The sequence below is a fragment of the Nannobrachium achirus genome, assembly GCF_963921795.1.
Source record: "Nannobrachium achirus genome assembly, chromosome: 4".
Taxonomy (NCBI): domain Eukaryota; kingdom Metazoa; phylum Chordata; class Actinopteri; order Myctophiformes; family Myctophidae; genus Nannobrachium; species Nannobrachium achirus.
The window spans coordinates 57,283,482-57,355,570 of record NC_137813.1 but is presented as its reverse complement, the minus strand read 5'-3'; the positions used below and the strand labels follow the sequence as shown (position 1 = coordinate 57,355,570).

Below are 72,089 nucleotides of genomic sequence, written 5' to 3'. Positions count from 1 at the left end.
GGAAACGCCACTTAACAGCCTCATTAGCATAATTTATGCGGACCACACCCACACGCATTTCCAAACCATGCCCCGCCCCCCCTCATTTGCATAAGTCGGCTTAATTTACATAATTAATGCGTGCGACGCCCACAAAACTCATTACGTTAGGCCCACTCATTAAGTCAGACTCCTCCCTCTTGTTGAAACCACGCCCACTCATTAAGTTAGACTCCTCCCACTCATTAAGTTTGACTCCACCCCTTGTATTTGCGTCCACGTCAGCGCGGTGAAGAGAACGCTTGTCATGCGGCCTCATTTACATAATTAATGCAGACCACGCCCCAACCTCATTTACATGATTAATGCAGACCACGCCCCCAATTTGAATAATTAGGCTAATTAGCCCCGCCCCCTGCATTCGCGTATAATTAGCAACAAGACGCGCGCGTCAAATGCATGTTGTGCAGGCTCATTTACGTAATTGATGCAGACCACGCCCCAACCTCATTTACATAATTAATGCAGACCGCGCCCCCAATTTGAATAATTAGGCGAATTAGCCCCACCCCCTGCATTCGCGTGTAATTAGCAATAAATGCATGTTGTGCAGGCTCATTTACATAATTGATGCAGACCACGCCCCCAACCTCATTTACATAATTAATGCAGACCGCGCCCCAAATTTGAATAATTAGGCTAATTAGCCCAGCCCCCTGCATTCGCGTGTAATTAGCAACAAGACGCGCGCGTCGAATGCATGTTGTGCAGTCTCATTTACATAATTAATGCAGACCACGCCCCCAACCTCATTTGCATAATTACGGCAGACCACGCCCCCAACCTCATTTGCATAATTACTGCAGACCACGCCCCCAACACATTTGCATAATTAGGCTAATTAGCAACAAGACGCTTCACATCGAATGCATGTTGTGCAGTCTCATTTACATAATTAATGCAGACCACGCCCCCAACCTCATTTGCATAATTAATGCAGCCTCATTTACGTAATAATCATTTGCATAATTAATGTAGCCTCATTTACATAACAATATGTAAATGAGATTATTTATTCATTTATTGAAGGAAGGAAGGAAGGAAGGAAGGAAGAAAGAATTTATTTATTTATTTATTTATTTATTTATTTATTTATTTATTTATTTATTTCCTTATTTATTTATTTATTTATTGAAGGAAGGAAGGAAGGAAGGAAGGAAGGAAGGAAGAAAGATGTACGCTATTTATATATTTATTTATATATTTATTTATTTATTGAAGGAAGGAAGGAAGAAAGGAAGAAAGAATTTATTTATTTATTTATTTATTTATTTATTTATTTATTTATTTATTTATTTATTTATTGAAGGAAGGAAGGAAGGAAGGAAGGAAGGAAGCACGTTATTTATTTATTTATTTAGCCGATAGGCAGACGCCCGGGGGGGGGGGGGGAGACCCGATTCCGGATAAGCGGTTGAAGATGGATGGATGGATGGAGGGATGGATGGAAGGAAACATAGTCGGGGAGGGAAATAAATAAATAAATAAATAGTCAGTCTCGATAGGGGCCTTATATAATAATAATTAATGAAATAAATAAAGCTCCTTTTAGTTGACCTTGTACCAGTGAGCCCAGCCAATGCAGGGGGCTGTCTGCATGTATCTGTTCTTCATTAGTTTACATCGTTTTAACTTGCTATGCATGTTAGTTCTGTTCTGTAGGCAATGTCAAAGCAGGGGTGCCAAAACGGTTCAATTGTAACACAATTTAACATGATAATATCATATTGAAATATTTGACATATTGGCCAATATTGTGTTCAGTCAGCTGACATTCAATTACAGTGCATTTTAAGTCAGATTAGGGATGTATAACATGTTGCATTAATCAAACTTGCTATTTATTTAGGTAATCAATGTATTTTCCCATGGAATTCACTCAAACGCTTAAACTGGTACATCTTGTAATATTTAATATTTTCCTAAAGTATGATATAGTATCTTATCACACCCTTGGTATGAAAACAATGTAAAAGAGTTGCTTGAATGAAATATAATTGATTTAAACAAAAAAATATTTGTTTATTAAGGTTCTTTAGCTGTGTTACATTTGTAAATCATGCTGTTACAATTAATCCCGTGTGGGCTTCAAATGTAACATCGGAACAGCGTCCACTCTCGGTTTAATAACTCAAGACCTGTTTTATCAAATGAAAAACTTGAAGTGGTTTATGATAGCAGACATGTGTAAGTCCTTTGCCTGAAAATATTACATATGTAGGAGAAAGAATCTCTGAGTAATATATTGAAATGTGAAAAACGTTACAATCGTGCAGGCTCTCCCCATAGCATATTAATCTGTTGGAATAGAATAGCCTATACAGATTAATATGCTATGTTTAATATGCTATACTAATATGCTATGTTTTTTAATATGCTAAAGGGACAGAATCGTTTTTTGTTTTTTTTTCACTCTTTTTTTCCTCTATTTTTTACATTTATTTGCAGCTACATGTAATTCAAATGGTTTATTTACAAGTTCATTTCACCACACAAAAGACAAGCCGTTTCCTCCTTTTATCCTCCTAACTTCCAATCCGGGGTTGGTGCATTCAATCCGGGGTTGGTGATGATGATGATGATGATGATCATCTTCATCATCATCATCATCATCATCATCATCATCATCATCATCATCATCATCAACATGTGTCAGAGAAAGCAAAGATGGGCCGCCGGCCGCAGGCCGGCGGCCCATCTTTGCTTTCTCTGACACACAGACCCTTAATTGACACTAGCTGCCATGGCAGCTACGCTAGAAAACCCAAACCACGTAACCAATCAAGCCAGCCATGGCCCCCCAGCCCATGGGATACATTCTCCTGGCTCATAGGACGGCAGCCGGTTGGCTCTCCCCAATCACCTGACAAGGAAGTGTTCTCTCTCCTTCTCTGTTTACCTAGGAGCAGACCATAGGGAGCAGACGCATGAGTTGAGTGTTGCTTCAAACTATGTCAAGGGATGTATATAGATGTCACATTGGTTCTCAAACCTTTTCATGTGAAGGACCCCCAAAATGATATTTATTTGGCCACGGACCCCCATCTCAAAATATTTAGTTCCAGGGACCACCCAGAAGCAAAATGTGAGTTACAAACGTTCGCTTTGAAAATACATATATTCAAAGATTTGCACACATTTTCACGACTCTTTCAAAAATAGCAGATCTACAAGCTCGCAGCGCGGCACTCGGTGCCGCGCTGTGAGCTTGTATATCTGCTATTTTTCACTGGTTAAAGCATTCAATCATTTCTAGGCCTAAATGGGTTAATTAAACAGCGGTTAAAACCACCTTTCAGTGAACGAAATGTCTCTTTTGGGTCTGGACTCTGGAGCTAGAAGGTGATAACCACTGCCCTTCATGGCCATTCATCCTCCTGACGGCTTGACCAATCAGACCCCGAGACGATCTGACCGGCGCGGCGACGACCGGAGAACTCCTCCGGCCTTTTTCCCCACCTTTTTCCCACCTAATACTACTCAAAGGGACTGGCTGCCTGTTTCCGTGTATATATATATATATATATATATATAGTTGCTAACATTGAACAATGGGTGAGCAATATGGAAACAGAGAAACTTAACAGCAGGCTGGACGGTGAACTGAGTACAGAGACGCAGTCCTGTACCTCGACGTTTGCGGGTTCAATCCCCTGCTACTGCCAAAATGTCTGTCCCCAGTTTGACCTGTCGTTCCCCCTACCCCACCCCGCCCTTCTGGGAACGTGTGCACGTGTAAATACGACATCATGACCCAGAGAGGACGAAAACGCGCCCACTTGTTACATAGTGTGTAATATGGTGAGGGTTATTTTTTATTTTGTCAAACTCCTAAATCCCCGTGGCCAGAGTTTACAGGGGCGTTGGCTTCAGGCCATAATACAACAACAAAAACAATACGTTTCACATTTGAAATGCACAAAGTATAAAAAGGCCCAAAATAGATGATATATTTTGGACACCTCCTGTATTAGGGGAGAACATTTGATCGGCCAAAAATGTATTTAAATTGCATTTAGCCAACGTGATGTTTAATATTTTTCCAGGATCCAAAATATGTTTCAAATTTCAAGTATTGTAGATTTGGAATCATGTAAAATGTATGTTTTGGTTTAGTTGTTTGTAGAATGTGGACATCGGAGACAGGTGGACTACTGCAGAAGACTAGCAGCACATTATTGTCAACATGTCTCTTATCGGCAGTTTCTGGCTTTCTACAGCGAAGCCTGAGCACTACTACTATTCTATGGCATCACAGCACTGCAGACTGGTGAGCTTGGAGATCTGCTTATTTTTGGTGAAGAGGGGAAAATGAGCATACCAGGTGTGCTCTTTACAGGTCCACAAATGCAGCTCGGCAAAAGCGAACTGATCCCAGTGTATGACAATTTATCACCCTAAGGACCATTTCCATTTAGGCCTAGAATTATTGAATGCTTTAACCAGTGAAAAATAGCAGATATACAAGCTCACAGCGCGGCACCGAGTGCCGCGCTGCGAGCTTGTAGATCTGCTATTTTTGAAAAAGTCTTGAAAATGTGTGCAAATCTTTGAATATATGTATTTTTTCAAAGCGAACGGTTGTAACTCAAATTTTGCTTCTGGGGTGGTCCCTGGAACTAGATATTTTGAAATGGGGGTCCGTGGCCAAATAAATATCATTTTGTGGGTCCTTCACATGAAAAGGTTTGAGCACCACTGACATAGTAGTCTCTCAAGAACAGACTAACTGAGCTCCATTTAAGTCAAAAGGACCTTTTCTTTGACGATGGCTGGCCAGATTACTGACATAGTTTTTCCAAAAATCTTAGAAGGATTCAAAAGACACTTATAGAATCGGGTCAAAATTCAAATTTTCACGATTTTTCAAAAATAGCAGATCTACAAGCTCGCAGCGCGGCACTCGGTGCCGCGCTGTGAGCTTGTATATCTGCTATTTTTTTTATATTTAAAGCATAAAATATTGCGTCATAATGTGTTCAGGCCTAAATGGGTTAATCTCCCCGATACGATCATTGTGAGCGTCTCCTCTTTATCACTATAAACAATAAGGATGGTCGCCCCATCCCTGCTGCAGACAGTACAGTGTGCATAGTATCAGTGTCATTTCTCTGGAGAAACACTAACATTACTATTTATTATCATTATTACTATTATTGTTTGCAGTTGTCACAAAGTGCTGACAACTGCATGTCCGTGAACGCTAAAAGACGCCGGCCGAACTTCATTAACCACTTGAACTCAATTTACTTTTTTTTTGTGTTCACTACATTTGAACATTTATGGAAACGTTTTGGCTTTTTTTTAAAACATACATAGGGAGACTTTTCATCTACTGTTCAACATTGACACGCCCAATGTCCTGTGGTTAAGAGAGAAGTTCTATTCGGCCCGTCATGTATAAGCTAACAGAATTGATAATCAGATGAGAGCCTATATGAGGCACGTTGGTTCATAGTACCGCTATAAACCCACGTTCAAAAGTCTTCGTCTTCCCGGGCGACGATAGAATCAAAGGAAAAATAATCGCTGGAACTTGCGAGTCTTTGTCTCGTTCAATCAGCTTTCGGCGGCGGCTGATAGCGGGTGACCCCGACCCCTGTCATCGCGGAGCCTTTCCCTGCCATTTGGTCAAATGGACGATTGACCTATACCGTGGGTTACTCACTAGAAAACAGACCCTTTGAGAATCTGCCATTGCGAGGAGGACAGACCTCTTGTACAGGATCACAGTTGGCCAGCATAATACCAAGACTTTATTTAGAGCATGAGAATGGTTGGCCAACGTATTTGCATCAACAAAGCACTTTTGCCTAACCTCAGGGCTCGCTACATGAGGATTGGAAACGGAGAGAGAGAGATGAGATGTTTTGCTTACTATACTGCTGTTCTATATCGTCGCTGTCGGGCAGAAACCTCTTATCTCCATATTCTAGCTTTTTCTGTTTTTAATGCCCCAACTTCCTTGGGATCACACTAAAGCGTCACACAAAAGCATGAAAAAATGGCAGATCCACAAGCTCGAAACGTGGCGCGAAGCGACGCGCTTTGAGCTTGTCGATCTGCTATTTTCTTTTATTTGAATCCTGAAAAGTATAACATGTTTGGACATAATGGTTTTGGACAGGTTTCCACCCGACAGAAACGATGAGATTTTCAACTCGTGTGTTGGTTTATTTGGTACCGTACCTATACAGTTGATCATGCTTTAGTCATAATTGTTATTGCATTAAGATTCCTGAGGACTAAAAGTCTTGATTTGATCTCATAATTAACCACCAGATCTTGGAGTCCATTAATGTCGAGATGCCCAGTTTTATCATTTATCTACTGGCTGGTTTGCCTTCTCATGCTTTCTAATTGGTAGACGTAAAACGTGATGTTTTCTTTTTGCACTTCTGGTCAACTCACACTTGAAGAGTTTTCTTCCAAAATATTGTGTATCGACGTGTGGGCAAAGGAACTGAGACATTGAACCTCCCCTCTATTTGAAAGCTATGTTTCAAATGGAGATGATCCAGTCTGTAAATATGTAATATTTATTTTAATTTTTTCAACCAATGATTTAGGTCACCAATCATCATATTGTTTTATGTTTTGTCCTTAAATGTAAGCGTACAAATCTTTTTTTTTTTTTTTTTTTACATGGTGGACATCATAAACTCTTCGTTAAGTCTCGTTCTTCGTTAAGTCTCAAAATCTGTCGTGTAAAAAGGAAACAAGTCATTTTTGTACCGTCACTCGAGTATTTTGATTGCTTTTGAAAGAGTACAGCATGGCCCTAAGGTCTGGTGGTGCCCAGCGTGAGACTCCATTTGATCCATCTGTATTATAGCATCATATTATAGTCATTCTTGACTGGAGGAGGAGAGGGCCCTGTCCAGAGGCAATCTGCAGACCTCTCAGCTTCACACCATGATGGTTAACCTAGTGTGTCTGGATTGGCAGGGGAAATGTGAGCAGTGAGAGTGAAAGGCTAACACCCGATTTCATGCTCTTGTCGACACAACGGCGGCCAACAAAATAACGCTCCACGCCTAGAGTCGTGAGCTTCTAGATCAGGGTTCCCCAATAGGCGGCCCGCGGGCCATTTGCGGCCCGCGGGGAGGGGGGGGGGGGGGCTACTGTCTGGCCCCCACCAACCCCAGTAATAATGGTGGTATAAGAGCAGCAACAACACTAGTATATCGTCATTGTCGGGTGGAAAACCCGTATATCAAAATGTGTACGTTCTTTCGCAAAGTAAAGCTCTGATTCATCAAACAAAGCCGTCGCACAAAAGTAGTGAAAACAGCCGATCTACAAGCACACAACGCCTCGCGGTGCGAGGCGTTGTGTGCTTGTAGATCGGCTGTTTTCACTAGTTTAAGTCATTTTTGAAATGATCAATGCAAAACGGACGGTTTTGGACATACAAGATTTTCACCCGACAACGACGATATCTGAACTTTCACTGGAGTAGCGGGAACGCCACCGTCGCCCCCTGCAATGTTGTGGCCCTCGGCTTGGTACCCTAGACACGATTCGGCCCTTGGGGAAAACTAAACGGGGAACCCTGCTCTAGACTGTCTTGTTTTCCGACGTCCGATGCCACCATACGACAAAGTATAAATCGTGCTTATTGCTTTGACCTTACTACTCTAAAAGACTGTCGAGAAAAGCACTTAAGAGAAATTGTTGCTTTCTGGCACAAACATCTTTGATCCCTGCCATGCATGATCTTCTCGCTGCGTTCCAAGCTTGTCTAGATCTGCTACTTTTGCCGTTTTTGAATTTGAATCAGTTTTTTTTTTTTTACATACAGTATGAGGTTTCCACCCCGACGGAGAATAAATTATACATAACTGTAAAGCTTTACAAACCACTAACGGAAGTTATATCATCAGAGATGACGGCTTCCATTGGCAACTTTGCTAACACCACTCGGCTGGAACATAACGTTGTTGTCCGGTGAAAACCATTCGTTTTGCATTTTTCATTTTAAAAATGATTTAAGCTAGTGACAGCCAATCTACAAGCACACAACGCCTCGCATCCGCAAGGCGTTGTGTGCTTGTAGATTGGCTGTTTTCACTACTTTTGTGTGACGGCCTTATCTGATGAAGCATGGCTTTACTTCGTGAAAAAATGTTAAATTTGAAACTGGAGATACGAGGTTTCTGCCTGACAGTGACGATAACCCCATCCAGTCAGCCCGTCACTTTTCTTTGCAATCCTTATCATGATCATGTTGGCGTAGATATCAAATGCTACTGAATGATGGCAGCTGTACGTCACGTGTCCCATTGTGGTCTCAGACAGCTTTAGATCAACACATCATGGAAGTTAATGGTCTGCTACACACAGTATTGCTCTGGACAGGACGGACGCACACTGCAAGAGATGTCCATTTTTAAGAAGCTCATTTCTGTCTGAGAATGGTCATGGAAAACAATCCGTCAGTGGATTGAGTCCAATGGCGTGTGAAGGGCGACTTGAATTTGAGTTGCGACATCAGTTGCAATCTTTAGGGTTGCAACACTTCCGGTTCCTCAGTGATACCCGATAAATTCAAACATACATACAGTATTGCACACATTATTGTAGTGGTTCTCAAAGTGAGGTCCAGGGACCCTCAGGGTTACTTGTTCCATTTTTGGTGGTCCTTGAAATTAAAAGGTTTGAGAACCATCAGTATTATAATTACAGACGTGAAGTCCACATCACCACCTCAGTGTGATGAACTGGTTTGGAAAACTGGTTCCAAAATGTGATGGAACCGATTCCGGTTTCTCAATATTTGATCCAGTTCTTCCCGTTCCAGTTCCGGACCCTTTTCGGCAACGTAGGTCTTCTTTGACATCAGACGACATTAAGATATCAGTTTACGACTCAGTCCTACAAAAGATTGGCTGAAATAAGATGGACATCTCTTTGTTGGGTGGAGCCGTGGTATGGTGCGAGTGAAAAAAACAAACAAAACTGAGATGATGATGATGACATCATCACCAGTGGCCGTGGTTCTCAGACGGGCCCTTTGGGTCGGGCCGTCTGTGTCGTTTGCCCGTGTGATAACTGAAGAAGAATAAATAACTTTGTACATAGCACTAACCCTGTAAATAGGCAAATAATATGGAGACTCTATTTTACGTATGAGCTACAAAGTGAGGCGACCTAAACTCAAGGAACATATTTGATTTATGGAGTTTTCTTGACATTTTTGTTTCTTTTTTTTTCCTTTTTTTTGTCATTTTGATTTTCTTTTTATTGTAAATGACTCGAGAACAAATTGTACAGTTATGCTATAACGTTCCAAACGGAAGCCGAGGGAGAAAAGGTCTTATTGCCGCAGTCGTCGAGTTTAATAATGCCAGATGAAACATTTATGAACTTGTACAGTTTAAATTTCCTCTGTTGTTCTATCATTGTTTTGTTTTGTTGTTTTCTATCTAAAGTTTGGGGGTGCTTTATTATTATTGTTATTATTATTATTATTTTTGTTCTTTTTTTGTACAGAAGTGGTTGTTTACATACACAGCTCCTCATCTCCAGACTGTCAGAGCGGTCGGTGTTTCGCACGGGACGTGCTGATTGGAGCAGAGCGGAGGCCTGGCGGGGGGAGGGGAGGAGCTTCGGACGGTGTTGGGTGTTACTTTAAGGCAGTAGTTCTCAAACTCAGGCCGCGACCCCCTCCATAATAATCATATTTGAACTGGACCCCTCCCTCCCCTGATAGGTACTTGGAATTGTAGCAGTTGAGGCATTACATTTAGCTAGTTTGACCCATGGTCATGGATAAATATTGTGAACATACTGATATAGTCAAGTAAAAATAAAGCTGAGGTTGGAAAAAATTGTGTTATTTAGTTTTTCAACTGATTCTGACAGGAAATTAGGTCTACTAGCCAGGATAAAAAATCTACCATAATCTGCTCACTGCAAATACCCACAGTGGCCAAATCAAGTTGGGCTCCCATCGACTTTCTATACAGGAGGAAAATACCCAGAAAAAAAATCTGCTTTAAGTAGGATGTGAGGGGTCTAATTAGGGGTTTGTCATGATGCTGAATCCATTGCAAGCATTTGTTTTGCACAAAAAACATTCATTGGCCCCAGAAAACGCCCACAAAACTGATGAAAAGTGATGACTCATCACTTTTCATCACTAAACCACCATTTTCTGGGGCCATTTTTAGCCCAAGGAATGTGTTTTGTGCAAAACAATGCTTGCAATGGATTCAGCATCATGACAAACCCCTAGTTAGACCCCTCACATCCTACTTAAAGCAGATTTTTTTCTGGGTATTTTCCTCCTGTATAGAAAGTCGATGGGAGCCCAACTTGATTTGGCCACTGTGGGTATTTGCAGTGAGCAGATTATGGTAGATTTTTTATCCTGGCTAGTAGACATAATTTCCTGTCAGAATCAGTTGAGAAACTAAATAACACAATTTTTTCCAACCTGAGTGGATTTTTTTCCTAGAATTACTAGACTAATACTTTATGTTGGTTGGTTTACTGTTATTGAGTCAGAAAACAATGTTTCACATTAAGTTAAGGATCAGATTTTTTTTTTAATGTGTAACATTGTTTTCTCAGTCAACCGTAAACAAAACTAACATACAGTTCAAGTGTATACAAGGTATCTGCATATTTCTAGAGTGGCAATTTAAGGACTTTTAAGACCTTTTTTAGTGCCTCAAAAAATAAAACAAAGGATTGTGTCAAACGTTACTAACAACCTACCTATACCATATAAAAAAAAAACATTATATTGGTCAAATTGTCAAATGTTACATAATAGGCCTGGGGCCAATTCTGATATCTTCACAAATTGGTACCGCCCAAGGTGACCGTACATTTTTTACATTTTTGACTTCCTTCATGGCTACAAATGGCACCAGAAAATGATTGTTTCATCACTTTTTATCAGTTTCATCAGTTTTGTGGGCGTATTCTGGGGCCATTTGTAGCCCAAGGAATGTTTTTTGTGCAAAACAAATGCTTGCAATGGATTCAGCATCATGACAAACCCCTAGTTAGACCCCTCACATCCTACTTAAATACCCAGAAAAAAATGTTTTCTGTGTATTTTCCTCCTGTATAGAAAGTCGATGGGAGACCGACTCTAGCGGCTGATAACATCAATTAAGCTGGGTCTCAGAAAGGGTTATCATACCAAAATGTAAACTAGAGACATGTAGGAAGTCAAAAATGTAAAATATGTACCGTCACCTTGGGTGGTACCAATTTGTGAAGATATCAGAATTGGCCCCAGGCCTATAAGAAAGAGGCAACAATTCCAAAGAGCCAGTCAGGAAGGGCAGTCCCCAGTTCAACTATGATTATTTCAGGGGGTCCCCAGTTCAAATATGATTATTTCGGGGGGTCCCCCCAGTTAAAATATGAATATTTCAGGGGGTCCCCAGTTTGAATATGATTATTTCAGGGGGTCCCCATTTCAAATATGATTATTTCGGGGGGTCGCAACCTGAAGAGTTTGATAACCACTGCCTATGGTACATGGAATCACAGAGTGGATTTACACTCAACTCTGCCCTCTAGTGTCTGCTGTCTGTACTGGCCCAGGTCTCTGCTCCCTCAGTTTAACAGGACACACCTAAATAAACCTCTGACAACTTAATACCCTGACTCACTGTCTCCTCTTCTGTGTGTGTGTGTGTGTGTGTGTGTGTGTGTGTGTGTGTGTGTGTGTGTGTGTGTGTGTGTGTGTGTGTGTGTGTGTGTGTGTGTGTGTGTGTGTGTGTGTGTGTGTGTGTGTGTGTGTGTGTGTGTGTGTGTGTGTGTGCGTGCCTGCGTGCGTGTGTGTACGGGCATGCATGATAATGGCAATGCATTTTGTAATGGAAAGCAGAGATGATTTTGTGTACCAAAACTGACGAAAAATGTTCCTTTCACTTCAAGTCAAAACCTTTGGTCAAAAATATATATAGATGTGTGTGTGTGTGTGTGTGTGTGTGTGTGTGTGTGTGTGTGTGTGTGTGTGTGTGTGTGTGTGCGTGCATGCGTGCGTGCGTGCGTGTGATAATGGCATGTATTTTGTAATGCAAAGCAGTGATGATTTTGTCTACTAAAACTGACGAAGAATGTTCCTTTCACTGACGAAAAGGACATAAAAACTATGTCAAAACTTTTGGTCAAAACTAAGATATAATATTGGAATTTCGTCAACAAATAGAAACTAGACTAAAATGTTAGGGATGGACTAGTGGAGAAGAGATCCATCCAGTTGAACTCAAATACATTTTGAGCATGGTTGCATTCTGAAAGTAGCTGATCTAAGCTTGTAGATATGCTATTTTCAGAGCGCAACCAAGTTTAAAATCAGGCATTACAACACCATAGTCACCAGCAAAATATTGTTTTCAGACTAAACTAGAAGCAGTGCTCTTCCGAGCACAGGTCTCCACCAGGCCATGCGTCCTGGTGGTGCTACTGTATAATAGGCCAATGTAAAAAGGGTGGCATATGGTCTTCACCTTAGATCTTTCATGGCAATCGGACGCTGCATGCATGATTTGAAGCATTGTGTTCCAAAAATGTGTTTTGCTAAAGTCTACCTGCTGGTGGCGCTATTACAGGCCAATGTGAAAAAGGTAGCATTTGTTCCTTGACCCAGTGGGAATATGTGTGGCAAATTTCACGGTAATTGCAAGCTGCGTTGATGATTTGAGGCATTTTGTTCAAAAACTGAGCAATCCTGCAAACTTTGGAAGCTAATATTAGCCAATCAGGATGGAATATGAAATATCAGATGGATCGGAGTTGATCACATGACTATAGAGATACTGTGTACCGATTTGCGTGATTTTTGGATTAAATCTTAAGGAGTAATAATTATCCAAAAATGTGTTTTACATAAGTCGGCCCAAAGGTGGCGCTATAAAAGGCTGATGTGAAAAATGCAGGGCAAAGGTTTATCCTTAGCCTCTAAGGAGTGCGCTTACAAAGTTTGAAACTGATCGGTGGAGTTATAGATAAAACCACAAATCGGCCTGTTATAGTGCCACCATGAGGCTGATTTAAAAAGATTTAAGTGGCATTTCTTCCTCGGCCTAGTAGGAACGTGTGTGTGCGATTTCATGATAATTGCACTTTGCGTTTGTGATTTGAGGCATTTTGTTCAAAACGGCTCAATCCTATAAACTTTGGAAGCCAATCTTAGCCAATCAGGTTGGAATATGCAAAATCGGACAGATCCGTGTCGATCACATGACTGTCGAGATACTGCCTACCGATTTGTAGGATTTTTGGCCAAAATCTGTAAGAGTAGTGCACAGAAATGTGTTTTGCGAATATCGGCCACTAGGTGGCGCTAGAAAAGGCCCATTTGAAAAATTTAGGGCAGAGGTTCTAGATTGGCATCCAGGGAATGTGTGTGTTGACTTTGGCAGCGACCGTGCCAACGGCGACTGAGATTAGGTGCTCACAAACTGCGAGGATGCACGGACGGACGGACGCACGCACGCACGGACGGACGGACGGAGGGGAAAACATACTCTCCCCCATGCCTTCGGCTGGTGGAGACAACCAGTAAGACTCCCTAACTGGGAGATAAGAGACAGTCAGGTCGCATACACAAACTTTAGAAGGCAGTCGTAGCCAATCAGGAGGGAATATGGGAAATGGGACAGATCCATGTTGATGACATGATTTTGAGATACTGTGCACCGCTTTGTGTGATTTTAGGCCAAAAATGTGTTTCGCAAGGATTGGCCTCATGGTGGCGCTAGAAGAGGGCCATGTGAAAAATGAGTGGTGGAGGTTGTGGTTTGGCAGCCAAGGAGTGTGTGTGCAAAGTTTGGCATGGATAGGGGCAACGGTGCCGAAGATATGAGTAGGGCAAAAGTGTGACAGACTGACAGCCGGTGGAGCTTTTCATAGTAACTGACGGTTGCAATCAACCATAGATTTAGTCAACTTAAATCTTTTGATATTTAGTCCATAACCAACTAATACTAGATTAACAATAAAACATGTCAGATGGCTAAATGATGTGCATACAGGCATGCACAATAAATGTCAGTGCATTTTTGTAATGCAAAGCAATACCACTGGGTGCATCTTTGTGTATATGGGAGAGAGAGAGAGAGAGAGAGAGAGTGTGTGTGTGTGTGTGTGTGTGTGTGTGTGTGTGTGTGCGTGTGTGTGTGCGTGTGTGTGTGTGTGTGTGTGTGTGTGTGTGTGTGTGCGTGTGCGTGCGTGCGTGCGTGTGTGTGCACGTGTTATGGGTGATAGGACGTATCAAAATTCACGTGCATCGGTATGGGCTGTGAAGGCAGGTGCAAAGTGCCAAGCACTCAGACGCTACACACACTACACCGACCTCACACTGTGAAATGTAGAGCCAGGATTCACTCTGAGCCGCTTCTTCAGCCTTCTAGGGAGGCTTTATTCTTCACACAAAAAGAGATCACCTGTTATTAATGATAGCAAGTATATATCATCACTATCGGGCAGAAACCTCGTATCTCCAAGTTTCAAATGTGTACATCTTTTCGCACAGTAAAGCCCTGCTTCGTCACACACAAGGCCGTCGCACAAAAGTAGTGAAAATAGCCGATCTAAAAGCACACAACGCCTCGCACGTTGTGTGTTTGTAGATCTGCTATTTTCACTAGTTAATTCATTTTTAAAATGATAAATACAAAACAAACGGTCTTGGACATACAAGGTTTCCACTCGACAACGACGATATGCTTCATGGTTCATACGTGCCCAGTGGGTCGAAACATGTTGGCTTTTTAACCTTTTTGCAATTTAGTCAGGAACATTCACGTCAAGTCATTTAACCATTTATTGCAAAATGGAATACACAATAAGCAGATTTAACCATTTATTGCATAAATGGAATACAGTTAATCTTGGGAGATGCTCCCTGAAATGTTGTGCACTGAGCATGCTAAGCAAAATCAGGGAACGCAAGCAATACCCCCCCATAGGGATACAATAGCAGAATAATAGCAATACATTGACGTGTAACTTAGTCAAAATCACAGTATTTGAGCTTAACCTTGACATGTAACATAGTAAAAGAAATCACAATATTGAGCTTAACATGACATGAACTTAGTCAAAATCACAGTAGTTGAGCTTAACCACATTGACATGTAACTTAATCAGACAATCACAAGTATTTGAGCTTAGCCAGACTGATCGTGCAAAGGTGGAGGCTGGGGTGGAGGAGGCAGCAAGCAGCAACTGATTCCGAAGCCTCGGAAACCATTAAGCATTAGTAGAGAAAGCAAGCCCTATTTAAAGGAGCCTTCCCCACTGATTGAGCTTTGATTGGAGTATGGCAGTCATGTGACATAATGACCAGCAGATATGTTAATGAGTATGAGAACAGAGCTGACTGACATCTGACTACAGCTGAGCAGCGACTTGACTCCCATGTCCTGCATAAACTTACGCTGATGCTTCATTTAATGAAGTACCTTCATTTTACGCTCGGAACCTCTGCTCTTTTACTTTTTTGGTTTAGTACATTTTATAGATGATAAATACAAAACGAACGGTTTTGGACATACGAGGTTTTCACCCGACAACGACGGCATGCTATAAATATAAGGTGCTGGGAGTGAAAATTATAATGTAGGGGTGCCTCGGATTAAAAAATATTAATGGGGTGCCCTGAGACAAAAAAACAAAAAAAACGTTTGTGAACCCCTACTGTACAGTATGCAGTAGTTAAGAATAGTGTTAATTACCCTATTAGCAGTGTTGAGCCTTTTATATAGAGCGATATCAGGCCATTTTCAACTTGGCATCATTAGGGCTGTCACAATTATTACATAATCGTCTAATCGTGATTATTTGACATTATCGCAATTATTTTTGTCATAATCGTCATAATCGTGAATGTTGAAAAATGTCCGAAATAGCAGATCTACAAGCTCACAACGCGTCCCATCGCGACGTGTTGTGAGCTTGTAGATCGGCTATTTCCACTATCAAAGTTATTTTTTAAGTAGTAAGTTGTCAAATATGTCAGTAATTTCTTTGTATATTTAGGTTATGTGTCATAATCTACCGTGTACAACTTCAAAGCCTAAAAGCCAACAGAAATGTAATTATCAACGACAAAAACACAATTAAATCGTTAATCGGCAATTATTTGAGTGACAATTAATCGTCATGTAAAATGTCATATCGTGACAGCCCTAGGCATCATATCGTACATCGAGACTATGGTGTGCAGCTTGGATGTACAGATTATTGATTTTTTGGTGTTATTGAATAGGTTCTTGGTCTACTTACGTTTTTTAGATGACTATTTGATGTATTGATGTATTACCTTGAGCTGTCCTTGCTTATTCTAAGTCGCTCTGGATTAAGAGCGTCTGCTAAATAAATTGTAGCTTGTAGATCTGCTGTTTTTTTTTTATCCTGAAACGTAAATATTTTGGACTCATAAGGTGTCGACCCGACAGTGACGCAAAAGCCCGATTCGGACGGGATTAACATTACCTGAGGACCTGCAGGTAAAGTGTAAAGATCACTGAGATACTCTGTTTTTTTTTTAATCCTGCGCGAATCTGCCATAATAATCACAGGGTTTACTTTACCCCACGTCCTCAGGTAATTGTAAATCCCGCGGGAATGCAGTGTTGACAGTGTTCCGGTTGTAGGCAGTAAAGCGTTGGGGGGCCTGGCCCAGCTAGGGTAAAGTTGTAGGTTGTTGCTAGGGCATGGTGATAAAACAGATGTTTGCTATGGCGTTGCTAAAATACAGCAGGTGGTTGCTATGATATGTCAGGCTGGTGCCTGGTGCCGTGCCAGTGCTGAAATGTGAGTGCAGTTGAGTGCAGCACCTGAGACAGGGAGATAAAGAGAGGCCGCGTGCGTACGTGCAGGGGTGTCGCACCAAATTCTGTGCCCCGGGTACAAGGATTCACTGTGGGGCCCCTGTGCTTTAACTATTGAAAAATAGCAGATATACAAGCTCACAGCGCGGCACCGAGTGCCACGCTGCGAGCTTGTAGATCTGCTATTTTTGAAAAATCATGAAAATCTTTGAACATTTCAAATCCTTCTAAGGTTTCTTTGAAAAATCTATGTTTCGATGTCAGTGGAGCTCAAACCTTTTCATGTGAAGGACCCCCAAAATTATATGTATTTGGCCACGGACCCCCATCTCAAAATATTTAGTTCCAGGGACCCCCCAGAAGCAAAATTTGAGTTACAAATGTTCGCTTAAAAAATACATCCAAAGATTTGCACACATTTTCACGACTTTTCAAAAATAGCAGATCTACAAGCTCGCAGCGCGGCACTCGGTGCCGCGCTGTGAGCTTGTATATCTGCTATTTTTCAATAGCTAAAGTATAAAATAATTAAGGCCCCTCCACCACCTTGGGCCCTAGTAACTCAGTCCCACTTTCCTACCCCTTGTGACGCCCCTGCGTACGTGTGTGACTGACATGTGTATTCTCATGCATATTACACAATAAAAACAACATTTACTTGTAATCGTCAACAACAAACGGTTGATCTCCTCTTCTATTTGGATAAATACGGCCTTCCCAGAACGCTGCATGACGCTGGGTTAGCTATAGCTCTACATCCGGAGTCTTCAACAGGGGGTCCTCAGAGTTACTACAGGGGAGCCGTCAAATCTTTGTTCTTTTTTTACATTTGAGCCCTAGCCCTATTCTGAGTTGACGCTAAAAAATGCAGATCTACAAGCTCACAATACCTCGCGCTGCAAGGCGTTGTGAGCTTATAGTTGGGCTATTTTTGGCAAAGAGGTTTATAGTAGAGGGGGAAAAGAGCAGGCCAAGTACAAATTGATAGAAAAGAGAACGTGTAAACAAACACGACACTGACTGAAGATAGTTCTGTCAAACAAGACAATTGTATACAGTACTGTACAGGAGTGTTGCTCAAATGGAGGTATGTGTACCCCAAAAAAGACATGATATTATTCATAGTTAAAGAATAAAAAAACATTGAATTAGGAGGGGGAAAAAACATTTACTGTTATGTTTAATGATGACACATGGAGAAATTGGTGTGAGCCTTATAGTTGCTACCCCAAATTACATAGTACCAGGCACCTGGGATGTGCTTGAAAGTTTTATAGTTATTGACATGAAAACTGGACTGAAATGTTTTGGCCACAGTGTTGACAATAAATCTGCTCAGTGCTCAGGAGGCACCGTTTGAAACTCTTTCACTCCATTTCTTAGTTGTGATTTATATTCTTGAAATGGGGGGTTTATCATAGCATCATATAGGCCTAGCACTATTTATGGTTTTAATTGCAATTGTTGTTGTTGGGTAAAGGGGGTACTCAAGCCCCAAAAGATTGAGAAACACTGATGTACAGTATATAGGTCCCTGCTTCATCTCTGTCTCTCAGCTAATAGGGGCTGAAAAACGTTGCATGCAACGTTGATGCCGCCATACCGTAGGTCTGCATCACAGCACTTCACTCAACACCAACACACCTGCTGCTACACCTAACTAGGCTAACTATGTTAAGTACAGGGAGGCACATGCTGGAGGTAGAGTATTGGCGTGCATGAATTCTGATATGTTCCACCCCTCATACCGCCCCGCGGCGCGCGCGCGCACGCATGCCTGCGCGGGTAACGGTGGCCAAAAACATGTCCCCTCTGGACACCTGTGAAAGAGGTCAGCTCGGGGGCCAGATTTCCAGGCCTGTTTAGGAGAAAGGATATTTATATGGTCAGCGCTGGGGTCAAGGTTGTGGCTGAGGACTCTAGCGCTGCAGGAATGAATACATGCAGACGACGTTAAAAGCATATCATATGAATGACACCATTTTAAGCATTTCAAACTGGTGAGCCTGTTTTGGATTCATTATTATAGGCTAATATATTGCTTTTTTATATTAAAAAAAGTCAAAATAGTCAGATATTCTTTTTGGAAAATAGCAAGCTATCTGCAAGCTCATAACGTGAGCTTGTACTGTAGATGTGCTATTTTCGCTGTTTGTTGTATGACCAAGTATATACAGGGCTTAATGGTTATGTAATACGGTATGTGTGCAGGGGGAGGATATCTGTGTGTGTGAAGACATATTTCCAGTCCAGTCAGCTATCTTAACTGGTACGTAGGGGCGGCATAGCTCAGGGGTAGAGAAACCGTTATTAGAGCACGAAGGGTTCCCAGTTCGAATCCGGGCTCCCCCTGAGTTAATGTCGAAGGGTCCTTGGGCAAGACTCTGAACCCCTAATTGCTCCCGGTGAGCAGGTTGGTGCCTTGCATGGTTTCCTCCGCCACCGGTGTATGAATGTGTGCGTGAATGGGTGAATGTAATGCACAATCTCTGTAAAGCGCTTTGGATAAAAGCGCTATATAAATGCACCATTTACGTATACTGTAAATCATACATGGGCAACTGGCGGCCCGGGGGCCACATGCGGCCCCCACCTTCACTTAATGCGGCCCGCAGGTTAATACCAGAATACTGATATATTATTGATTTCAGCTGTTACAATACCAAACATGACCTGCTACTATCTTAGTAGCTTAATGACTGGTATAGTAGTATTCATTTTTTTTTGTATGTCCAATGTATTTGTATTTAAGTTCATAAAGTTAACATAAGTATATAACTAAATGTGTTGGAAATTAAATCAAAATGTTAGATTTCAGGATTCCAATTAAAAAATAACAAAAGAATATTCAGGATTCCAATTCAAAAGAAGCAAAAATAGCCGATCTACAAGCTCAAACGCATCACAGCGCGATGCGTTTTGAGCTTGTAGATCTGCTATTTTTTCTTCTAGCTGCCCTTCTTTTGTATGAGATACTAGAATGACAAAGTAGGACGTAGCAATATGCAATGTGGCCCTCTGGAGTGAAGGTGGAAATATAGTGGCCCTCGCCATCATCAAAGTTGCCCACCCCTGCTGTAAATGATGATGAGCTTTGGTAGAGAACATCCAGCTAATAGTTGTATAGCTATCTGGCCATGATAGAAGACAAAATGTCCACTATTGTTTGTCAGTTCTCCGGTACAGAGGCCTGAGGGAGTCAAAGAGGAACCACTCTGCATTCATATCTCAGTCACTGCAGGTGACTCATCACTTTTCACCGTTTTGTGGGGCTGAAATCTAGCCCAAGGAAATGTTTTTCATGCAAAACAAAATGCTTGTAATGGATTCAGAACCATGAAGGTCCCCTAGTTTGACCCCTCACATGCTACTTAAAGCAGATTTTGAAAATTTTGAAAGTCGATGGGACAGTGAATATACAAATGGCCATAACATTTTTTTTTGCAATGTTTCCGGCAGAACAGGCCTCTCATTCTGTGTACCCTATTGACCAAATTAATAGAAAAAACTCAAATTAAAAGTATGTCATGACATCACACGTCCTCTCAAATTTTTGGCCCGGTGGCTCCCCGGCTATGAGCACGACACAGTGGAGTAGAAAAACTAATGTCGGGTTGAATCCTATACCCTTCAGCAGACACGAGCAAGGCATGGAGGCCCAAACAGGCTGGATGGAGCTGATACAGTATATGTGACTGACTGGCTCTCCATGTCGATCCATCTTTAACAGACTGACTCTGCTGTGTGATGGAGAGAGTGATTAATTCAGGAATGGCAAGTGAGTTGACAGGTGAAGAAAGAGAGAATGGTTCACTCATGCAATCATTGTGTGTGCGTGTGTATATGTCTTATTGTGCTGATATGGGACAATTAAATTTAGTTTTGAGAAGCAATCAATTCAATGTTCAATTCAAATGAGCTTTGTTGGCATAAGAAAACATATGTTTATGGTGCCAAAGTGTCAATACATACACAGTTGGAGGGGGTACAGCATTGTGTAAACAGAGCTATATGTCACATTTGGTTGTTATACAGTATACATGTTATACAGGGCTTTTTGAAACGAATGGCAGCATTCTTTTCTCCAATGTTAAATAGTTACAAAAAGGTTTTAAAGGTATCAGCTCTGTTTATATAGGCAGTAGGTCTGATGTCACTCAATCAATGACACACATCTTACAAGTTCATACAGCTCTTGTATATATACTAGTAAGACGCCTCAGGGCGACAAGCGACCTCGCCCTAAAGGGTGAGGTCGCGCAGTGATGTGGACCTCAGGGCATTGGACATCTGGGATATGGGCATAAAAGGGATTTGTTCCCCTGGCATCACAGGGATCTCCATATCTCCATATATGGGCATAAAAGGGATTTATTCCACCTGGCATCATAGGGATCTTTCGAACAGGGCATCATTAATATTGATGTAATCAGGGAACTCCATATATGGGCATAAAAGGGATTCTGTTAAGGCCACTTTTAACCAAACAGATTCGTGGCCGAATCGGCGGCGGATAGCGGCGGAAAGCGTCTGTTGCCGAACAGGAGCTCATCGGTAGGTTTTCGGCAGCGGGTCGGGAACGCTATCGACGGAAAACTGGAAGACTGGACTTGCTCAGTTTTGTAGAGTCGCCCCTGGACGTCGGTGAATTGTAACGAGTTGTAATGGACCATTAGTTTGCTACTGCTGCAGCAGAACCAAGCCTAAATAAGCCAGAGACATTTTCCCGTTGCACATTTTAACTAAATAGCATATTCACAATCTCAACTCTCAATTTCCTTTACTAATCAACTCCAAGGCAACGCTAGTAATAGTGATGTGTGTTGTTTTGGTGTGAGGAGAAGTAAACACCGGACAGGAAGCATCTCCGCTTCTGCTCCCCGGTTGCCAGATTCTGTGAGTTAAACAAGCGACCAGGTCTATGAAAACAAGGCCTAAAGAAGCATCCAGTTTCACCTATTGAGCTCTATTACATTAGCTATTTTCTAAAAGAATGTTGAAAGCAAGGCCAAATAAGCAACTACAATTCAGAAACATGCCCAAACAAAAGTAACCCACCACAACTAGCAACATTATAGGAAAACAGGATCAAAGTCGCTTGTAACGAGCCGATATGGCAACACAGTGCGCATGCGCAAAACTGTACAGTAATTACAGTCGACATACAGTCGTCTGGAAAATTCAATGTGCTTCGTTTTTTGCAGTTCTTTGCAGTCTGTGAACAGTTTGAACAAGTCTCCTGTAGTATTTTCGGTGTGGAGGCACCTTTAGTGTGACGCCAGAGCGTGATGTCAGAGCAGCAAACCCATTCTCGTAGAGTGATTCCCCTGACATCACAGTGACATCAGAGCATGATGACATCATGATGATACATTTTTTCAAAAAAGATTTGTACACGTCTACACGCAGACAAGCTGTGTAAACTGCAACCTTCGGTTGCAACTATCCGATCTATTGTACAAGCTTGTAGATCTGCTATTTCTGGCTAATGTTTCCCCCAGAATATGGATGCTGGGGTTCAGGTGGTTAATATAATATGCAAAAACCTTATGACATGCTGCACAGTGGGATTTCATCTTTATGCTCCTTATCTTTTCATGCAAATCAGGGACTCCCGACACTGTGTACATTATTTGATTTTTTTTTGCAACCCATTTTTCTCACTACCTAACATGTAGTCCTGGTTTCCGCTCTCCCCCTGCTGCGCCAGGGGACATTGGGGAGCACCCGGCTGGCTAGGGGTAGTACTGCATGTTTTTGTGTGAGGGCCTATTCCCAAGGAGACACGGGGAGAACATGCAAACTCACCACAGAGAGGCCCCATCGCCAACCCCACCTAGGGTGTGGGCGCTGATGACGTGGGTGGAGGAACACGCCCCCAGCGCCCACAGCTTCCCCCGGCGGGAATCGAACCCAGGACCTTCCAACTGTGAGGCGAAGTGCTAACCACTGCACCACCGTGCCCCTATCTTATTTGAATTTCAGGTGCATTATGGTAACCCTATAGCTGTGGCTGTGGGTGTGGGTGGGTGTGGCTGTTGGTGTGAGTGTACACATGCCCATGTGGTGACTGGGTTCATGTGCCAGAGAGACACAGATATATTCTAAGTTTAAACCCATCCGTCCATGCCAGTGCTGACATGGCTGAGCCCGATGCCAATAGGCAGCCAACACACACACACACACACACACACACACACACACACACACACACAGTCTTATCTTATGTATGTTATATCACTTGTGGCTTCTTGTAGAATATCTATCCATGTCGTGCTGACATAGATGTCACACACATACTGTACACACATTTGCTGTCTCAACTAATGTGCATGCAGGCAGATCAAACACATGCACACTCTTGTTGTTTCTGTTCCCTGTCCTCTCTCTCTCTCTCTCTCTCTCTCTCTCTCACACCCCCCCCCACACACACACACACACACACACACACACACACACACACACACCCACACACACCCCCCCACACACACACACACACACACACACACACACACACACCCCCCCACACACACACACACACACACACACACACACACACACACACACACACACACACACCCTAACACATGTCGCTATCTGAGCAGCAGACACTAGCACTCCTCACAAACACACTCACAGACACATCCACGTGCACGCACACGCGCACACACACGAGCGAGCGCGCGCGCACACACACACACACACACACACACACACACACACACACACACACACACACACACACACACACACACACACACACACACACACCCTAGATAAACGAAATGTGTTAGGAAGACTCTTCCTCTCACAAAGCCGTCTCTCTCTCTCTCTCTCTCTCTCTCTCTCTCTCTCTCTCTCTCTCTCTCTCTCAGTTGTTGTCACCTCCATCCAGATAATAGAAGCAGTGTGACTGTGTGCAGCAGAGAGAGCATGCATCACATTCTGATCCCTGATATCACACACGCACAAGGACAGATGAATGATCAATTACACACACACACACACACACATGCACATGCACACGCACGCACACACACACACACACACACACACACACACACACACACACACACACACACACACACACACACACACACACACACACAGACGGACAAAAGCACAAGCACAGCTGCAGAACCATACACAAGGCAGAGCAGCCTACTGTCACATACTGTATACAGCCCAAATCCATTTGTTGCTAATCCGATTCGAATCACATTCCTTAGCCTTGTTCAGACTGCATTAAAACCAATCCGACTTCAATCCCGAATCCTGCAACATCACATATGGACTGGATTTGGGCCTTCCATTCAGAATACCATGTTCAGTCACTGAGTCACACACAGACATCAGAAGTCATCTGAGGATTCAAAGAGATCTGAATGTACTGTGACAGTATTCAGCTGTTGTGTATTGCATTGTGCCTACAGCTATGTTCTGTGTCCTGAGCGATCCAATGTAAATCAAAACTGAGTCTAAATTCTTTCCTTCCCCACATGTCACTCTTGACATTGACTCCTCCCAGAGCCCCCTCCTGCCTGTGCCATGGAGTGTTTAAATAGTGGCCCCATTGGAGTTGTTCGTCCCCGGTGATCGTATCCAGTCATCCGTGAGCAAGTTTCCCCCCACTACAAGTTCAACTCCCGTTGAAAAGGTACAGTAGCTTTGAGGCTGGCATGATTGTGCACTGGCACTGCATAGACATATTGGTGTGTCTGTCTGAATGTATTTCTGAGCAGAATGCTACAGAATCCTACCAGATAATATAAAATATACAACATTACATTTTAGTCATCAAACAAGTTACATAGTGAGGCTTTAATGAAATCTGCTCAGGGGCCACTGATTGCAATTTATGATTTGACACTTTACAATTTACAATTTAGGCATTTAGCAGAAGCTTGTAATCCAAAGCGACTTACAATAAGCAGGTAATACATCAATATAATAAGCAAGCTAATATGTCAGTACATTAACAACAATACAAACAAATGCATATGAATATCAATCTAGAAAAACAATAACATAGGTAGACGCACCTAATCAGTAAAAAACTTTTCAAAACTTTTCAGAATCTAGGGTCTAGAGTCTGTAGTTCTAAGTGCGACAGGGAGTTTATTCCACAGTTTGGGGGCCAGGATAAAATTGAATTGAATTGAATTGACACTGAAGCCAAAGAATTTTGACAACCAGCTGGTGTGCATGGTAAACCATATGGCCACCACAAAACGCAGCGATATAACATCCAGCATGATATCGAATGAAATCATGAAATTGCCTAGCCTACTTTATGCATAGAAAAGGCACACAGAAAGCCAGCCACACTGCAATTCATTCTAATTTGTTATGCACTGTGTTGATCTTTCTTTCTTTCTTTCTTTCTTTCTTTCTTTCTTTCTTTCCTTCCATCTTTCATTCCATCTTTCATTCCTCCCTTAATTCCTCCCTCCCTCCCTCCCCCCCCCCCCCGTGCTTCCCTCCTCGCAGCACCTGTCCAAATGGAGCAGACATTCGTTGCAGTTAAGCCCGATGGAGTCCTCAGGGGACTCTGCGGCGAGATCATCAGGCGCTTTGAGGCCAAGGGCTTCAAGTTGGTTGCTGCTAAATTCATCCAGGTAACTCTCATGTACATGTGTCTGATGTTTGTTGATAGTAGTTTTGTTAACATCTCTCCAAGCCAGCAAGGCTATGGATTCACAACATTCTCACACGATGAGAGGTATTTAAACCGATAGCACTCCCTAAACTCTATACGGGAATATCTGTCACTGTGCTGGATTAAAGACCACCTCGAGGCTGATCTAAGCACAATTGCGGCAAGACTTTTCTCACCGCACTTAAGGCAGCAACGCACTGGGACTAAACCGCATCTCATTTGAAGACCTTGGGCGTGCAGATGATTGCAAAAACATTTGCTAATGCAAAAGCAAATGGAAACTAGCAATGACACCCGCGGTCCATATTTTGCAGAGCTTTGTGCCACTCAAAAGGGGAGGCTCTCTCCATTCCGACATGTCGCCACTCCGAAATTGACTTCTTATTGTCGGAGTGGCGACACTCCCATGGGGGTTCGGTTTAGGGTTAGGGTTAGAGACAGGGTTAGTGTCGGAATGGAGACATGTCGGAAAGGAGACATGTCGGAGTGGAGAGATGCACTCACGTAAAAGATAGGGGCCACTATTGTGTAAAAAATGACTTTCATTATAACTATTAACTCGTCGATTAAAAGGGTTTTATTAACATGAGTGTGTGTGTGTGTGTGTGTGTGTGTGTGTGTGTGTGTGTGTGTGTGTGTGTGTGCGTGCGTGCGTGCGTGTGTGTGTGTGTGTGTGTTCAGGCATCTGAGGATCACATGAAGTTGCACTACGATGACCTCGCAGCCATGCCTTTCTTCGCTGGACTCTGCAAGTACATGTCTTCTGGACCCGTCTTGGCCATGGTAACTCCCACACACACGCACATGGAATCAGCCTCTTCATTGCTACAGTAACATACACACACACACACACAGACATCATGGTGATGACTCAGGAGGTCTAGAGTGGCCTCTTGGGCACCAGGAGCTTCCTGGCTTCTCCGGGCTTTAGTGTCAGATGTCCTTTAGTAAAGACACCGAAACCCCAACCGCTCCTGGTCGATGATATACTGACCATCTGATACTGACCACCACGACACTGAGCGTGATACTGACGCAGAAGGTGCATCATGAAGCAATAAGGCTTGGACTGCAGTTACAAATGTGACACATGTCAAGCAGCGTGCTGGAAACAAACTATACTTAGGCCTACTGTATCACTTCAACACATACCCTGATAACCCAACAACAACAACTAAATGGACACTATTATTATTAGTAGTATTACATAGTACACATACTGTCTCTCTGCCAAATGCTGCTATCACTTCTCTCTAAGCTATCATTTCTCTCTCTCTCTCTCTCTCTCTCTCTCTCTCTCTCTCTCTCTCTCTAGGTGTGGGAGGGACAGGGCATTGTTTCTATTGGCAGGTTGATGCTCGGTGAGACCGACCCCGCCAAGTCCCAGCCCGGTAGCATCCGTGGAGACCTCTGCATCACAATGGGCAGGTGAGAAGTGAACCTAGGAGATCCTAGACCTTAAGTTGGGTTTTCGACATTGCATCCCACAGTCTACCGACATTCTTTCTTTGTGTGTTGGTCGTCAGGTCTTTTTTCCCCCTATGCCTTGAATCTAATTGGTTTTGAACCACTTTTTAACAGTCTTAGTCTTTTTTTTACGTTGCTATTTTTTTACCCTTGTTTTTAAACTCTGTAGCACTTTGAGATTTGTAAAAATGTGCGTTACAAATAGAATGTATTATGATTAATTATTATATGGGAGTCAATGCCAGCAGGAGTGATATATTGGTCGATGAATCTAGACTGTTTATATTAAGTGGGTTTAATAATCCTTCTAATGACTGTCCTCGTCTCCTCTCAGGAACATCATCCACGGCAGTGACACAGTGGCGAACGCCAAGAAGGAGATCGGTCTGTGGTTCAAGCCCGAGGAGTTTGTCGCCTACGCCTCACCCGCTGCCGCCTTCATCTACGAGTAAATCCAAACCAGTCAACACCCGCCAAATTTTTTATACTCCGTCCTCATCTCTCATGTCTTCCGATCCTCTTCATGGTGTTCTCCTCTGTGCACTTTTCAATCCAAATCAGTTGTCAGTCTCAAAGCTGCATCACGTGTCAATAAAGTTCCTACAGTGAGAGAGTACCATGCTTGTCTGTGTGTCTTCCTGCTGAGGTTTGGGAAAGGTGGCATAACTGTTGTTTCATACTTTTGGGGGGGTTGCTGCCATTCAGAGTGACTTGAAAAGAGTGGAGTCCCTGATAGTGAGAATGTTACTCTTTCTTTCATCTGATGCTCTACAGAATACAGATTGATTTAACCCATTTAGGCCTAGAATTAGAAGGATTCAAAAGACACTTATAGAATCGGGTGAATTTCCAAAATGTTTCCAAATTTTCCAGGCCTATATAACAATCATTCAGCGCAATAACGAGTCTCTTAACTCCAATGGGCAATACCGAAAGACACACAGTGTAGCAAAAATAAAGCATAGAATGAATAGTATAATTCCATTCCAAATTCCGTGCCAAATTCTTTGCAACGCTACCTATCCTATAGGGCATAGTGGATAATAGTTCAACTGATATATTATAACTAGGAGTTCAATTGCTTGCGCTTTGTCACCGACGATTCATGTGTAGCTCTGAATAGTTAGGTTGCACTGCACAGGTTGGTGTCACGTGACAAAGGAACAGATCTACAACGTGTCATGATACAGCACTTTGTGAGCTAGTAGATCTGTTGTTTTTGTCACATAGATTAGGCTGCAATCATGCAGACCGTTCAGTGAAAAGCTACTTACAGTATGTTACATATTTTGTCGTGTAACATTAGGCTATATTATGTTTTAGATTTTGTTTATTTACAAAATCAACAGCTAAAAACAATGCATAGAGTAGACTAATATTTCTTCCAGGACCCTTGATTAATTCCAAACCTTTTCCAGGACTGGAAAAAAACAAAATCTAATTTCTAAATATTTCCAGGAATTTCATGACAGTGGGGACCCTGTAGAAGCTATAGCTACATGTTTCCAGGTCCTGGTTTCAAATCCCACTAAGGGTGGTCTCAGGACCAAATTAACTTGGCATACTAAACAGTATGTTCGGACAGGACTGAATGCATCTCACTGTATACTGTTTAGTAGCTCCTAAGGCAGCGTTTGGACATAGACTACAACGAATACAACACCACAATGTAGAAATACTAGTAAAATTTACTTGAGTAAAAGCACAATATTTTTGGCTTTAACAAGATATACTTTAAGTACCAAACGTAAAAGTAGGAAGAATGTCAGAGAATGTCCAATTTCACTAGTTTTCAAAATATTTCGACTCTACTCACATTCACAACACGTCGCATTGCGCATTGCTTAATGAGCAAATATAGATCTAGGACATAAATGCAAATATTCCATGAATAAATTATGTTGTCAATGCCGTTTATAATGGCTTGCATTGACTTTTTTCAGCCAGCAGGTGTCATGGCAATATAAGACGAAATTTATACTTTTGCCTTTTGTAGTAAATTGTATTTACTAATATCAATGTGTTTAAATGTAGTTACTTCAATGTTTAATAATAATAATAATCTATAAATTAGTCAAATCTTTGTGTGTCTGCATTTATGCCCGTAGCCAATCAGAGAGGGGCCGTTTATGCCCGTAGCCAATCAGAGAAGGGCAAAGGGTGGCACGGTACTAAGCAACCCCATCGCGCTTCAGTTATTCACTGCAATGAGAGGGGTGTGTCTGTCAACTCTGCACCATCACAAAGACTTTTCAGATGGGGATAGGTGGACTATTAATTTGGGGGTCCTTCACATGAAAACGTTTGAGAACCACTGGTTTAAACAACATTTTGGAAGCAAGCCCAAATAAGCAGCGACACTTTAGAAACAAGCCCCCCAAAAAATCTACCTGCTACTACCAATAAAGCGACTTTACAGAAAAAACAAGTTGTTCATAATAAGCATTCAAGTACTACTACCCCCTTGCCTGGCTATACTCCTCCCCCAAACAGCCATGCTCCTCCCCCAAACAGCCATGCCCCTCCCCCAAACAGCCATGCCCCTCCCCCAAACAGCCATGCTCCTCCCACTGGCTCCACACTGACCTCAACCAGCCACTCCCACTCAACCCTTCCACCTCTACCCGACTGTAAGGTGCATGTTGGGACACAGGACACTGGTGCTCCCAGTCACGTCCCAGTGAAATTGTCATCGTTAAAATGTCACGCTGACATCCACTACAGCTGACATACTGTACAGTATATGTCAGATGTAGCGTCAGGACAACACAGGCTACAGATCTTTTTATGGCTTGTCTATCTGTACGAGTCTATGAGTCTGTGAGTCTGTATATCTGTGAGTGTGCTAATCAAAGCACTGGACAGATCAGCGCCAGATTCCCATTAGGCAGAGGAAGAAAAGTCACTTTTACATTTTCGAATCAGCCTCACATCTGCCTTATAGCGCTACCCGGACTTATGTAAAACACATTCTTACTCCTTCAGATTTTATCCAAAATCACCCAAATCATTTCACAGTATCTCTTAGTGCATGTGATCACGACGGATTTGTCAAATATTTCATATTATATCCTGATTGGCTAACATTAGATTCCAAAGTTTGCAGGATTGGTCCGTTTTGAACAAAATGCCTCAAATCATGAACATAGCCTGCGATTTGCATGACATTTTGCACGTACATTCCCATTAGGTCATTGAACAAATGCCACGCTTTTCACATTGGCCTGTTTTAGAGCCACCAGCAGGTAAACTTTTGCTAAACACATTTTTAGAACAAAATGCCTCAAATTATGCATGCAGCGTCTGATTGCTGTGAAAGGCCCAAGAACACATGGCACCCTTTTCACATTGGCCTATCATAGAGCCACCAGGATGCCACAATAATCTACCTGACCTGGCAGAGACTTGTGCTTCGAAGAGCACTATCATCAGTGGCAGTGGGATCAGGCTGAAACCACTTGGCCAAACATGAAGTCACACGTAAACAACAAGGTAAAAGCCACATAAATAGAGTGGAGGGAACTAGGGCACGCAGATGGCAATTTATGACGGTCTTTATGACAAACATAAAAGGTTACAGCACCAAGCGATTCCGCTGTGATTTAGAGCAAAGCACATACCTACAGTATGTTCTGTAAGTGCAACAGAGCCATATTAATATTTTGGTGCATTTAATGCAGTGAGAACAATACAATGCCTCGAAGACACTTCAAAAATCACATCTGCGTATCTGTTTGAATTAGTTGTAATCTCAATATGGATGGTTATTTTCTATACTTCATATTCTGAACACACGCGCACACACACGTGCACGCACGCACGCACACACGCACACACACACACACACACACACACACACACACACAGTCCGTCACATGAGATGATTTGGCACCTTCATCCTGACAGCTGGTGTCACCTCCATCCAGATAATAGAAGCAGTGTGACTGTGTGCAGCAGAGAGAGCATGCATCACATTCTGATCCCTGATATATCACACACGCACACACATGCACGCACACACACACGCACACGCAGATGGACATGCATAAACACAGCTGCAGAAATGCATGCACGCGCGTGCGCGCGCACACACACTTAACACAAGTTAAGTTAAGTTAAGTAAGTAAGTAGCCCTGGGAACCATATAATGGTTCCTGTGCCAAGGGGGCCCAAAGGTCTTGGAGTCTATCTCCTAATTTGAGACACTAGAGTTGATAGTCGATAGTAAAGTTGATTTTCTCCTGATTTGTCTCTCTGAAAAAAAGGTATACAGCTCTGTCTCAAATGTATATATATATATATATATATATATATATATATATGTGGTAAAAAAGTATTGGAAGCAGCAGATGCCATAGCATCCCAAATCATTACTGAGTCCGGAAATTTCACACTGGATTTAAAGCAACTTTGACTTCAGAAGGTTGACATTTCTCAAATTGTTTTGAGTTGTCTTGTGTAGGCCTAATATTGTAATATTTGGAGGTTATGGACTTATGATTTTCATGAGCTGTATGCCATACAAATCTAAATTAAAACAAAAAAAGGTTGAATGAATATTTCACTGTACTGTATCTAGAATATTATGACATTTACAGAAATACTGAAAATAATGAACTAATACTAATGAAGAGAAACTTCTGCACTGCCAACACAGGCATGATGCTATTCACGATAACACACACCTTCTCGTGTAATATTGCTCAAATATATGATGCCCTGTACTCTGTATATAGTGTGGGGGGATGAAAGTAAACTTTTCCAAGAAAGCTGGTAGGTCTGGTCGGCCAGGAAGGAGGAGAACCACTTCAGTGGCGTCCCAGTGATGCCTACAGTAGGTCAGCAAGGGTGTCCAGAAGCAGCTGGTGGTTCACTGTGTCAAACACTGCTGAAAGGTCCAGAAAAATCATGACTGCAGAGTGGGAGGCAGTCTGGGCAGCACGGAGTGCTTCTGTGACTGCAAGGAGTGCCGTTTCTGTTGAGTGGGCCCCGTTTGAATCCTGACTGGATGGGATCCAGCAGGTTGTTCTATGCGAGATGGAGAGAAAGCAGGGTGGAAACAACACATTCAAGTGTTTTGGAAAGAAAGAAAAGGAGTGATACCGATCTGTAGTTCTTGACATCTGAGGAGAGTTGTGTTTCTTGAGGTAGCAGCATTACTCTGGCTGACTTGAAGGCAGAATGGACACAACTTGAAGTTACAGACGTGTTGGTGATGGAGGTAACGCCGGGGAGCATATCTGCAACGGTCTGGAAGATTGGGGACATGTGGAGGTCACTAGTTTTAGGACCTCATCTGGAGAGAGAGGAGGACAGGCATGATGTGTAGAGGTTAGCAGAATCAGACAAGTAGCTTCTGATGTCATCAACCTTCTTCTCGAAGTAGGTAGTAGAAGAAAAAGGTCAGCTCTGAGGAATCAAGGGGGAGAAAAAAAAGCTTCCTTGGGTTAGGGGCACAGGAATGAATCTCAGCGTGGCAGAAAGTGGATTTAGCAGGGGAGATAGGGGAGAGGGAGAAGGCAGAAAGGACTGAGTGAAAGTGGGAGAGGTCATCTGGTTGCACGGCCGCCTCGCGCCACTTCCTGTCAGCTGCCCGGAGAGGTGTTCTCTCTCAGAACACTCTGTTCTGAGAGGGTTTCAGTTGACCAACTGGAACATGGACATGGACATGGGCACGCAGGCCTGGAAGAGAGGACAGTGATGGTCAGACCCAAAACTAATAGGCGTTTCATGAATCAACACACACACACACACACACACACACACACACACACACACACACACACACACACACACACACACACACGCACATGCACACACACAGAGCAGACTTGACGAGTGCCAACTAAAACCCGCCCCCAACTCTTGACCTTCACTCCATAGAATTGTGCCTTTTATGAGTAGGCCTAAGTCATGCTATGTCTTGCGTGGCCGTCGTAAATCTATGCTGATCGTCTCTAAATTTGTTCTTCGCTCTTTGATATTGACTCCTCCCGGAGCCCCCCTCCCTTTGTCATGGAGTATTTAAATAGTGGCCCCTTGGAGTTGTTCGTCGCCGGTGATCGCATCCCCGCAGTGAGCAGTCATCTCCCCGCTGTCCTCACAAGTTCCTGTGAACTCCTGTTGAAAAGGTACAGTAGCTTTGAGGCTGGCATCAGTGTTGCCAGGTCTGCTTATGGCAAGCGACCTTGGGCTTGTTTTTCTGTAAAGTCGTAAATATTAGTAGTTGCGGGTTGTGCTTTTTCGGACTTGTAAAATGCAGTTGCTTATATATTTAAACCAGTGGTTCTCACAATTTAGAATTTAGAATATAGAACTCTTAATCCAGAGTGATTCAGTAAGCAAGAAAAACACAGGGTATCAAATTCATAGACAAAGTCATTTAGGATCATAGGTAAACCAATAACCTATCATCAGTCTAACAGAATATTATATCAAAACATGTATAATCTGTGCATTGAAACTATATGATGCCAGGCTTATACAGTAAATGACCTGGCATCTATCTACATAGCATGCTATCTAAATTAGCCTTTGCATGAGCCTGCAAGGTCATCGAAGCTAGGGCAAGTGCTACGGCAGGTGCTATGGGCTAAGGTGGAGTCTGACAGACTATGCCGGACGATTGGGAGTGAGTCAGCAGTTGCAACTGCCAAGTCTTTCAATGGGAAGCCTTTTCATGTCAAGGGATGCTACCCTCCATTCCTACATGTCGCCACTCTGACATTGACTTCTTATTGTCGGAGTGGCAACACTTCCATAGAGGTTAAGTTTAGGGTTAGGGTAAGAGATAGGGTTAGTGTCGGAAAGGAGACATGTCGGAAAGGAGACATGTCGGAAAGGAGACATGTCGGAATGGAGACATGTAACCCATGTCAAGGACCCTCAAATGTATTTGTCCACTGACCTCACTTTTTACTTTAGTTTTTATTTAGACAGGACAGTGCCGGTTCATGAACACAGAAAAATTGACATGTTGTACAAGAACATATACACAAGATCTCAGTGTAAACCAGCCGGAGTTAGCTAAGGCTAATTTCCATCTGTAGTCTATAAAACCAAAAACAAAACAAAAAAGGGGAAATAAAACAGGAAAACAAAAGACAAATAATTTGAGTCAAGGACCCCTGTATCAGATTTGAGTTGTTAAAATTATTTTTCTAAATATTCATAATTAGTGTGGGTGCTATAGGCCAGTAAAGTGAACCTGCCCTTTGTTAGCCTTTGCACAACAGAAAGGTTAAGCCTTTTGTACTTTACATGACATCACAATATATACATATAACAAAACAATAGGCCTATATAATGGCCGGACGGAATTTTCCAGAATTGCACCTCTCTATTTGTGACCTTTTTCATCACAACGCTTTGTGAGCTTATTAGACTATTTTCAAATATCCGGTGCATACGGTTTTCAAGTGTCCATGTGGTCTAGTGGCTTGGCAAATATGGCAACACTGGCTGGCACGACTGTGCACTGCATTATACACATTGGAGTATCATTGTGTGTGTGTGTGTGTGTGTGTGTGTGTGTGTGTGTGTGTGTGTGTGTGTGTGTGTGTGTGTGTGTGTGTGTGTGTGTGTGTGTGTGTGTGTGTGTGTGTGTGCGCGCGCGTGCGCGTGCGTGCGTGCATGCGTGAATGTTTATGAATAGACTTTGAATAGTTTACTTTGCTGATTATAATGAATAATTGTCCACAATAGACCTTTTAAAAACAGCTATTTTGTTCTTTTATAGCGGCTACACTCGTATGCTGATGACATAGTGTTTAGGCCAAGTCTACATAAACCACGTGCAAATCATAGGGTTATATTTCAATATTCATAAGCTACTTCATTAAATTGCATATCGTTGCCCTAGAATGGCTGATGTGGCAAGAGTGTCTGGCAGTTTGTGATTTAAAGTTTGTTGATTCGGTCACTCATTCATCATTCATTCATTCATTTGTTCATTTGTTCATTCAATCATCCGTTCATCCGTTCCCAGCACCTGCAGAAATGGAGCAGACATTCATTGCAGTTAAACCTGATGGTGTGTTGAGGGGCCTGTGTGGCGAGATCATCAAGCGCTTTGAACACAAAGGCTTCAAGTTGGTTGCTGCTAAATTCATCCAGGTAACGCCATGTAAATGTGTCTGATTGCTTTGTTAACCTTTCACTACTGTTAGTAGTGCAGTGTTTTAGTTGTCATCTGTTGCAGGGTTAGAGTTAACATCTGAATAGGGGTTTTGATGGATTGATTTAAAATACACAATATGTGTATGTGTGTGTGTGTGTGTGTGTGTGTGTGTGTGTGTGTGTGTGTGTGTGTGTGTGTGTGTATGTGTGTGTGTGTGTGTGTGTGTGTGTGTGTGTGTGTGTGTGTGTGTGTGTGTGTGTGTGTTTGTTCAGGCCTCTGAGGATCACATGAAGAAGCACTACCTTGACCTGGCAGCCATGCCTTTCTACGCTGGACTCTGCAAGTACATGTCTTCTGGACCTATCCTGGCCATGGTAACTCTCTCACGCACACACGCACACACGCACGCACGCACGCGCGCGCGCACACACAGACACACACACACACACACACACACACACACACACACACACACACACACACACACACACACACACACACACACACACACACACACACACACACAGGTCTGCATGCATCCACTCTGGTCACTTGAAAATCCACACTCCCATTTCACAACACAAGTTCTCTCTGGCCTTGTGCTTGGATTTTGTTTTTGTTCTGTAGACTATAATGCGGTGTAGCACTTTGGTCACCCTAGGACACAAATGTACCATCGCTCTCTCTCTCTCTCTCTCTCTCTCTCTCTCTCTCTCTCTCTCTCTCTCTCTCTCTCTAGGTGTGGGAGGGACAGAACATTGTTTCTATTGGCAGGTTGATGCTCGGTGAGACCGACCCAGCTAAGTCTCAGCCCGGCAGCATCCGTGGAGACCTCTGCGTCACTATGGCCAGGTGAGCACCCAGGAAGACCAACCATCATAGACTGTGCTAATAGTGCTATGCTAATCTGAACCCTCCCTTTCACATACAGTAGTTATCTGGGGTTGTAGCATTGTTTACGTAATGGGACTTAAAGGAGTAGTTCGCCCCCCAAATGACTTTTTTTCTATTGATTACTCATGCCATGGAGACTAGAGTTCAATAATATTTTTAGTTTTTTGTCACATTCACAAAAATTTGATTCGAGTAAATTTACCCCCATTGATTCCGGATGGGGACCCGTTTCGAAACGGGTCCCCATCCGGAACGAATGGGGGTAAATGTATTGTTATCACATTTTTTTGGGAATGCGACAAAAAGCTAAAAATATTATTGAACTCTCGTCTCCATGGCGTAACCAATCAATAGAAAAAAAAGTCATTTTGGGGGTGAACTACTCCTTTAAGATCTATCGGTAGATTAATTGGTTGGTAGGTCAAAATCGTTTATATAATTCAGTGGTTTTCATGTTTCTTCTAATAACTGATGTCCTCGTCTCCTCTCAGGAACATCATCCACGGCAGTGACACAGTGGAGAACGCCAAGAACGAGGTCGCTTTGTGGTTCAAGCCCGAGGAGTTCGTCACCTACAAGCTTGCCGCCCACGCCTTCATCTACGAGTAAATTAAAACCAACCAAATAGCCAACCACCAAACCGACCCGACCATGTTTTTATACGCCTCATCTCTCAAGTCGTTTGACCTTCTCATTGTGTCCTCGCCTGTGCACTGTTCAATCCAAACCGCAAACATGCATCACTTTGTCAATAAAGTTCCTTTACGGTGAGAGAGTACCGTGCTGGTCTCTGTGACTTCCTGCTGGGGTTTGGGAAAGGTGCAGTGGTGGAAAGTAACTAAGTAGATGTACCGGTACTCAAGTACTGTACTTAACCCTAGGATGCATGAGTGGGGTCAAAAATGACCCCAGGGGTTGTTATTCTTCAATATCTTTAAAATTAAAAGTTTAAATATTTTCATATTCCAGGTATTCCTCATAAAACATGTTTGAGAAAGCCTTTATGTTTAATACTTTTTATAGAAATACGGGTGTTTCTTTTCTTTCTGTACATGGTATAAGGTGCATTATTTCCAAGGCTCTTTACAATTCAAACATTCACGCACACATTCTTACAAGGATGGCAGAGGAAACCATGCAAGGCACCAACCTGCTCATCAGGATTTATGGCATTTTAATGGTTTATTTCAGATACGGTACATGTCAGTGAAAAAAAGACAGGAAAACAAAGCACATAAAGAGATGAGTAACATGCAAGACAAGACTAGATTCAAACTGCTCACCCTTGATATTATGATCAGATGCTTGCATGATGTTTCAGCTCAAGATTGTGAATCTACTACAGTACAAACAGCAACCAAAAGTGAGGATAATGATATTAGTTGATGTCCTCGTCAAAACAGAGTGCATCAAAGTACAGTACAAGCTATCATCAGAATGGACATTTGAATCGTTTAGCCTCTTATATTGTATCTGCAATGACATTCGGAAAGGAATTAGGAAAGTTGCTTAAACTGAAGACAATGATCAAGTTCCCTTCTCGAGAAATATTCAAGCAGCCAGCCAGTGCTCATCTAACAACCTGACGGTTTTCCTGTGATCCTAGAATGATCATGTCACAGAGAAGTGCTATAGGGAGGATAATGACCTCTTTGACTTATTATTTGTGTTCTTACTGTACTTTACTGCCATTGGAGGAAGGGACACCAAGGTCATTTTCCTATCATGCAATACCAATTGGCAGATTCATCGCACCATGGGTGCCAAACTGCAGTTTATTATCTTGGTAAAAACTTGTTCATAAACACTTTATGTTTTCAGTTGCAAGTTTAAAGTATTTTTTTTTTTAATCATCATGATATGCGTTTAGTAAATTATGGTCCCATTAATAAAGGATAAAGTAGGCTATATGTCTCTGGCTTTCCAATGAAGACCTGCCCTCCAGCCTATAGCATCTATCTGATTAATGACAGTTTTCATTTCTGGAGCGGATATAGAAAGATTAGCAATCGCTCTAAAATAGGCTTTCATTTACGGTCTGTGGAAACCAATGACGTCACATTATCCATTTTTTTTTTAACAGTCTATGGCAGGGTTCCCCAATAGGCGGCCCGCGGGCTATTTGCGGCCCGCGGGGGGCTACTGTCTGGCCCACACCAACCCCAGTAATAATGGTGGTATAAGAGCAGCAACAACACTAGTATATCGTCGTTGTCGGGTTGAAATCTTGTATCTCCAAATTTGTACGTTCTTTCGCAAATCATACAAGGCCGTCGCACAAAAGTAGTGAAAACAGCAGATCTACAAGCACACAACGCCTCGCAGGCGTTGTGTGCTTGTAGATCGGCTGTTTTCACTAGTTTAAATCATTTTTAAAATGATAAATACAAAACGAACGGTTTTGGACATACATGATTTTCACCCGACAATGACGAAAACTGTAGTAGTGGGAACGCCACCGTCGCCCCCTGCAATGTTGTGGCCCTCGGCTTGGTACCCTAGACATAATTCGGCCCTTGGGGAAAACTAATTGGGGAACCCTGGTCTATGGGCAAGAGGCCCCAACTCAACTCTTTAAATGTGTATAGCTTTCCAATCCCATTTTGTCACTGTATCACATATTGATGAGATCCTCTCGTTTCCTACAGAGGATCGCCCCAATGGTCAATTTCAACACACTGAAGACCATAGCTGGTGCAATAATCCAGCCCCTCTTTGACTACGGAGTCCACGTATTGTATCGTGACGCCCCACAAGCCCTAAAAACTAAACTCCAAACAGCCCAAAATAAACTAATTAGGGTCCTGCTTAACCAGACTCACCTCACCGCTACTCACCAGTTAAGAGTGGGGTGGCTCAGAGTAGATGACAGAGTACAGCAACTTGCAATGGGCCTGGTGTACAAGATACACTACACCACACTGGCGCCTATTCAATAGAGCCAAGGGGAGCAAAGGCTCCCCCTATTTGCCAGTAGGGGGAGCCCGGCTCCCCCTCTCTCCTTGTATTTATTTACGATCATATAATCACAAAATGTGATTAAGAAGAAGAACGTCAGAAATTCGCCTTGTTTGACCCTTTGAAGCACCCATAGCATGGCTAAGATGGCTTCTAAACCAATCACAGCGAATGGGGGGCGGGAGGTATAGGTCTACTGTGTTATATGCCAAGCCTGTGCCTTTAACCCTTAAGTGCTGTTCGGGTCATTTTGACCCGTTTTACATTTTCATTTGTAAAAAAAAGGTAGAAGTTCAAATTTTTTCCACCTGAAACTCACTGGCCTTAAAGATTCTTCTGAGATGAACATTTAAAAAAAATATTTTTGCACTACAACCATGCTACACCCCCCTCATATCTTTTTGAACCTTAAGGCGAGACACTACAGGTGAATAGGGTAAAAAAATTAACTAATAGCTACCACAATGAAACTTTTCCTGTTGATTACTTACATCAAAACTAAGATTTTTTGAATTACAAGTTTTCTGAAATCAAATGTTTAGATATGCAAATGAGGCATTATATGCGCTAATAATGCCCAATTTGCAATTTAGCTCTTTCAATGTTTAATGTGATATAGCAAAGCAGAAATGCAAACATTTACCATATATATCATATGAATTGTTTGGTATTGAGTCAAAGTCAATGTATAATGATGATTTATTAAGTTAAAATTTATATTGGTGTTTTTTTTTTTAAACCAAATATCCCCCGGGTCAAAATGACCCGAACAGAACGAAGGTGTAGTGAATCTGAACAGAACTTAAGGGTTAAGGGGGCGGGCTTAGGAGCAGTACGGGATGACGTTGACGCTGTGTTTTGGGACCAGCGCGGAAGTGAATGTGCGGTAATGCTGGGGAGAATATATTAGTGAGAAGTTAAGTTAATACAAGTGGATTAATAGTGAAAACGTGACGTTTATGCTGTATGTTCCTGCCTGGCCCTGGAAGTAATAAATCATCGTTATCTACACAGAAGTAGTATGGACTATTTGAATAAGTTACCACATGACACGAGCCAAGTTATTGCTACAAACAGTGGAAAAGGTAACAACTGGTTTCACCAATGACAGTGACTGTCTGAACCTCGGCTGACAGAGCGCTGCACAACAACAAACAACAAGGAACTTTCTTCTGGGCACCTCAATATAAAATTGGATATTTTCTTGTCATTTTCTCAAGGTAAGACATGGCTTTATTTAACTAACTGTTCACTGGAGTTAGCCAGCCTCTCCTCTCCTCCTCCTCTGTGTGTGTCTGTGTGTGTGATCATGAGATGCAATTTTCTCAAGGTAAGACATGGCTTTATTTAACTAACTGTTCACTGGAGTTAGCCAGCCTCTCCTCTCCTCCTCCTCTGTGTGTGTCTGTGTGTGTGATGAGATGCTTGCTTGCTTGCTTGTAAATATTGGTAGCTGCTGGTTGCAGATCTTTGGTCATGGTTGTGGACTTGTGGTCAGTGTGGTTTTGTTGTGTTGTGTTGTGTGTTGGCTTGTTGGGTGCCCCGCGGACCGCGGTGCGTGTCCGAGCAGTGCTCGACTCATTTTAGACTCATTTTAGACCCATTTAGACCCATTTTAGACCCATTTTAGACGACTTTATAACCGCAAATAACCGATTTTTCGCGGCACCGCTTCGCGGCGCCAAAAAGTAAAAAAAAAAAAAAAGAAAAAAAAAATCCTGGATTTGTGCTCCCCCTAGTGGAGACAGAGTTAGGCGCCGGTGCTACACCACTATGATACCCAAGTACCTATCAAAATACTTTATAAACGTTAAGGATGTCCATAATTACAACACCAGAGGCAGCGCCACAGATCACTTTCAACCCAGAGTCAAAACCAACAAAGGGCTATACCTCTTCTGCTATACCACCAAAATGTGGAAAGCCTTACCGAAGGAGTGTGGATCACTAGCATCCTTTAAAATTGCCCTGAAAAACCACTTACAGGCAGCAGCCGTTCGCAACTAAGAAAAAAACCTAGCCCAGCCCTCCCCTCCCCTGCCCCTTCTTTGTATATACTTACTGTTTGTTTAGACTTACTGTTTTCTTTTTTCTTTCATTTTATTTTCTTTACATATCTACTGCATAGTACTGTGTTCTATTCGTCTGTCATTCAATGTTATATGAGATACTTTAATGGTTTCCTGTGGAAATAAGCTTAGTCTTTTCATGGATCTCCTTTTAGTAGACCTTGTACCAGTGAACTGTGCCGTCATGAAACTGTACCTTTTCCTATGCAAACTTCTAATAAAGTCTTCAATCAATGTTAATGTGTTATACTATACAATTCAAATATACCATTAAGATATATATCTGTCAGTAGAAAATGCAAGGCTTAGTGACAGGCTCCACATGGCCCTGTCATCGGGAACATGATCCTTGCTCAGCCGGCACCCTCTGGACTGGCTCCAGGATTCCTATATGAAGCAATAACCCAATGTCCCCATCACTCTTACGGACTGCAATGAGGGTGCTTTGTTTCTCTGTCACACCCACGTGGGGGCGGCCGTGGCTGAATGGTTAGGGAGCCTGCCTCCTTGGTTGTCCCTGGTTCGATTCCCGGCCAGGATAGCAATGTCGATGTGTGTCCCTGAGCAAGACTCTTAACCCCTAATTGCTCACGCGCTCCTTGTGGGCTGCGAAGCAGCTGGGTTGGGCTGCAAATACTGAATTTCCCTCGCGGGAGGAGTAGGTAATTATTATTATTAACAGTCAGCCTCTCCTTCAATTCAACATATCACTGCATTCTAACATTTTGAGTCTGTTTTTTTATGTGTAAATTAACGTCCTACTTGCGTCACACAAAAGCATCAAAATAGCAGATTTGCGAGCTCGAAATGTGACGCGAAGCAATGCGTTTTGAGCTTATAAATCTGCTACTTTTGATACTTTAGAATTTTTATCCTCAGAAGGAACTGTTTTGGACATACAGAGACAATATATAACAAATGGGAATATAGGCTATTTCCCACCATCCATCTATCATCCATCTTCATTTGCTCATCCAGTTCGTCGGTTGGGGAGGTAGAGTTCCAGCAGGGGCCTGGCAGGGGAATCCCGAGGCTTCCCCAGGCACAGTGTGGAGATATAATCCTTCCAAGGGGTCCTCGGTCTGCCCCCGTGGCCTCTTTCCAGCTGGATGTGCCTGGGTTTGGAAAGCCTCCCCATGTGGATGCGACCAGTCCAGGAGGAATCCTAGATGCCCCAACAACCTCCACTGGCTCCTTTCAGTGCAAAGGAACAGTGTGCTCTACTCTCTCACAGATGACGGACCATCAAGCTTGTAATTGTCTGATTCAAGTGACGTGCATTTGTTGCTGTTGGGCAGCAACCTCTCCATATTCAAAGTGTTTGTGTTTATTTGTAAATTAATGATCATACAAAAGCATCAAAAGTTGCTTCTTGTGCTGTTTTTGTGACACTGCATGTAGTATAATCAAGTAAGGCGTTAATTTACACACAAAAACGTGCGCGCGCACACACACAGACACACACACACAGATACACACACACACACACACACACACACACACACACACACACACACACACACACACACACACACACACACACACACACACACACAGTGCGCGTGTAGGCCTACAGTGTCAGTACACACAAAAATGCATGCACGCACGCAAAATCATATTTGCGTACCGATTAGTTGTCAGACATATAGACATGGTCACATGCTAGAATGGCACTGCACGATCACATGTACAGTAGGCCTACCTACCCCTATTGACATTTAAGGATTCAAATAGATCTGAATGTATATTCAGCTGGTGTATACGTTGCATTGTGCCATTTATAAGTTAAGTCATCATTCAACATGAATATGAGTAGGCAGGCCTACATTATGAAATACGTATTATTTCATGGATCCTCATTATATTCAACCAGATTATTTTGGGTTGAAAAAACACTAAATATATTACATGCCAAAGTACAGTGGGTTACTATGAGATCCGTCAGCATAGGTGTCTGTGGGTACAGTACTACAGTACTAAACACAGTTAAAACATGCGTGACTGTGAGTGACTGTATCTATTTAGAAGTACAGGATATACTTACAGTATACCGTCTCTAATAGCATAGCACTAGTGAACTGCATGTTATCCTATATGATGCCCTGTACTCTGAACACACTAATGAGCTCTAAAATAGATGAATCAACAAAAGGAAAGAGCACACATGCATGTGCACTCTCTCTCTCTCTCTCTCTCTCTCTCTCTCTCTCTCTCTCTCTCTCTCTCTCTCTCTCTCTGTGCCAAGAGATGTGCCAACCAGACACCGCCGACTCCGCATAACTCTTGACATTCACTCCTCCCGGAGCCCCTCCCCTCCCTGTGTCATGGAGTGTTTAAATAGTGGCCCCTTGGAGTTGTTCGTCGCTGGTGATCGCATCCCCGCCGTGAGCAGTTGACTCCCGCTGTCCTTACAAGTTCCTGTGAACTCCCGTTGAAAAGGTACAGTAGCTTTGAGGCTGGCATGACTGTGCAATGGCACTGCATACACATTGGTGTGTTGTATGTGACTTTTAAAGAGCCTATGAATTGTTTGTTTAGTTTGTTGATTGATGACAGTATACCACAGAAACTTTCTATACTTTCTTTCTTGTGAAGACCACACATGCATGCAGATGCAGTTGCTGATAACATAGGCTAAGTCTACAAATGTAAAGTGTAGCCTAAATAATAAACCATGTGCCCACTAGTATACAAAATGAGTTGTGATATGTTATATCCAAAGCAATATTCATAGACTTAATTGAACTACCATATGTGCAAGAAGGGCATGTAGTCATAGAGCCCTCAAATGGCTGATGTTGCAAGAGTATCTGCAAACTTTCTTTCTTTCTTTCTTTCTTTCTTTCTTTCTTTCTTCTTTCTTTCTTTCTTTCTTTCCACCCAGCACCTGCAGAAATGGAGCAGACATTCATTGCAGTTAAGCCTGATGGTGTGATGAGGGGCCTGTGTGGCGAGATCATCAAGCGCTTTGAACAGAAAGGCTTCAAGTTGGTTGCTGCTAAATTCATCCAGGTAACGTCATGTACTGATAGCAAGCATCCTCCGCCGCAATATACTGTATAGGCCTACACAGCCCTCTCTCCTCTATTGCACTGTAATTTAAACATTATAGATTAAAATGATAATATCAAAAATAAGATTGAATGATTCAATATTAATGTGTGTGTTTGTGTTCAGGCCTCTGAGGATCACATGAAGAAGCACTACCTTGACCTGGCAGCCATGCCTTTCTACGCTGGACTCTGCAAGTACATGTCTTCTGGACCTATCCTGGCCATGGTAACTCTCTCACACACACACGCATCCTCTCAATCACAATTATCGATTCGCTTTTCAATTCATTTAATAATCAAGAAGCATTTTTTATTTTGTATAAAAGAATATAATGAGTCGACACGAATACATTCGAATCAATTGTTTTTAAATAATCAACTAAATCATTTAGTCTTATTAGACACTAAAGCCTGAATGTGAATCGTTGCACTAGACTGACTAGAGTCAAGTTGAGCCAGTGCCATGCAGTGACAACGTGTCAATATACTGTCTCTCACTCCTCATGAAACTTTCACTTGTTTGCTTGATCAAGGATTATACACAGACATGCATGCAGATACAATATGCAATCATTACTCGATCAAATTAAAACAATTCTCTCTCTCTCTCTCTCTCTCTCTCTCTCTCTCTCTCTCTCTCTCTCTCTCTCTCTCTCTCTCTCTCTCTCTCTCTCTAGGTGTGGGAGGGACAGAACATTGTAAAGATGGGCAGGTTGATCCTGGGTGAGACCGACCCAGCTAAGTCTCAGCCCGGCAGCATCCGTGGAGACCTCTGTGTCAACATTGGCAGGTGAGCACCCAGGAAGACCAACCATCATACAGTACCCAGGAAAACATACAGCACCCAGGAAGACCAACCATCATACAGTAGATGAGCATTGATAGATAGGATCGTACTCGGACGTCAACGCTATGCTAATCTGACCCTTCCCATCCAAATTTCTCAAATGTAATGATATTCAATGTCAGCAGATAGATTGATAGAAAATATATTGGCAGATATAGACTGTTTATAGTATTACACAGATCTAATAATTATTTTAATGACTGTCCTCGTCTCCTCTCAGGAACATCATCCACGGCAGTGACACAGCGGAGAACGCCAAGATGGAGGTCGGTCTGTGGTTCAAGCCCGAGGAGTTTGTCACCTACCAGCTCCCCGCCCACGCCTTCATCTACGAGTAAATTAAAACTGAACCAAGCAACAGCCACCAACTCAACTGGACCATTTTTTATACTCTTCATCTCTCATGTCTTCCAATCCTCTCATTTTGTTCTCATCTGTGCACTTTTCAATCCAAACCAGTCAATAAAGTTCCTGCAGTGAGAGAGTACCATGCTTGTCTCTGTGACTTCCTACTGAGGCTTGGGAAAGGTGGAATAACTGCTGTTTCTTGTACATTGTTATGGAATTAGATTCGTGATTTAGTTAATAAGTTACAAATCATGGGTTACCTTACCTCAGGGTGGGCCCTGAGCATAACATCCCAAATAAAGAGAAAAATCACACCCAAAGTGAAGTGAGCGGTGGTCGTGCTCGCATAACGTCTTCAATTGGTAATTGGTGATGTAATACAGGCTACACACACGCACATTGCTATGGCAAAACGCTGAGGAAAAGTGGCTACAGATAGGTCTAGGTCTAGGATGTAATTGGTGATGTAATATGGCTACACACACACACACACACACACACACACACACACACACACACACACACACACACACACACACACACACACATATTGCTATGGCAAAACGCTGAGGAAAACACATTGCTATGGCAAAACACTGAGGAATAGTGGCTACAGACACACGCACAGCCACTCTTAGGAGCGGTTTACCACCGCTCAAAAACCTTTCCTTTTACAAACCCAAAACAAAGCACAAGCAACTTAACACACTACAGAAACACATGATAAACTTATAACACAAAAGAAAGGACACCCGCCTCTACACTACCAAGACTGCAACTTGTTCTGCACGTTAGCCTTCAAAAACCACTGTGGCTTCAAGAGTATGACAACCCTAGAGGCGAATAATCCGATGATCCTGGGAACGTTTAGAGAATGTCATCATCACAGTAGCCAAATTCAAATATTAATATTCTGCCCCCTCTGTCCTCCGTGGTGTTACGGAGAAAGGTGACCTGACGAAATATTTGACCATCTTGTGGGCTTCACAACCCATTATTGAATGTCCAAGTAAGTAAGTAAATCACTGGTGTTTATTAACGGTTAGAAACCTAGTATACTTTGTTAATAAATAAACAAACAGCAGTGATTTACATTCAGACATAAGTCCACACACAGTCACATATTTCAGCGGGTCACCAATTAAAAAAAAAAAAACAGTCGACCGGGCACAGCCGTTCCATTGAACGAGGCTGAAGTTTGTCTCTCGGTTGCATCAGTTGTAGACATAGAAATGGAGAAAGATCCAATGCTGAAAAAGTTACCAGAAAAGTGATCCCGCCACCATTTTTGTTTATGTGTGCTCAAGACTTCAGAGTAGCGTTACTGGTGCTGTAGCTGCTGCAGACACCCGCGCCACCCCTCATCTGCTCTGCTCAGACAGGCTCTGCCGGGGGAAAGAACGAGTGTTCGTTCAGCAGTGTGAAAAAAGAAACAAGCGTTCGTTGGGCGGTAAAAGAGTTAAGGGAAAATATGTTTTCACACCATACTAATAAGACCTTTAAATTTGGTCAATTTGCAGAATTGTGGGCATGTTTGAGATAGACAGCCAGTGGTGGGAGTGTGCATAATAGATATGATTGTTCATCTCATCTGATATGTCCAAGTGGTTACACTTATTTAATTTTTTAAATAAAATAATCCCACAATTTTGTCACCCAGTGCCAATTTCCTGGCGTTATGCTCCTTCTTTCAACCTGGGAAGAGCCCCGAACTGAGCTCAGGCTTTTCACCGCTGTGGACACGCTGGTGCTTCTTCAGATTAACTGAATGACTGAAACTCTTGTCACACTGTTTACAGATGAAGGGTTTTTCTCCCGTGTGGATACGCTGGTGTGTCCTCAGATGACTTGACTGATGGAAACTCTTGCCACATAGTTTACAGTGGAAAGGTTTTTCTCCCGTGTGGATACGCTGGTGTATTCTCAGATGAATTAACTGACTGAAATTCTTGTCACATAGTTTACAGTGGAAAGGTTTTTCTCCTGTGTGGATACGCTGGTGTATCTTCATGACACCTAACCTACTGAAGCTCTTGCCACATAGTTTACAGTGGTAAGGTTTTTCTCCCGTGTGGATACGCTGGTGTGTTTTCAGTGCACTTAACTGACTAAAAGCCTTGTAACACAGTTTACAGACGAAAGGTTTTTCTCCACTGTGGATTATCAGGTGTCCCTTCAGATGATCTAACTTACTGAAACTCTTGTCACACTGTTTACAGTGGAAAGGTTTTTCTCCCGTGTGGATACGCTGGTGTGTCTTCAGATTACCTAAGTGACTGAAACTCTTGTCACACTGTTTACAGCGGAAAGGCTTTTCTCCGGTGTGGACACGCTGGTGTGACCTCAGGTTATTTAAAATCTTGAAACCTTTGTCACATAGTTTACAGTAGAAAGGTTTTTCCCCCGTGTGGATACGCTGGTGTGTCTCAAGACTATTTAAATGACTGAAACTCTTGTCACATTGTTTACAGTGGAAAGGTTTTTCTCCTGTGTGGACGCGCTGGTGTCCCCTCAGATTACCTAACTGATAGAAACTCTTGTCACATAGTTTACACTGGAAAGGTTTTTCTCCCGTGTGGACACGCTGGTGTGTCTTCAGGACACCTAACCTACCGAAGCTCTTGCCACATAGTTTACAGTGGTAAGGTTTTTCTCCTGTGTGGACAGGCGTATCTTCAGCTCACTTGACCTAGTGAAACGTTTGTCACACTGTTTACACACAAAGTGTTTTTCTCCACTGTGGATAAGCTGGTGCTTCTTCAGATTTCCTAACTCACTGAAACGTTTGTCACACTGTTTACACACAAAGGGTTTTTCACCGCTGTGGACACGCTGGTGCTTCGTCAGATTTCCTAACTCACTGAAACTCTTGTCACACTGTTTACAGACGAAGGGTTTTTCTCCTGTGTGGACACGTTGGTGTCTCTTCAGGTCACTTAAAAACGTGAAACCTTTGTCACACTGTTTACAGATGTGAGGGTAAATCATCTGATGTTTCTTTGCATTTGGTTGAGTTAAAATCTCTGTAAACTGTTGAGGACTTTGAGATTTCGATGGGTCTGTGTCTCCTTGTTGCCGGCTGGTTACAGGGCTGACAATTGTCTGACTGGCCTCTGAACAGATTTGTCCGGTTCTCCGCGTTTTGCAGTTGAGGTCGCCGTGGCTCGGATGAGACATGAGGGTACGCTCAGAACAGGAAGATTGGGAGCAATCTCCTTCCAGGAGCGGCGGTTCATGGTCAAAGCTTCTGCTATACATGGACTGTGATGGGGACGGCGATGTAGGTTCTGTTGAAAAGGCCGGACAATTTGTCCTCTATCTCCCTGTATTCTTTGTCTCTCAAAGTTCTGTATTCCGTTCTCTCACTATGGACTATCTTCTGGTCTCAGGGGAATGAAGCGGAGGTCTGGAATCTGGAGTCTCTTCACACCTCATATACGCTGAGCAAAGCTTTGGTCTGACCTCACTCGCAACACGATCGGTTGCCACGCATGCTTAGCAACACGTGTGCCCCTCCATATTTGGACAAGAGTGGTGTCATTAAAATAACTTCATCACCATGACAACAGAGATCCACGTGGAAGCCAAAGTCTTCTTCTGTCACGGTGTGAGGCAGAAGTGGAGGAACTAGAAGCGGAACACGGCAGGCAGGCAGATAGATGAAATCACTATTGATCAATATCAATAGTGATTTCATTACAAACTCACGAAACAAGTGGCAATACAGCAGGACATACATAGGCAGGAACACACAGTAACTGTGACAAAGGAATACTGAGCACATGGAGGTTTAAATCGGGGATGGACTGGGCATCTACTGTAGCATACCTGAACTGACTATATACAAGTTGGCCTGTGGGCCCAAAAAAGTGGGCGGTCGGTCACTAAGTGGAGAAGGCCAATCCTTCAGTAGCACCGGCCCACAGAGCAGAGAGGCATCCCATGATTGGCCCACTGGCTTGTCTGTCATCTGAATACTGGCCTAGTAGCCCAATCATAGGCTACTGTGGCCCAGGAATCCCACCCAAACATTTAACAGCATACAAGCCCACAATGCGCTGCTGCCTCAATGCGCTGTGAGCTTGTAGATCGTCTATGTTCGGTTCGCGCCAGTTGTGGTGGGCCGGTCTGGGCCAAGATACCAGGGGCCGAATTTATTTCCCAGCCCGGCCCTGCATGTGTAACACTGCTATACTGATGGATGGAGGAGGCGGAAATGCAAACATTTGAGTGTTGGAATTTGGCTGCAGCCTTTCAATCTCAAAGTGGAAGCTGTTCTCTCTCTCCTTATCAGCATGAAACAATGATCTTGTGAACATCTAGAGAACGTCTTAACACACTGAGTAATTTAGCTTTTGGTGTGTTTTGTGTTTACAACCCAGTACAGTTTAGTTTGGTGTTTTTTGTTGTTGTTGTTGGTGGTAGCAGTAAAGTACAATGTTTTAGTATGACTCCTTACTTAACATTTATAATTCTTTGATGACATTTGTGTTATTTTGAGGGCTGACAGCATACAAAAAAAAGGTCTATCTACAGTTGTTTTCTTTGCCAGGACATCTGAATGGCATAAAAGCAAAATCCATAAAATACACATGATTGTATCTACTGTATTTAGAACATACATTTGAATAAGTGCAATAGTGGTTTCATAGGTAACTATCATAAATCACCTTATGTATGCTGATGACCTGGTCATTCTGAATCCATACAGTGGAGGGTTACAGCAGCTATTGAAAGTGTGCTCAAATAATGGCAATGATAAAGACATCATTTACACTACAAAAAAATCGAACCTCTGTTCGAAGTGGAGCTGTGTGTGTGTGTGTGTGTGTGTGTGTGTGTGTGTGTGTGTGTGTGTGTGTGTGTGTAGCACCTCTCTGGTCACCCAGGATCCTGTGTACCGTTTTTGAAGAAAATATGTAGGAAAAGGTGCAAAAAGTGTGTTTTGGAGAAAATTCAAGATGGCGGAAAATCTATCCTGGCGCAAATGGGCGTGGCCTATATGGGAGAGATGCGTCTTGACCCAAGGAATCCAAGGGAAAAAAGAATTTTAATTTTCCGATCTACGGTTCAAGAGTTACGGGGCATAACGCAAAGTGGGCCGTTATAGCGCCACCATGAGGCCGAGTGATGTAATTATTTTTGGATTCATTCTTAAAATCATTATGAATCTCCTCTCCGAGGTTTGAAACTGTAGCTCCTATGGTTTACGAGAGAAAAATACTTGAATGTGAGTTTTTGCAATTCCCATTATAAGTCAATGGGGAAAATTAATTCACTAATAAATTAATATCAATTAAACTATAGAACCTTTCTCTTAGCAAGTTACTAGCACACGATTCCCGAGTAAGCCGGTCGATTTGACATATGGCGCGAGTGTGTGGTGCAAAAACTGTGGGAGGAGTAGCGTGCCAAACTTTGAGGCTACATACAGACAGACAGACAGACACGGACGGACGGACGGACGGACACACACACGGCCACGTATAGGGAGCTTGTGTTCCACACAGCTCCAAAAAGAGTAGTGTCATGATAGTGAGAAGCACGAGGACAAGAAATTGGTCTGCCCAGCTTTTCACTTACTGTATGTGACCGTTGTCTTTATTTATTCCAGGAAATCAAGTACTTTGGCCACATTTTCAATGATGATCTCCATGATGATAGAAATATCTCTACAGTCGCAAACGTAATGCCCAGACCAGGCAAGTGCACACATATACATCAAAGGGGGCTTGAGCCCCCGCCCTTTTACCCGTCTGTAAAAAGTGCCCCCTCCAAACCATGAATGCAATTTTCACTATGGTGAAAGAAATGCAAATGCCACTTTCCATGCCATACCTGAAGGCAGCATTCAAGAGAATTGTCTTGTCCAAACTCTCCCGAACTTGAATGCAGGATCTTATGTTGAAAGAATTGCCCTGTCTGTGTAGAAATCCATGCCGTTACACCACATTTCCAGTATCGACTTGATTATGCCTAGTTTAGTGTGTTATCAAGTACCGAAAATAGCCGACCTCCAAGCTCACAAACTGCGACGCGTTTTGAGCTTGGAGGTCGGCTATTTTCAAAATGTTCACCAAACGCCCTTTTAGAAATTTCAGCCCCTTCCTCTCTAACATTCTCTGCACGTCCCTGGCCCAGACTGCTTTAATATCAGGTTCAGTATGTGTTCAGGTTCTGTCAAGTGTGCACTTTTTAAAGCATTTTGCACTCCCATGAATAGGGCTTTAATACAGAGAAAGATAACCTACGGGGAAAGGTGACCTGAATATGTGACCATCTTGTTGTTCACATTCAAGAAGGTAGCAGGCGGAGGCTTAAAGTGGCCTACAATGATGCTCTGAGGATTCTAATTAAAGTCCCTAGATGGCCTGGTGCCAGTCACCTGTTAGTAACGTGTGGAATCCACACATGTGAGGCTCTCTTAAGGCGTTCTATGTATGGATCCATGTCTCGCCTGGATGAGTCAACACTTTGTGGGCAAAGTGTGGGTGTGCCTTCCACTCTCTCTCTCTCTCTCTCTCTCTCTCTCTCTCTCTCTCTGTGCCAAGAAATGTGCCAACCAGACATCGCCGACCCCGCCTAACTCTTGACATTCACTCATCCCAGAGCCCCTCCCCTCCCTGTGTCATGGAGTGTTTAAATAGTGGCCCCTTGGAGTTGTTCGTCGCTGGTGACACATCACATCCCCGCCGTGAGCAGTTGACTCCCGCTGTCCTTACAAGTTCCTGTGAACTCCCGTTAAAAAGGTACAGTAGCTTTGAGGCATGACTGTGCACAGCACCGGCACAACATACACATTTGGTGTGTTGTATGTGATTGTTTTCAATAGCCTATAATAGCCTAGTTTGTTTAGTTTGTTGATTGATAACAATATAGGCTACAACAGAAACCTTCTGAAACACCTTCTTGTGAAGACTACACTCATGCAGAAGCAGTTGCTGATAACAAGCCAGTCTACAATGCAAAGCCTACGTGATAAACCATGTGCCACTAGTATACACAATGAGTTGTGATTTTATGTCGACAGCATTATTGATTGACTACCTGATTGAACTGCATACGGTGTGTGTGAAAAGGGAAAGCAGTCAAATAGGCCTTAAATGGCTGATCTTTCTTTCCCCCCAGCACCTGCAGAAATGGAGCAGACATTCATTGCAGTTAAGCCTGATGGTGTGATGAGGGGCCTGTGTGGCGAGATCATCAAGCGCTTTGAACAGAAAGGCTTCAAGTTGGTTGCTGCTAAATTCATCCAGGTAACGTGTGTTGTACTGATAGCGTCCAACACAATATGTAACCCCCTCTCCTCTATTGCACTGCAATATAAATATAATAGATTAAGATGATCAAAATATGATTGAATGATTCAATATTAATGCGTGTGTGTTTGTCTTCAGCCCTCTGAGGATCACATGAAGAAGCACTACCTTGACCTGGCAGCCATGCCTTTCTACGCTGGACTCTGCAAGTACATGTCTTCTGGACCTATCCTGGCCATGGTAATGCACGCATTATCTCTACTCACGCCTACTCTACTGATTGAGGATTATACACACTACACAGACATGAAGTGTATGCAGACAGGCCTACAGTATGCAATCTGAGCAAAATTACAAAATCTCTCTCTCTCTCTCTCTCTCTCTCTCTCTCTCTCTCTCTCTCTCTCTCTCTCTCTCTCTCTCTCTCTCTCTAGGTGTGGGAGGGACAGAACATTGTAAAGATGGGCAGGTTGATCCTGGGTGAGACCGACCCAGCTAAGTCTCAGCCCGGCAGCATCCGTGGAGACCTCTGTGTCAACATTGGCAGGTGAGCACCCAAGAAGACCAACCATCATGAGCATTGATACAGTAGATAGGATTGAACTTGTCAACGCTGATGCTAATCTGACCCTTCCCATCCAAATTTCTCAAATGTTCCCATTGATATCAGGTTGATATCTAGGTCATAACATTGTTATATAATGATAATCAATGTCAGCAGAAAGATTGATAGATAGTCTATTGGTAGATATAGACTGTTTATATTATTACGCAGATTCAATAATTCTTCTAATGACCTTGTCTCCTCTCAGGAACATCATCCACGGCAGTGACACAGCGGAGAACGCCAAGATGGAGGTCGGTCTGTGGTTCAAGCCCGAGGAGTTTGTCACCTACCAGCTCCCCGCCCACGCCTTCATCTACGAGTAAATTAAAACTGAACCACCCACTGAACACCCACCAACTCAACTGGACCATTTTTTATACTCTTCATCTCTCATGTCTTCCGATCCTCTCATTTTGTTCTCTTTTCAATCCAAACCACTTGTCATTAAAGTTCCTGCAGTGAGAGAGTACCATGCTTGTCTCTGTGTCTTCCTACCGAGGCTTGGGTAACTGTTGTGTTTCTTGTACATTGTTATGGATTTATTTTCGCTGCCATTCAGAATGACTTGAGAGAAAATACATGTAGTTGTCACCTCCTAGATTGATGGATATGCTGGCTCTTGCGCAAAAGGCAACAGCTTTGGAGGAATTGGTACAAATCTGTTCATGGTAGAGTTTACCATCTACTAGTAGTAATACTGTATCCTTCAATACATGCTTTGGAGACAAGGGCAGGATAACTTTGGTAGGGTCTGAAACAGTAATCTTCGGAACACATCATAACTCGGTGATCCACAGTTGTAGTGCTGTAAGTGTTGTTCTGTATTTAAATTATTTGAAAACTCATGTAAGACAGGCTTCTTTCTTTTCTATACAGTATGTGAACACGTGAGGAGGAATCCATTTTGACAGAAATCTTTTGTGTTTTCACACATTTTTTAGTGCAAGATTTGTTGTTCAGTGCCAAAGGTTATTCATCTCTCATGTTGAAGCAATCAAGTACAGTTACAAGTTAGATTATGTCAAGCTGGCATAACGTTTACATGGTCAATTGCGGAGTTCCTTACGAGTTTTCCCTTGATATGTTTCCTAGCTGATTGAGTTATTGAGTCCCATCTGATTTGTGAGTAGCGTCAGTGGCATAGTTATAAAAAGCTAGATACCTCACCCGCTGTTCTTTGGAGTGACCTGTAAAAATGTATTGGTATATACTGGTCAATCACAGCGCATCTTTTCCGGGACTTCAATTCAATTCAAAGGAGCTTTTATTGGCATGAGGAAACAAATGTTTACATTGTCAAAGCAAGTGCCTCTGGGAAAAAGGGAGTCCTGCATCTGATTGGCTTACCGAACCTCCGTTTCTGTGACGCACGCGGAAGGATTCTGTAAGAATTACTTTTTTACAGACGACCCAGAGCCGGAGGAGGCGTCTACCTTTCTATGTCTATGGTCACTGACTGGTGTCTGAATGTGAGTGGCTCTTGTGAGCAGGCTCAACTATAAAGCTGCATGTCTTCAGAACAGCAGAAGAGCAGATTCATACCTCCTTGCCAGCCTCCCAACCACACCAGTACTGTATTTTAGTGTCTTTAGATTTGCCAATGTTTTAGAGCTGTCACTGTTAACATGGGTTACAATCTTGGTAGTGTAGGGGGTGTGTTTCTATAGCAGTAGTTCTCAACCTGTGGGTCGGGACCCCAAGGGGGGTTCCCAAATTATCTTGGGGGGTCCCCAGATGATTACCTTGATTTGCAACATTGTTTTCTCACTCAAAAGGAAACAAACCACCATAACGTTTAGGTGTATTTAGGTTATCTGCACATTTCTAAAGTGACAATTTAAGTTTTATTTTAATACCTCTAAATCCACAAATTAAACATTGGCCAAATAATCAAATATTAGAGGCAGAAATTGTGAAAATAGCCGATCTACATGCTCACAACGCCTCGTTTTGCGAGGCGTTGTGCGTTTTTTTGTGAGCATGTAGATCTGCTATTTTCACAATAGAACCGTGTTATAAAAAATGTAATGCCTCAACTCTTAGTGCTCAGGGTGCAGGGGTCCCCTGTTAAAATATGATTATTTGGGGGGTCAGAGCCTGAAAAGGTTGAGAACCACTGTTCTATAGTTTGTTAGGTAAGATACCTCTGCTTTGTTTTGCGTTTTTAAAACGTAATAATGGGTTTTCTTTTGGTTAGGATGTTACAGTATGCCCAGGGCCCATCCTGAGTTAATTACCCATGTTTTTTAACAAAATAAATAAATCACTGTATTTTTAAACTGGTATTGGATGGTGGCTAAGCTATGTTTGGGGACTAGGGAGGAGGGAGTCCATTTTTATTTTACACCTGACCCCTAGGTCGTAACACTTACCAAAGTTCTCCTGCTCTTGCCTCCAAAGCATGTTTTGAAGGCCACAGTATAACTTATAGATGGTAAACGCTATCATGAACAGACCTGTACTATTTCCTCCAAGGCTGTTGCTTTTTGTGCAAGAGCAGGTCCATCAATCTATAAACGGCAGCTAAACTAAATCCATAACAATGTACAAGAAAAAACAACAGTTATTCCACCTTTCCCAAGCCTCATAGGAAGTCACAGAGACAAGCATGGTACTCTCTCACTGCAGGAACTTTATTGACGAGTGGTTTGGATTGAAAAGTGCACAATGGAGAACAAAATGAGAGGATCAGAAGACATGAGAGATGAAGAGTATAAAAAATGGTCCAGTTAAGTTGGTGGCTGTTGCTTGGTTCAGTTTTACTCGTAGATGAAGGCGTGGGCGGGGAGCTGGTGGGAACGGCATATTCCATTTTGGAACGGCACATGTCTGACACATGTTAAATGCCACTTTTCCAGCTCGGCCTCTCTCCAATTTCTACCACCGTTTTGTGCCACGGGCTGCCGACCTCATGTGACCCCTACACGGCACTCTCAGAGGTAAAAAATCTCCAGAGCACGCCATTTCTTGGTCCACGGACATGTTGGCGGCTTTCTCTGCCACAAAGCATGCACTTGCAGACGCAACCATGTTGGCTCCCCCGGTGCCTGAGGCCCCAGTTGCCCTGACCACGGACGCCTCGGACTATGCTGTTGGTGTGGTTCTCCAGCAGTTGGTTGATAGTGTTTGGCAACCTCTCGCTTTTTTCAGCCGCCAAGGGTACTTCGGTCCAGAGAGCAGAAAAATTGCACTTTTGACCGTGAACTCCTTGCCCTTTCATCTCCAAATTCACCACGGACATCCAACACGTGTCGGGCAAAGACAATGCCGTGTCTGACTGCCTCTCCCGTGTGGTCGTTGGCACCGTCCATCTCGGAGTTGACTATGCCCGGATGGCTATGGAGTGGACCAGGCCTCAGACCCCGACATCCAGGCATACAGAACGGCAGTCACTGGCCTCCAGCTGGCGGACGTCCCATTCGGTGATGACGGCACAACGCTGCTCTGCGACGTCTCTCTGGCCCTGCCCCGTCCTGTGGTACCGGGGAAATCTTGCTTTTGCGAACGACCATCATTTCGACCGGAGAGTTAGCGACTCACTCCACGGAGGTTAAGGTTAGGGTGAGGGTTAGAGTCGGGTGTCGAAAAGATGACATGTAGTAACAGCGACACGCTCCCGTGGTACCGCGGTTCCGGAAACAGCACGTTTTCAATACATGGACTCTCTGACCAAGGCAGTAAGCCGTCAGAACGACTCATGGCGGCGAAGTTTGTCTGGCATGGCATGAGAAAGGACGTTCGCGACTGGGCTATAGAACATGTGTGGCGTGCCAACGTGCTAAAATCCATCGCCGTGTTCAGTCCCCATTGGGGCAGTAGTATTGGTCTTCTTTTCGTTTCTTTTTTTTCCCTTCTTTTTTCCTAATACTGAAATACATCACTACATCACAATCCTCTGGGGACCCCTTAAAAAATAAGGTCGGGACCCCCAACGTCGAGCCACTGATTTAATATTATAAATATTATTGATTCGGAGACTATTGTCTTTGGAAATGCAGCTATTATATAAAAAATAAAAATGGTGAAAATGTAATGCATCATCGAATGCACAAATGCACAAGTTGTTTTAGACACCCATATAGTTGTAGAAAGAACTGTCCACCTTAATTATCGATCATTTTGAAACTATAATTGTTAATATCACTAGGTACCGCCCAGCGAACTTCTTTTTTTCAACATTAATTAAGCCAGTGGATCTCCTTTTCAGGCCGTGACCCCCAAAATAATCATATTTTAACTGGGGACCCCTCCACCCTGACGAGCACTAAGGGTGCGTTCAGAAATGCGCACTCAACGCACTGGTGGGCCATGTTGTCGTTCGTTTATTCGGTGCACTTGGTGCGTTATCGTTCGGAAATCCAGTGCACGGCGCACCGGTGTGCTGAGTGCACGCACTCACCAACCCTACTCAGAAGATGGGGTTTGACGGTGTGGTGCGTCAGTGCGGTGTTTTGATTGGTTGCAGTGTCTCGAGCGCTTCTCAGCCGTGAACAATGGAGGAATTGATAACAAAAAGCACTATTTGCGGCTTGATAGGCCCTTTTGGGGTTTATTGTTACACAAGCATCCTGGAGAGCTCTTAACGGCATGACCAGTGTGTGGAAATCCAACCTCCCCAGACACATCAAGATCAGTTTCTTCTCTGCAACCGTGGAGTCCGTTCTCCTATATGGCTGTGAATGCTGGACACTAACGCAAGCCCTACAGAAGTCCCTGGAGGGTGCTACACCAGAATGTTAAGGGTGGTGCTGAACATCAACCAGGACGAGCACATTACCAACAAGCGTCTGTACGGGGAACTGCCAAGTGTATCAGAGAAGATAACAGTCAGGAGGATGAGACTAGCTGGACACTGCCATCGACACCAAGAACTCCCAGTCAAAAGGCTTGTACTGTGGGAACCAGCACACGGGCACCGATCAAGGGGATGTCCCACACCTACCTACGTGGACGTACTAAAGAAAGATGCTGGAGCAGAAAGCACAAACGAGCTGTCCAGATGTATGGAGAACCGAGATGACTGGAAACGACGATGGAGGGCTCGTCTGAGGACGACGTAGAGAGCATCATCGTGTGAACTAGCAGCAGGTAGGCCAATGTTATGAATTAAATTACCTTTCAATAGCAACATTACGTTAGCAACTGCTGCTTTTCAGAACGTTTTCCTTCTGATAAAGCTCACCGCTGCCCCAGTGCCCCTTAACTGGTCGTTCGTAAATAAGCCACACTGAATGCACTCTACTAGTCACCGCCGACTGCACTCACTACACTGAACACACACCCGGTGCGCATTTCCGAACGCACCCTAAGAGTTCAGGCATTACATAGTGTATAACACGGTTCCATGAGGCGTTGTGAGCATGTAGATCGGCTATTTTCACAATTTCTAACTCCAATATTCGACAATTTGGCCAATGTTTAATTTGTGATTTTAGAGGTATTAAAAAGTCCTTAAATTGTCACTTTAAAAATGTGCAGATACCCTCTACACTTAAACTCTACAGTATGTAGGTTTGTTTACAGTTGAGTGAGAAAACAATGTTGCACACTGAGGACCCACCCAACATAATTTGTCCCGACCCACATGTTGAGAACCACCGACCTTGTAGATCAGCTATTTGAACTATTTCAAAATAGTTTTTCAAAATAGTTTAAAAAAAAGGCAAATAAATGTAGGGGTTTAGGGTTTAGCATGGAAACATAGGGCCCTTGGTTTGTTTTGGAGTTTGGAGAGGTCTGTACATCTCAACCTTTTGCTAAGACAACTAGAGTTATAAAGCTTGCATAGTCATGCACATTTACAAGCCATTTTCTTTTTTGATTATTATTGTTTATTTTATTTGAAAATGAAATATACCTTTAAGGATGTTGATGACAAAGGCTTTGGACATTGTTGTGATTCCATGTGCAGGTGTGTTGGGTGTGCTAAACCTGACAGTCAAGGGTGCGTAGGTGCGTGCGTGCATGCATGCATACATGCCCCTTATTTTTGGATATCGTTACGATTAGAGGTGACATCATGTCTGTAGTTTATTAAATGATATGATAGCAAAGTCAAAATAGAAGCTGAGTACTTGTTTTCGGTAGAAGTGGAAAGAGTACTAAGAAATCCTACTCAAAGTAAGAGTATTGTTACTTGAGTGAAATACACAAAGTACAAGTAAAAGTACTAGTCCAGGAAATTACTCAAAAGTAATAGTAAAAAGTAGCCTATTTACAAACTACTCTTTGAGTAAATGTAAAAGTACTTTTTTATTTTATTATTATTATTTATTTTACTTTTTAACATTCAAAAAAATCTATCTTTTCAGGCCGCGACCCACAAAATAATCATATTTTAACTGGGGACCCATCCACCCTGACGAGCACTAAGAGTTGAGGCGTTACATTTTGTATGACACGGTTCCATGAGGTGTTGAGAGCATGTTATGTAGATCGGCTATTTACACAATTGCTGCCTCTAATATTCGACAATTTGGCCAATGTTTAATTTGTCACTTTAGAGGTATTAAAGAGTCCTTAAATTGTCACGTTAGAAATGTGCAGATACCCTCTATACACTTAAACTATGTAGGTTTGTTTACTGTTGAGTGAGAAAACAATGTTACACACTGGGGACCCCCCCAAAATAATTTGGGGACCCCCCTGGGGGTCCCGACCCACAGGTTGAGAACCACTGACCTTGTAGATCAGCTATTTGAAATATTTAAAAAATATTTTTTCAAAATAGTAAAAAAAAAAAAAAGGCAAATAAATGTAGGGTTTTAGGGTTTAGAATGGATAAATAGGACCCTTGGTTTGTTTTGGAGTTTGGAGCAGTCTGTACATCTCAACCTTTTGCAAAGACAACTGCAGTTATTTTTTATTATTGTTTATTTTATTTGAAAATGCAATATGCCTTTAAGGATGTTGATGACAAAGGCTTTGGACATTGTTGTGATTCCAAGTGCAGGTGTATTGTAAGGTGTGCTAAACCTGACAGTCAAGACAGATAGATGATACAATAATTGAATATTATGGAAATCCCCACATGAACTGTCATCAAACATACCGGCTGAGGACGTGTTACTTAAGGAAGGAGGGGATCAAGTTTTACCAGGTCTAGTTTTCTGGCATTAAGGTATCTTTAATAGTTGTGGTTTCCGTGAGAAACAAAGTCTTTGAACATTGCTGTGATTCCATAAGTAGGTATGAAGTAAGGTGTGCGACGTGCGTGCAGGTATAAACCTGACAGACAAAAGAGATGCCGTACATAATGAGTGATTAGATCATTAAGAGCATGGCAGGATTTGAAGGAATGCAGTGTCACACCTAGATGTTGTGTCCTGATACATCACGCTAGTTTCATGCTACAAGGAAGATTATTAAAATATAAATACAATGCCATATGACATGACCCTGCTGCCCTTTTCAAATTGTGCGTGCGTGCATGCGTACATAACTATCATGAATGGCCAGATGGCCAAGGGCGAGGTCGCATGTCACCCTGAGGTCGCAAGTCACCCTCAGGTGTCTTACTAGTATATATATTTTTATTTTTGTTATTGTTCATTTTATTTGAACATGACATATCCCTTTAAGGATGTTGATGAGAAAGGCTAACTTTCGGGCTCCTGTGCTACAGTCTATGGGGAAAACACAGAACCGGCTGACAAAATGAGCGATATAAACTCTTTATTTCAACCCCTTGCTTAGATTTCCTTCCACGCTTGAGAAGAAAACAGATGAGAGAGCAGCATAGAACCTTCACTTTTTGGATAGAATGTTCACAAAAGGTAAGAAGTGTTCGAGTGTTGGGTAGTTGGGTGGAAGAACCCAGCCGCCCGATTCTGGTTGACGACTGGGAGGAACCTCATCTCGGAGCTGCATAGCGGAGGGAGAGGTTCTGAAAGAAGCTAGCTGAGGACAGTGTTACTTGAGGTCAGGACAGGTTCTACCAGGGCTAGTTTTCTGGCAAGGCATCTTTAATAGTTGTGGTTTCCATGAGAAAGTTGAAACAAAGTCTTTGAACACTTGAGGACAGGTGGAGATCAAGTTCTGGAGATCAAGTTCTACCAGGTCTAGTTTTCTGGCAAGGCATCTTTAATAGTTGTGGTTCCCATGAGAAAGAGAGGAGGGGCGTGTGAACCTCCATATAAAAGAGCGCCTGTCCTCTCCTCCTCACCACAACTCCACTCCTCCACTCCACTCCAATCTCTCTTTCACTTTCTCTCCTCGTCCTCATCCGCCCAGCTCTGCAGTGAGTAAACTTTAAGAAACTTTAAACTTTTATCATATTTTTAAATCTTTTATTTTATGTGTGTGTGTGTGTGTGTGTGTGTGTGTGTGTGTGTGTGTGTGTGTGTGTGTGTGTGTGTGTGTGTGTGTGTGTGTGTGTGTGTGTGTGGCGTGCCTCCACCAGTGATGCTCCATCTGTCTCCCCAATTTGACTTCTAACGTCTGCCCTCTGTCCTCTGTCCTCCTCAGCCATGTCCGGAGGGGGTCTTCCACTGGCCAAAGCCATGGCAGTCGTGGTCACTACGTTCCAAAAGTATGCCAAGAAGGACGGCAACCCTGACTGGAGCAAGGTGAGGCCGACTCGCGTAGCAAAGGGGGCAGCCCTTGACAAGGCGCTGAACGACAACCCAAACACGCTCAGCAAGGGGGAGCTCAATGACCTGCTCAAGACCGAGCTGGGAGTCTTCTCAAGTGTGAGTGTTCACCTTTATTTTACCCACTTCTTTACACCTGTAAACCAGTGATGCCAGATTTCGGGAGAGGTCTATGAGAGGTCTATTTTTTTTTTTTCATTTTCATTTTTTTTCATTGTATTTGAAAGCTGGGAATCATAGCTACAAAATGATATATTGGTTGTGGAGATTGACCCAATAGTTTTGAAGATATGGATTATAGAATGATGCCATGCTGAAATACTACTTTTGAGATATTCAAGTTCTAAATACATTTCTAACCTGCAATGACCTGCATGATCTCTCACATTAATTTAAAAAAAGTCTTATTTACATGCAGAGTTAAGCTCTGGCGTTTAAGTGAAATGCTTTTGTGGCTTTATCACATTTTAGTGAAAAAAAAAAATAGAAAGTAATTTCAGCTGTGGTCTAAAGTAGTGGCTTCCGAAATGACTGTCCCTGTGTCACACTCAGTCACCTATAATATAAGTCTGCGACGCAATATTGGGGTAAAAAAATACAAACTTGAAATATATTTAACAACAGTAATCTGATATATACCGGCGGCGTCCCTGGCACAAAATGTGTTCAGATGGTGATACGTGGACAATTACATTCATTTGGGGGTCCTTGAAATGAAAATGTTTGAGAACCACTGGTTTGAACAAAGAAAGAAGGCCCCCAAAATGAACTACGTACACTTTAGAAACAAGACCCCCAAAAGACTGCAACCCTCAACTACCAATATTTACAGGCAAAAAACAAGCCCACAGTCGCTTATAACAAGCTGACATGGCAACACTGCTGTAAACCTGTGATGTGACAATAATGTTCATTCGTTCTCTTTCTCTTTCTTCTCTATCTTGTTTTTGATATTTAAATCTGGGAATTTTTGGGATTTGTTGAAATTGTTACAGTCTGTTGATTTACGTTCATTGCAACTGCTTTTTAGCAAACAATATGACATAATAATATATGTTCCGTGGCATACTTGTTATCAGCAGGAGTAGATAGCTATTTCAACCAACCAATCAGGTTGCTTCGTCGGAACTACCTGTTGTATAAACCAGTAAGACTCCCTAATCGGGAGATAAGCGACCGTTGGTCGCTTATCTCCACAAATAGGCCAAAAGTTTGTTTTACCAATTATCAAGACATACGGGCAGTTGACAGTTTGCCATGGTTACTCATTGAAGTTGAATCTCCATATATGGAGATAACCTACGCATCACACTAAGTCTGACCTCACCAGCCCATATTTGGGCATGAGCAACTTATGTCTCCATATATGGAGATATGATGACATCACACAGTCCTCAGCCGATGATGTGGCGTGATGTCATACAATACACAAACGAGCCCTACAGTATAAAGGGGCAATTCTTGCCAGGAAAGAAGCATTTCTTCGACTCAGACCTTATCGCCAGGGTTGGCTTATAGCAGCTGTCGGTAGGACCATATATGGATTCTGTTAGTGTGGATCTCCTAACAGGGCATCATCTGGGATACAAGCCCTTTTATGCCCATATATGGAGATCCCTAACAGAATCCCTTTCATGCCCATATATGGAGATCCCTAACAGAATCCCTTTTATGCCCATATATGGAGATCCCTAACAGAATCCCTTTCATGCCCATATATGGAGATCCCTAACAGAATCCCTTTTATGCCCATATATGGAGATCCCTAACAGCATCCCTTTTATGCCCATATATGGAGATCACTAACAGCGAACAGAATCCCTTTTATGCCCATATATGGAGATCCCTAACAGAATCCCTTTTATGCCCATATATGGAGATCCCTAACAGAATCCCTTTTATGCCCATATATGGAGATCCCTAACAGAATCCCTTTTATGCCCATATATGGAGATCCCTAACAGAATCCCTTTTATGCCCATATATGGAGATCCCTAACAGAATCCCTTTTATGCCCATATATGGAGATCCCTAACAGAATCCCTTGTATGCCCATATATGGAGATCCCTAACAGAATCCCTTTTATGCCCATATATGGAGATCCCTAACAGAATCCCTTTTATGCCCATATATTATGGAGAAATCCCTGCTCTGAGTATCTGACATCAGTGTGATGTCACCTGTTTATGCCCATATATGGAGATCCCTGCTCTGCGTATCTGGTTGCTATGGTAAACAGTTGGTTGCTAAGGTAAAAAAACATGGTTGCTATGGTAAACAGTTGGTTGCTAGGGTAAACAGTTGGTTGCTAGGGTAAAACCATGGTTGCTAAGGTGGTTGCTAACGTACACTAACAGACCAGCAACAACAGACTGTTGCCACAGCAACGTACACAAAGGTTTGTGTACACATGTGGTGTGATGTCATACTGATGCGGAGATATGAGCAGGGCAAAGGTGTGACGTGTGACGTGTGACGGACGGACGGACGGACGGACGGACGGCCGGTGGAGGTTTTCATAGTAAACTGCTCCCTGACGGTCGCAACTAACTTATGGGGCTGTTAAGTATGACATCATTTTGTAGGCAGAGGAGAATTTCTGCCCCCAGTTTCCGTGAATCTTTTTACTATTTTTACTATTTACACATTTTTCTTCTCTTTGTTGTTGAAAGGAAAGTGTTAGAATTATACTTTAGTCGTTATTTTTGTCTCGGATCTGTTGAAATAGCGAGGGACAGAAAATGCTCTGGGGGCAGAGTTCTCCTCTGCCTACAAAATGATGTCACGGCTTAAAAGCCCCATACCCTCACTCTCTTTCTCTCTCTCTCTCCCCCTCCCCCTCCCTCTCCCTCCCACTCTCTCTGTCTCTGTCTCTGTCTCTGTCTCTCTCTCTCTCTCTCTCTCTCTCTCTCTCTCTCTCTCTCTCTCTCTCTATAGTCCAGTGACGTATCCAAATTATTCAATGAGATTGACGAGGACAAGGACGGTACCATCTCCTTCCAGGAGTTCATGGCCTTCACAGTGGATCTGTGCATGAAGACCCAGGAAGAATTAATGGAGATAAAAAATAAGGTACAAGCCTATGTCATTGCATAAGACGAATAAACGTTGTTGATATGATTGTCTGCGTTACTGTTCTTTGTACCTTTGTCTGTGATATCAGGGGTCCGGGACTCCTGTGAGGGTCCTATAGCTGCGTCCAAACCTGAAGCTATTTTTTTTTTTTTAGTTTCAGTGAAATTGAGAACAGGAGCGCTCGTCGTGCAGCACGGGCGGAACAAGCGGTCGCTTTGATCCACAACAACAACAACGACAACGTAGCGTCGGCAGGAATGATAACGCCTCACCCCACGGAGGTTAGGGTTAGGGTTAGGCATAGTTTTACAGAGGTTAAGGTTAGGGTTAGGGTTAGAGTTAGGCATAGTAAGCTAATGGCTAAACGCAGCCGAGCTGGGCTAGTAGATAAACAACGAAAGAGTGGTCGCAGACGAGTGACGTCAGCGACTGCACAAGTGAATGTCGCCATCTCATGGTGACTACGCAGAATTACACAGGTGTGCTGATAAGAGACAATCAAAGTGAATTGATCCAGGTGGTGTTAGGGGTGTGTGGTGAACTACAAAACGAGCGCTCTTACCCAAATCTCACTGAGTTACCCAAACTTACTAACATATACACAACAAGGCATCGTGGTATAAATTTAAAAAAAAAAGAAAAGAAAAAAAGCTGTAAAATAATATAATCTAGTTAGTCTGTTGATCGCTAGAATCCAGTTGAATGAGAAGATAACGTTTGCAGCGCCGGAGGAGCAAGAAACGCAGCTATATTCAAGCTCTGTCTGTTAATTTCTTTCCCTTCTCTAACACAATTCTATACAATAGGCCCGCCGTAATGCCACATCCGGAGATATTCCTGCACTGGCCGCCGCCATGATCCTCATAGTCAAGACGTTCCATAAGTACGCCAAGAACAACCCTGAGGTGAAGCGGGGGGAAGCAGTAAGTCGGGGGAAGCTCTTTGACCTGATGCTGCACGACAACCCCAACACACTCAGCAAGGGGGAGCTCCTTCACCTGTTCAAGACCGAGATAGGATCAGACTTCGGAAACGTGAGTGTTCACCTTTATTTGATCCACTTCTTTACACCTGTAAATCAGTGATGCCAGATTTCGGGAGAGGTCTTTGAAAACAAGCCCAAAGCCTATAATATACGTCTGCGACGCATTGTCAGCTTGTAGATTAGATATTTGCACAAAGGTATTGGGGTGAAAAGTGACAAACTTGAAATATATTTAACAACAGTAATCTGGTATACCGGCGGCGTCCCTGGCAAAAAATTGTTCAGATGGTGATACCGGGACGGACGGACGGACGGACGGACGGACGGACGGACGGACGGACGGACGTGGGGTAACCGCGTTCTCACACTTCTCTCACCCCCCAAAACATTTTTGGCATTGATCATAGGGCAAATGTCCAAAAAAGCAGTGCCCAAAGAAGGGAAAAATAAATAAATGAGGGGTGGAGGTTGTGGTCTGGCTGCCAAGGAATGTGTGAGCAAAGTTTGGCATGGATAGGGGCAACGCTGGTGGAGATATGAGTAGGGGAAAAGTGCGACGTGACGTGACGTGACGTGACGTGACGTGACGTGACGTGACGTGACGTGACGTGACGTGACGTGACATGACGTGACGTGACGTGACGGAGAGACTGACAGCCGGTGGATGTTTTGATAGTCAGCATAATATTACTTCAAGAGCTAATCTTTTTATTGGTCGTGAACTTGTGATGTCAATGCGCAGCTACAGTTAATGGTTTTAAGACAGAATGTAGAAGAAGAGGCGTTCCACGCGCACTAGTCAACTGTAATACAGTATGCTCATCCCATGGAGCTCGGCAGAATGCGAGCGTGGCTTCAGTTTGATGAACCTAATAATAACATCACTCCTACATTGTTTAATTTCTTAAGCTTGATGTTGTTTTCTACAAAATGATTATTGAATATCATTGCACCCTTGTCATTTACTTTGAGCCTATCTTACAATTAGACACACAACCCCACCAAAAACGTTGCACGCACGCGCATTGACGCATGTGCATGTGTGTGCGTGTAGCGCCCTCCCCCCCCCACACTTCCAAATTTAGCACTACAACACTGGGTGATACGCGGACAATAACATTCATTCGGGGGTCCTTGAAATGAAAATGTTTGAGAACCACTGATTTAAACAACATTCATAAAGAAAGCCCCAAAAATTAACTACGTACACTTTAGAAACAAGCCCCCAAAAAGACTGCAACCCGCAACTAGTACTAACTACCAATATTTACAGGCAAAAAAACAAGCCCAAAGTCATTTATAACAAGCTGACATGGCAACACTGCTGTAAACCTGTGATGTGACAATAATGTTCATTCTTTCTCTTTCTTCTCTCTCTTGTTTTATGTATTTAAATCTTTTCGAGGTTTGTTTACTGTCCGTTGATTTACGTTCATTGCAACTGCTTTTTGGCAAACAATATGACATAATATATGACGTAGCCTACTTGTTATCAGCACCGGTAGATAGCTATTTCAACCAATCAGGTTGCTTTGTCGGAACTACTGTACCTGTTGTATAAACTAACTTATACCCTCTCTCTCTCCCCCCTCGCTCTCTCTCTCTCTCTCTCTCTCTCTCTCTCTCTCTCTCTCTCTCTCTCTCTAGTGCTTTGATGAGGATGAGTTTGAAGAAATCTTCCAAGAAATGGACGACGACGAGGATGGCACCATCGACTTCAAGGAGTACATTTACTTCACAGCGCAGGCGTGCATGGCTCTACAGGGAGGGTTCCTTGAGACAACGAATGAATAAATGAATAGGCATGTCATTTCCAAAGACGAATAAACGTTGTTGATACGATTGTCTGCGTTGCTGTTCCTTGTACCTTCGTCTGTGATATCAGAGGTATTGAACATGGGTTCAACAGAACAGACCCGAGGGTCCTGAGTTACTACACGATACTACACGGGGGCCGGCAAATCTGTGTGATTAGATATTATTTTATTTACATTACATTTAAGTGAATAATGACCATAAAACCTTTGATTCTGAAGAAAAGAATGAAAACTACAAAGGGTATTTATTTACAATTTAGGCATTTAGCAGATGCTCTTATTCCAGAGAGACTTACAATAAGCAAGCCAAGGTAAAACATCAATACAATAAGCAAGGTAATACATACATCAATACATCAACATCAATACATCAACATCAATACATCAATTGCTTAGAAATATCAATCTAGAAAAAATAACGTAGGTTATTTTTAAAATGCTGCTTTTAACTAGTAAAATAAGCAAATTGCGTTGATTGGGAAGCCTGACTGCATGTCACATTGTTGCCCAGGCTTCAAACCCGGGTCTCCCACGTGAAAGTCCAATATCTTATTCATTGACTCAAAGGGATATCCTTATATACTACATTATTTGATATATTACATGTAATAATGCATTTGTAGTTTATATATAACGTTTTTTACTGATTAGGTGTTAAAATTGGCGCTATATAACAGGCCAATTCGTGGTTTTACCTATAACTCCACCGATCAGTTTCAAACTTTGGAAGCACGCTCCCTAGAGGCCAAGGAAAAACCCTTTCCTTGCATTTTTCACATCAGCCTTTTATAGCGCCACCAGGAGGCCGACTTATGTAAGACACACATTTTTGGGTATTACTTCTTCAGATTTTACCCAAAATTAACACAAATCAGTACACAGTATCTCTACAGTCATATGATCAAGACGGATCTGTCCCATATTAAATATTCCATCCTGATTGGCTAAGATTGGCCTCCAAACAACTGTGGCTCAATGATGTTCGCTATGTGTTCCGAAGCAGGGACGTGCTGGCCATTGGGAAAAGCGGGACAACTCCCGAACGGCCGGTTCATTCCTGGCCGGTCCAGGCCGGCCATTAGGAAAAAAAAATGTCGAGCAGAAACCTTGTATCTCCAAGTTTCAAATTTGTAATTTTTTTCGCAAAGCAAACCCTGCTTCATTATACAAGGCTATCGCACCAAAGTAGTGAAAACAGCAGATCTACAAGCAACACAACGCCTCGCGGTGCGAGGCGTTGTGTGCTTGTAGATCGGCTGTTTTCACTAGTTTAAATAGTTTTTAAAATGATAAATACAAAACAAACGGTTTTGGACCTACATGGTTTCCACCCGACAATGACGAAATATGACTCATGTAATTGGCCCACTGGTTTGTCACAAATCTTTGAGTAGCAGCAGCGCTATAGAGAGAGATCTCTCTCTATAGCGCACAATGAGGGCCTCTCCAACTCTTTTTCCCGGGCTGAATCAGGGGCCCAGCACGTCCCTGTTCCGAAGATCACTGTTTCAGACCCTACCAAAGTTGTCCTGCTCTTGTCTCCAGAGCTGTATTGAAGGCTACAGCGTAGCAGGACTAGATGGTAAACTCTACCATGAACAGACTGTACCGTTTCCTCCAAAGCTGCTCCTTTTTTTGCGTAAGAGCCAGCATGTCCATCAATCTAGGACAGTGTTTCTCAAATGGGGGTACGTGTACCCCTAGGGGTGCGCAGAGGTACTACAGGGGGTACTTGAGAGAACATTGAAATGGAAACATTTATTTTACTGTTATGTTTAATGATAAAACACTGACAAATGTATGTGAACATGCTGCTCTGTGTACATAGCTTTAAACCAAATTAAGTAAAACATTTACTGTTAATGAATAGGAAACAAGCTACTTACTTTTATTTTCAACATATTGTCATAAAAACTAGACTTTTGATGTCAGTATTTTCTTGTCAAAATGTTGTTGATTAGAGCAGTGTTTCTCAAACTACCAAATTTCAAGGTATCCCCTTAACTCTGACAGTGTACAAATGGAACCAAATGAACCCGTTAGGGTTCATTTGGTTCCATTTGTACACTGTCAGAGTTACAGACTTGTATGGGTCACTGGATTAAAGGGGGTACTTGGATTCAGCAATCAGGAAAAGGGGGTACTGAAGCCCAAAAAGTTTGAGAACCACTGATCTAGGAGGTGACAACTACATGTATTCTCTCTCAAGTCATTCTGAATGGCAGCGAAAATAAATCCATAACAATGGACAAGAAACACAACAGTTATTCCACATTACCCAAGCCTCAGTGGGAAGTCACAGAGACAAGCATGGTACTCTCTCACTGTAGGAACTTTATTGACAGGTGGTTTGGATTGAAAAGTGCACAGAGGAGAACAAAATGGAAGGATCGGAAGACATGAGAGATGAAGAGTATAAAAAATGGTCCAGTTGAGTTGGTGGCTGTTGCTTGGTTCAGTTTTAATTTACTCGTAGATGAAGGCGTGGGCGGGGAGCTGGTAGGTGACAAACTCCTCGGGCTTGAACCACAGACCGACCTCCATCTTGGCGTTCTCCGCTGTGTCACTGCCGTGGATGATGTTCCTGAGAGGAGACGAGGACAGTCATTAGAAGAATTATTAGATCTGTTAGGTCTGACATTGATTATCATTATATAACAATGTTATGACCCAGATATCAACCTGATATCAATGGGAACTAGAAGCAGTGCTCTTCCGAGCACAGGCCACACAAATCGGCCTGTTATAGCGCCACCATGAGGCTGATTTGAAAAATGTGGGGCAGAGGTTCTGATTTGGCATCCAGGGAGTGTGTGTGCTCAGTTTGGCAGCGATCGGGCCAACGGCGCCGGAGATTAGCTGGTAACAACCAGGCCACACAAATCGGCCTGTTATAGCGCCACCATGAGGCTGATTTGAAAAATGTGGGGCAGAGGTTCTGAATTGGCATCCAGGGAGTGTGTGTGCTAATTTTGGCAGCGACCGGGCCAACGGCGCCGGAGATTAGCTGCTCACAAACTGCGAGGACGCACGGACGGACGGACGGACGGACGGACGGAGGGGAAAACATATGTTTTTTCTTATGTTTAGGGTCTCCCATTAATGAAATGGATTGTTGTGAAATTTTATTTTTGGGAGAAATTAGTTTTTTTGGATATTTTTTAGACCTACCCCAACCTCTGAAAAAGGCAAATCCGCCTAGGTCAAAGCTGACAAAAATGCCTATAACTTGAGAATGCTCACTCTTATCTTCATAAAATCTGCTGAGATGTGAACCAGGTGTCTACCCTACATCAGCAAAGAGTCAGAATATTATCCTTTAAACACACTTTTAGTTTAGGCGTAAATTGTACTTTTGTGGTGAGAACTACTTTACTTTCTCTCATTTACAAGAAACACAAATTTACGTCAAATAAGATGTTACTGCATTTCCTAAGTTGCTACTAAACAATAACTACACTCTTAAAATTGTTGGGTCAAATGTTCAATCTTTTTGCTGGGTTGACACTGTTGGGTTGGGTCAGTTTGACCAAACATTGGATTAAAAATACTTAAAATTAGTAAACCATCTGTTGGGCTATGGATGGCCTGCCCACATCATCAGATAAAATGCATTGAGTTCATAACCCAAGTGTTGGTATAGGCTTTTGAATTCGAGTTTACCCAATGCATGAGTTAGTGCATTGAACCAATTTTGAGTTATGGTTCGAGTTTACCCAACACATGGTTCACTGCATTGGTTTGTGAATTGCACCACTATTGGGTTAAACTAAGTGGGCGGGCAGTTACCCAGCATGCAACTGTGCTCCCATACAGATATTTTTTATAAACTTTTCTATTATTTTATGGTTTTCGATAGAGAAAACAACATTGTATTGTAGATGATCGCAGTGGATGTAGCCCAGTCATAATCCCTAAAAAAAACAAAACATAGTTGCTTACAGAAACAGAAACCATGACTAAGATGGTCCAGACTGACACATACAAACAGGGGTGCTATTCATTTGATGTGAAGCACCTCATAGTCTGTTGTGTTCAAAATTGTCACGACTAAACGCAAAATTTACTCAGCATGCATTCTTCCTTGAGTAGATTAAGCATGAAAAAGATCATTGAAGTAAGTGATGTAAAAAAAATGAATAGATTTAAAGTGGTTGGGCGTAGGATCCCAACCCAATAACAAGGTCACTTTTAAACCATTTTTGGGTGTAAGATCCCAACCCATCAGCAGTAACACGTTAACCCAACAGCAAAGTCACTTTTAACCCATTACTTGGTTGTACAATCCCAACCCAACATGCAGGGTCACAGCCTTAACCCAACCCTGCTGGTCTGCAATAACCCATGTTGGGCTGCATGGTCCAAAACAGCGTTGCGCGTTTTACCTAAATAAACCAACTTGTGTTGTTTTTGACCCATCTCTTTTAAGAGTGTAGTGTAAGTGTTTGTGTGGAGATAACTTGCACAGCAGTTTTATTGCAAATCAGATTTCT

General features: G+C 42.8%; 4 protein-coding genes across 4 annotated transcripts; all 4 read left to right on the top strand.

Annotated features, from left to right (window-relative positions):
• Nucleotides 1-25,348: 25,348 nt before the first annotated feature.
• On the top strand, nucleotides 25,349-27,425 carry LOC308283617 (nucleoside diphosphate kinase B-like; the record flags this gene model as incomplete). The annotated part of the gene is made up of 4 exons (XM_080724080.1): nucleotides 25,349-25,465; nucleotides 26,188-26,289; nucleotides 26,822-26,934; nucleotides 27,308-27,425. 4 exons carry the CDS (start codon nucleotides 25,349-25,351, stop codon nucleotides 27,423-27,425), a joined length of 450 nt encoding a protein of 149 aa, XP_080580206.1.
• A 7,546-nt stretch (nucleotides 27,426-34,971) lies between these two features.
• On the top strand, nucleotides 34,972-36,595 carry LOC308283618 (nucleoside diphosphate kinase B-like; the record flags this gene model as incomplete). The annotated part of the gene is made up of 4 exons (XM_080724081.1): nucleotides 34,972-35,088; nucleotides 35,365-35,466; nucleotides 35,832-35,944; nucleotides 36,478-36,595. 4 exons carry the CDS (start codon nucleotides 34,972-34,974, stop codon nucleotides 36,593-36,595), a joined length of 450 nt encoding a protein of 149 aa, XP_080580207.1.
• Nucleotides 36,596-43,908: 7,313 nt separating this feature from the next.
• On the top strand, nucleotides 43,909-45,251 carry LOC308283340 (nucleoside diphosphate kinase B-like; the record flags this gene model as incomplete). Its single annotated transcript, XM_080723759.1, has 4 exons — nucleotides 43,909-44,025; nucleotides 44,191-44,292; nucleotides 44,744-44,856; nucleotides 45,134-45,251. The coding sequence occupies 4 exons, from the start codon at nucleotides 43,909-43,911 to the stop codon at nucleotides 45,249-45,251; spliced, it is 450 nt and encodes a 149-aa protein (XP_080579885.1).
• Nucleotides 45,252-52,400: 7,149 nt separating this feature from the next.
• Nucleotides 52,401-53,450, top strand: LOC308283341 (nucleoside diphosphate kinase B-like; the record flags this gene model as incomplete). The annotated part of the gene is made up of 4 exons (XM_080723760.1): nucleotides 52,401-52,517; nucleotides 52,659-52,760; nucleotides 52,955-53,067; nucleotides 53,333-53,450. 4 exons carry the CDS (start codon nucleotides 52,401-52,403, stop codon nucleotides 53,448-53,450), a joined length of 450 nt encoding a protein of 149 aa, XP_080579886.1.
• Between the last annotated feature and the right edge of the window lie 18,639 nt (nucleotides 53,451-72,089).